At 34.1% G+C, this 72089-nt stretch overlaps 2 protein-coding genes across 6 annotated transcripts; one reads left to right on the plus strand and one right to left on the minus strand.

The window, feature by feature from the left end:
* Positions 1 to 18608: 18608 nt before the first annotated feature.
* Positions 18609 to 39881, minus strand: LOC141394273 (amino acid transporter heavy chain SLC3A1-like). Its single transcript, XM_073968425.1, has 4 exons — positions 39305 to 39881; positions 38739 to 39185; positions 20181 to 20362; positions 18609 to 20116 (listed from the first exon to the last, which is right to left on the minus strand). Exons 2-4 carry the CDS (start codon positions 39105 to 39107, stop codon positions 18748 to 18750), a joined length of 1920 nt encoding a protein of 639 aa, XP_073824526.1. The 5' UTR covers positions 39108 to 39185; positions 39305 to 39881; the 3' UTR covers positions 18609 to 18747.
* An 11587-nt stretch (positions 39882 to 51468) lies between these two features.
* Positions 51469 to 62063, plus strand: LOC141394274 (phenoloxidase-activating factor 2). Of its 5 annotated transcripts, none has more exons than XM_073968427.1 (3): positions 51469 to 51817; positions 60631 to 61026; positions 61098 to 62063. In XM_073968427.1, exons 2-3 carry the CDS (start codon positions 60646 to 60648, stop codon positions 61974 to 61976), a joined length of 1260 nt encoding a protein of 419 aa, XP_073824528.1. In that variant the 5' UTR covers positions 51469 to 51817; positions 60631 to 60645; the 3' UTR covers positions 61977 to 62063. The 5 variants fall into 5 exon arrangements, with proteins under 5 accessions (XP_073824528.1, XP_073824531.1, XP_073824529.1 ...); XM_073968430.1 differs by having other exon boundaries at positions 51672 to 51817; positions 60645 to 61026; XM_073968428.1 differs by lacking the exon at positions 51469 to 51817 and adding an exon at positions 52017 to 52258.
* The last annotated feature ends 10026 nt before the right edge of the window (positions 62064 to 72089 follow it).

Genomic DNA, 72089 nt, shown 5'->3' on the forward strand with positions numbered 1-72089 from the left:
TACTGACAAGGAAATTTTGTCGGCAGTGAGGTTGATAATTGGTGTGTGAGTGTATTGGTACTTTTCGAACTGTCACTTGTATGTGTAAACGGGGGGTTAGCTTGTAAGTTATTAGAACATTAATTTAATTTCTGAAGAAATCGTGAGCTTCCTCGTCGAAACGTTGATATCTCGGCAACTAGAGTAGATAGGAAGACGCCAATAAAAAATTCTGAAGAAGCATACCGGAAAACCTTAGAAAGCACCTGTATCTCAAAAAGTTAAAATGGCGTATGGAACACTTAAGAATGACACCGACGAATTGTCGGGAGTCAGCAAGGAGAACTCTGATAAGATCAATTATTTTTATTAGAACACTAGAGTTGTAACGTTCATGAACAAACTTTTTCAAAAGAACGATTCGGCGAATAGGACGAACGGAAGCATATTCGCTAATATCGTTCCTTTAAATAACATATGTATTCAGTTAGCTCATTTCGTTCAGTTGGCTCCTCAGGTTCTTTTTGCATCTCTCGATCAAAAAGTTGTTTTTGATTTCCTTAATTTTTTACGGTGGTGATGCTGCTCATCATATCTTTAATCATAACTTTAATATTGGTCCAAATAGAAAAAAAATCTTTTTTGTCGTTTTTATTTTTGCATGCATTTATGCACAGTGGGCTCGGATGCAATTTTCGCGATTTAATATTTAAAATTTTTTATCAATAATTGTACACTTAGATTTTTCTCGAATATTCTTGTATTAAACTACAATTAATTGCAAACATGTACTATTTTCCTTAATTTTTCGTTGGAATCGAGCTTAATAACCAATGATGCAAGGAAAGCCGAAAATTCGAACCCAAGTTTGCCTTTTTGGCACATTTATTACTAGATCTTACTTTAGGTCGGATGACAATGGCAATTCTCCATTACTCCAAAAGTACTTGATGACTGGATGTAAGATCAATGCGCTTGTCCTTCTATGGCATTTCTGGTGCGAGCATTGTCTGTCTCAATTTCAACTTCTATATCTGAAAAATGGTGAAACCTACGAAAAAATCATAAATATCAATCTTGTTGAGAATTTTCACAACTACAACTTTTTTTTCTAGTCCCATTTCCATTAGAATTGCCGTTGTCAAGCTAAATCCTGAAAACCTAAAAAACCCTGAAAATGTGGCATTTGACCTCGGTTTTTGTTTTTTATTTTTCTCATCTATGAGCATTGTAGTTTCAGAATCTGCATTAACTTTCCAGATGTAAGCATTGTTTTTTTAAATTAGTTAAGGAGCACCGTGCTTAACCTCCGTATTCCAATGATACTAAGTCATAGTTAAGGAGCACCGTGCTTAAGCTCCGTATTCCAATGATACTAAGTCATTGACCGCAGTGCCTTAATTTTTTGTCTTCTAACTCTAATTTTTTGTTTTCACGATGGCTCAGTTCTGCCGGAAATGGAAAATGTTCATAAAATTTTTGAAAATTTTGCTTCCAAAAAGTCAAATTTGGTCCAGGCAGTTTTAAGAAAAATAATAATTTTCTATCAACCAGGTCCATTAACACCTATTTCAAGTACCTTGCCTGCAGTTCCCCTAATATTTGGCATGAATAACCATTAATTATATCAGAATTTTATAACACATTCTGTGTGCATTTGGCCAAGAAATCCGAGTAAATTAAATAAATAATTTTTCATTATATTATTGCATTATCGAGTTTACATATCTTACAAAATATTTTTTTAACGGGATTTCTAGAGACGGAATATTAAAAAGAAATATTTAAAGCTGATAACAGTATCGAAGAGTATGACGTGCGTACAACTTTATTTTGTATTATCAATTAAAATTAGAAGCAATTATGAAGAATAAATATTCGTTTTTAAATTTCTTTCCAAGTAATTATATATTTTTTCAAAGTCAACGGCATCTGTTAAAAATTGACCTTTTGTTTATTTTCGATTTTATGAGAGATTAGCCGAATTGACATTATTTGGCACTTCGTTGGTGGTTTTAATAGAAAAGTAGGGCGTCGTTCAAATGAAACATTATTTTAGGTAAGAATTCCAATCACAATTTCATTGGTATTCAGCAACTTATTATATTGAGAATGGATCTTTTTATTCTCACCCAACAATAGGCACACCGAGCACAAATAATCCAATCATTCTCGTTGTTTATATGTAGTCATTTTGTTTGATCTATCAGTTCTAAGTTCGTTAACATTATGGTCAATAGAAACACTTGCAATCTCCAGTCTAAAAAAATCAAAGATACAGGATGCTTTCATTTTGTGACATTTGATTTTTGTTGTGTTTGTTCTTCGCTGGGGCGTACTTAGATTAAGTGGGGCTGAACTGGTTTATTTTTGCTGTTTTAAATGCACTTATTTTGCTTGTCCCTATTTTTGTGAAATCTTCTTCTTATTATTTTATCTACGAGCAAAGTGCCCGTTACTTCGTATGCGGAAAGAATATAAAAAAAAAAAAACAAATAAACAATATTTAATATGGAAATGGCTAACACTGAAAGTTTTGTTGGACTAATACCAATTTTAATCAGTATAACATTTTATTTAAGTACTGTTCGTGCCACTTCAGTTCGATTTTCAAACAAAACAAGTGAGCTATAGTCGGGACGGGGCCGACCGTGTGATACCCTACACCACTACCCCTGTGCATAAGCTTTTCACTTGTAAACATTTCTTTTAGGGAATATAATCCGACTAACACCAACATAATAAGGTAATATTTTCTTCTTCTTCCAATAACAGGCTTTGCCGTTGGAATACCCCTACTAGAAGCCGATATATTGACAAAGAATAAAACTTTGAATTTGTCTCCACATGAGTTTTTGCCCATTCCAACCCCTGAATATTATCCGACCATAATCAAAATCAATATGCTTCTTTCTCTGTGGGACCCCCATTAACCCCCAATTTTTCGTGACGATCCGATCAAAATTGCGACCTGTAGCGCGATTTCGAAACAAATTTAAAAATGGGATGTAATACCGACTATTGCCATATCTCCGTTATTTGGCCACCTATGCCAACCTACTTTGCATCATTATAAAGGTGAGATATTCTACTTTCATAGTCAGGCTTTGCTTTTGAAAGCTCCCCAACCAAAGCTGTGATATTCGTCATTATAATTAAAATCGCAAAAATAAAAGTCATCCGTATCTCACCTTTGCACATCAACAGCGAGCCACATGTTTTGCGGCATTTTAATTAAGGGTTTTCTGTCTACACCCAAGACCAATTGTATTCCAATTGAGTCGTTTTTGTAGCCTAATAGTAGGTATTTCCAATACCATTTCAGGCATCAGCGACCCGCATACCAAATTTCAGGACCTGTTTCACTTGTCAAAGGAAAATGATTGCGAACGAAAAACACCTAAAATTTGGTTTTCATGGCAATAATGACTTTGTGTTTGCTTTAAAACAACTACAAAATTTAAAAATCATAGATGTTTGTCTTTCGTTTACATTTTCGTTCGACATGGTGAAACAGGCTGTAAGAAATTGTAAGCATTTCAAAAAAACTCCTTACTCGTCCATGCTATAACAAAATGGTACCAAATTTAGTACTTTTCGTACACCTGTGCATAACCTTAAAAATATTGACTTGTTATACCAACCTTCGATCTCATTTCCAGCTCTATCAGTTTTTCTAAACCCAATAATAGTAATTTACATATAAATACACAGGTATGAATTTCCGAAACCTCAAAAATTTCTGCTTTACACAATAAAAAAAATTATATCAAATTCTGTACCATTTCATAGTATGCATTTTCAAAACCATCTCCATATCTTAACCCCACATACCTACACACGATACAACATTTAGACCACATAGGTACTTTTCGTCAATTTATGGTACGTATTTCTTAAAACATGTCCATATACCAATGTTACGCACTTATACTCATCCTAACTCCAAAAAATAAAGATTCCAGCTCTGCCCCTACACCCAACAGCAAATGGAGTACCATTTAGTAATTTTCGTATAATTATGGTACGTATTTCGACAACGGGGTTCCACCGTGGTGCAATTATATTGTTGTTGTTGGTACAACAATATATTTTGTTTCCTGACATAAAATATATGTTTGAAACAACAATATATATTTTCAGAATTTTAAAATACACTATTTCGTTCTCAGAATATGATTGCTCCTACAATATCTCTTCTCTGCGTGTAAGTACAATTTTACAAAACTACCTTAATCCTTCATTTCAACTGTAATATTAATTCCAAATTTCAGGATTCCAGTTCTATCCGTTCTCTCAGATCCAATTTGTACCAAATTTAGTACTTTCCGTATATATAGGTACGAATTTCCAAAACTACTTCAATCCCACACTTCCACGGCAATCTTTATTTCAAATTTCAGGATTCCAGCTCTATTGGTTCACCAATATCCAAATTAAGTACCATTTTGTACTTTTCGTACCCATAAGTACGAATTTACAAAAATTACTCAATCCTACACTCCAACAGTAATCTTAATTCCTAATTCGAGGATTGCAGCTCTATCCGTGGACTCAAATCCAAATTGTACCAAATTTAGTACTTTTCGTACCATAAGTACCAATTTCCAAAACTTAGTCAATTCTACCCTCCAACAGTAATCTTAATTCTAAATTTCAGGATTACGGCTATATCCGTTCAACCAAATCCAAATTGTACCAATTTTAGTACAATAAAGTATGTTTCGTGCCCATAAGTACACATTTTCAAAACTTCCTAAATTCTACAGTCCAACAGTAATTTTAATTCCAAATTTCAGGATTTCAGTTATATCCGTTCGCTCAAATCCTATTCTACCAAATTTAGTACCATTTAGTATGCTTTGTATCCATTAGTAAGGATTTCCAAAACGGATTCCAACTGAGGACTCGAGCTCAATCCGTACCATTTAGTACTTTTCGTACCAATAAGTACGAATTTCCAAAACTACCTGAATCCTACACCTCAATAGCAATTTTAATTACTAATTTCAGGATTCCAGCTCTATCCGTTCGACGAATTTCTAAAATATCCTCAATTCTACACTCCCGCAGTAATCTTATTTCCAAACTTTACGATTCGATCTCTATCTGTTCACCCATATCCAAATTGTACCAAATCTAGTACCATTTAGCACGTTTCGTAGCCGTGGGTACGGATTTCCAAAACTACTTCAATCCTACACCCCAATAGCAATCTTAATTTCAAATTTTTGGATTCCGGCTCTATACGTTAACCCAAATCCAAATTGTACCAAATTTAGTACCATTTAGTACTTTTCGTACCCATAAGTTCGAATTTCCAAAACTACCTCAATCCTATACTCAAACATTAATCGTAGTTTCATACTTCAGGATTCTAGTTCTATCAGTTCACCCAAATCCAAGTTGTACTAAATTTAGTACCATTAAGTACTTTCCGTACACATTAGTACGAATTTACAAAACTGCCTCAATCCTGCACTCCAACAGTAATATTGATTCCACATTTCAGGTTTCCAGCTCTGACCGTTCATCCAAATCCAACTTGTACTAAATTCAGTACCATTTAGTACTTTGGGAACACATACCAACCAACCTTGATTCCCATACCAAATATCAAGCTTCTAGCTATAGCCGTTAGAAATACACAATTGATACAAAATTTAGTACCGTTTAGTACTTTTGGTACCCTTCCAGTTCGAATTTCCAAAAACCCATCCTTATCTCACCCCTACACACCAACAACTTCAGCCGTTTCGTATGGGGGATGATCTGTCAGTCACTCACTTATCACTAAGCTCTTTTATATAATAAGATAAGTATTTTGACGAATCTGACATAGGTAACACCACGTATTACCACGCACCATTTGACATTTCCATTGGAGAGTTTGACATATTTTAGCATAAACGTTGTTGCGTTGTTTATGGAATGAAAATTACTTTTCACAACTTTCGACTTTGTGCCAGAAAACCGTCATGAAATATGATCGTCAAGAAATAGACGCATCCTTCGGAATATCATATATTCGATATTGCACGAAAAAATCCTATATTAAAAAAAATTCTATAAAACATCCATACACTTCTGCAATAATGGTGGCCAATATGGACAAGAAGATGGAAGAAACTATGTTAAGACTTCTGATGCAAAAGAACTTTTCATTCAGCACTACGGTGTACGGATGGATATCGGCGAAAATAGAAAACTTTGACAGAAGAAGCTTCAAAAATTGATGACACAATCGTTTGGAACGCCATTAAGATTTTCTCACCATTCAAAGCAACAGAACCAGATAAGTTATTTCCGGACTTACTTCAGAAGTAAACATCTGCATGAATGCATTCATCAAATGAATGCACAACACCATTCATTCATTAGTCCTTCTGAATCAGAAGGACTGGCTGTCTTGCTAACCGGTGCGCATGATAACTATCGAACGGATCAACCGACTTGTTCCAAATATTGATCCTCGTAATATTTCGCAAAAACTTAAATCAAGTTAGGTGATGGAGTAATCGATTTAGTCCAACATTCGCATTTCATAATATATTTTGCAGATAGTGATTATGTTCGAATATGGAATAAACCGGCCCACTCCTTTGTGTACACGCACAAAAAAGAAACATCAGCGGCTTACAAATTTAAACAATAACTACAAAAATGCAACAGTGATACAATACACAAGCCTTAATCCATGATGTACTATTCTGAACTTATATGGAATAATTAGTTTTCTTTCTGCCACGAAAGTACCAATGCCCACAGTTTTAAGTGGTGAAAATAGCTGAAATCAGGTGGTACCCTTATATATGGTGGCACCCTTATATGAGGCTATACCACAACGTGGACCTATGCCCACAATATTTTTTGGAGAAGCTTTTAACTGTTGGATGTGAAATGACATCCAACCTTGTCCAAAAAGGGGAAAAAACATATTGGTGATACCGTTTTATGGAGCCATGCCAAAACGTGGACCTATGTCTGCAATTTTTGTCCGAGAAGTTTTTTTCCTATTGACATCCAAATACCTTAAAACTGGCGGTACCGTTTTTTGCGAGCTATTCCAAAGCTGGACCTATCTATGTTCACAACTTTTGACCGTTTGCGAACCAATGGGAACCCTAAATGACAATTTGCAGCCAATTTAGGACGAAAATGCAAATCATAACTTTCAAATGCCTGAAATTGGGCGGTACTGGTATGTGGGGGCTATACCTAAACGTGGATCTATGTCAACAATTTTTAATGGTGAAGTTTGTTGACCACTGGGAACCCTAAATGACGAATTACTGGCAATTTTGGACGAAAATGTTGATAATAACGTAAATAAAACTTAAATTGGGCGGTACCCATTTTTATATCCTTCACCATAATATGGAGGGTATAATAAAATTTGTCCGTTTGTAACACATCGACAAAGTCGTCGGAGACAGTATAAAGCATTTATATTCTGGATCAGCAGAAAATTCTAAGTCGATATAACCATGTTCGTTTGTCCGTCCGTCTGTCGATATCAAGATACACCTAGGAAATTTTAAGATATAGCTTTATAAGTTGGTATAGAAGTTGTTATTAATCCACCGATGTTTAGTATTAAAAATGGGCTTTACGAGTATCTTTCCACGTTTCAATATAGCCCCCATAGAACGACACCTCCCGATTTTCAGTATTTTGGAGGTTTTAGCCTCATTATCATAGTGAACTGGCTGATATGTGTCATTTAGTCTTTATTGGGGATATTAAACTTTTCATCTGAAATTTGTTGGTATAGGTCCACGTATTCATATAGCCCCTATAGAACGCTACATACCAATTTTCGGCATTTTGAAAGTTGTGTCCTCAATATCCCGCCGAATTGGCTGAAATTCTGTTTTTAGTCTTCGTTGGCGGTATTAAACTTTCCACCTGAAATTTGTCGCTATAGATGTACGTCTTCATATAGCCCCCATATAATGGTACCTCCCGATTTTCGGTATTTTGAAGGTTTTGATCTCAATACCCCACCGAAATGGCTGAAATTTAGTATTTAATCTTCGATGGAGGTATAAAACTTTCAACCTGAAAGTTGTTGGTATAGGTCCACGCTTTCATATAACCCCCATAGAACGATACTTCGCGATTTTCGGTATTTGGCCTAAACATCCCACCGAAAGGGCTGAAATTTGGTATCTGGTTTTCCATGGGGGTAAAAAATATTCCATAAGAGAATTATCAGACGTGGACCTAGTCTTCATATAGTCCCCATAGAAGCGTACTTCCCGATTTTCGGTACTTTGAAGGTTGTGCTCTCAATATCCCATCGCAAAGACTGAAATTTGGTATTTAGTCATCGTTGACTCTCAACCTCTTTGGGACCAAAAAAACTATACTGTTCATCTGAATGGTAAAAGTAGTAAAAGAACGAACTGTGAAGAATGAGATATACATACAACTTTATTCATAATGTACGGGAACGGAAAAATGAAAAAAACGTCAATAAAACTGGAATAAATGTCAAAGTCGGGCTACCAGCCAATCAGAAGCGGCAATCACACTGAAAGAAAAAGCTACGTAATATGAATGAAATCCTACGTTGCATCAATGAAATTTGAAATTGATTTTGAGCCAACGTAGAGCTTCATTGAATAAATGAAAAAAGTTTCATTGAAGTTAAATTAACGAAATTGTTCATTAATGCAATGAAACTTTTTCGTTAATGCAATGAAACTCCTTCATTCATGTAATGAAACTTCTTCGTTGATGCAATGAATTTTTTTCATTAATGCAATGAAACTCCATCATTCATGCAATGAAACTTCTTCATTGATGCAATGAAACTTTTCCGTTAATGCAATGAAACTTTTTCATTAATGCAATGAAAGTCCTTCATTGATGCAATGAAACTTTTTCATTAATGCAATGAGATACTTTCATTGTTGTAATGACACGTCTTCATTTATGCAATGAAGCCTTACGTTGGTTCAAAATCAATGACAAATTTCATTGATACAACGTAGGATTTCATTCATGTTATAAAGTCATTTCATACTCACGTAATGAACAAAAATGAAGTCAATGCTAAATATGGGTCGTCGCCAACTAACAGACAATGTTGCTGACGTCTTAGCGTTCTAAACCACAATCCACTTAAAATATCTTTCGATGTGAAAGACATATATACAGTCTACGATGGAAAAAAGCCATCGACTGTAATATGAATGTAACATTGAAAAAATTGATTTCTGGAATAGAAGGGGGACAAATGAGTCGTCTTTGGAAATAAAAAGCTTCAATTTGAACTTCACAAATGCAAATTTGCAATCTTGGATGTATAAATAGAAGCTCCAAATGGCGAAAACTGTCTAGCAACAACAACAACATCTAATATGCCTGATGATGTTAGCCTAACCAGCTAACGAAACGATCGTCGCATAGTGGTTGATGTGTGTGTAGGACTTTGCTAGATATCAATTTTTCAATGTAATCTCCTTAGGTCATAAAAAAGCTCGATTAATTAAATTAATTAAATCTCACAAATAATGGCCTTCGCCCCTAAAAAGGCAAAAACTTAAAAATATGTTTATTTCATTTTATTGCAATTAGTTTTGACCATTAATACAACAAGTCATATTTAATACCTCAGGTATTAAGCACATTAATGATAGTATTGGGCGTTGTCATCTGTAAGTAAAATTGAAACAATAAACAAATTGCTCACAAATTGACTGGTTTTCTAAACAATAACTTACCTCCAACTTCTGCCGCTGAGTCATCCCCTGTGTACGTCCACGATGTTAGGATACAACATTTTTTTCTTAAGGGAGTTGTGCTTCATTGGCCACGGACAGTCTCCGTAATTCCACTGATCATTGGATTTTCTATTTTTTATCTCCATTGCAACTATAAATGAAAATTAAAAAAGTAAATAAACGAACACATAAAAACTACAAAATATGATTTAAACAATATTTGAATTTTCATTTTACATTATTAAACACTGCATACTTACTTTCAACGAAGTTAATTATCCTTTTGAGCGTTGTCATCTGTAAGCAAAATTGAAAACCCTAAAACAATTTTTAGTAATTTATCTGGTTTTCTTTCTAAACATTAACTTTCACCGTTGGACAGAAAACTATACAACAATACAACATTTTTTTTCTAAGTGAGAGATGCTTCGTTGGCCAATGGTAACAGTTTCTCCGCCATTCCACTCATCTTTAGATTTTCTATTGAATGCTTCCATTACAAGAAAAATATAAATGAAAATTCACTTAAAAGATCAAATGAACACCTAAAAAATAATATTTACATTTACTTTTCATGTTAAACACATCACAGTTTTTAAAGTTGAAAACACCAGACGTAAAATAACTTTTTTTTCATCCACACTTGACTGTGGTTTATCGCAAACTAAAACAATGTTCTTGAACATTGTTTGATGTAGCTAAGAAAGTGGTGGTTGTTTTGCCAACACGTGTTTTTTCTGCTTTTTAAATACTCACACACAACCACAAATGGAATTCAATGAACGACAATACAAACAATAACAAGAACTGAGAAGAGCATTCTTTTTAATGTGGATGAATAATTATGTATACCAACGCCAATCGGCGACAGTAGCGAATTTTTGTACAGTTGCTGACGTTTCTGCTAGTTTTGGCAAATATTCATGCATACATACATATTTATATATGTGATTCTATACATATGTATGTATGTAACCAATACCCAGTTGTTCAATAAATAGCAATTGTCTACTTTGGCATAGTTATGTAACTAGTTACTAATTGATCCTAGTTATTTTACACCCAAAAATTGCACACAAAATAGCCTATAGCCTGCTTTTGCCACTGGAAATGAGCTTTCCTGCCTATCATGTCAATTCACTAGTTACAGGTAATGCGGCGTGTAATAAACAAACAACAACATTGTTCCACAACATCCCATACGGGACAAGGGAGACTTCTCTCATATCAATGAGTGCACCCCGATTCATATTAGCTCAATGATATGGGACCTACTGTTTATCGCCGAGTCCGAACGGCGTGTCTAAAGACACCACTTGTAGAGAAGTTTTACAAGGCTGAAATACTCAGGAAATGTCGCCAACATTACTGAGGGGTATTTTGCCACCGTTGAAAAATGTTTGATGTTTGCCTGGCGTGTAATATATTGACTTTTTTATAGACTACCGACGGATAGTGTAATCGACAATGTTTCTCTCTTGTAATCTCTCTTCGACATTAAGTGTGTCTGCGTACTCGATAATTTGTAATAATTATTACAAATTATTACTGAATGTTGTTTTTTTACACAAATGTTCAGTAAAAGATAATGAATTGAGAAACTTATTTTGAACTTTTTATTACTGAGAACTTATAATTTTTACTGAAGGAATTTTGTTCAGTAACATTTTGTAGCTTAGGCAGTTGTCAGAGGTTTAAAATATTCAAATATCATAATCGTAAATATTAATCAAATTGAAAATTTTTACTGAATGTTGTCTTTTTACTTTTTTAATTTGTTGCTTTGAAAAAGTATAAAATGCTTTAGTCTCTAAAAAGAAGTTACTGAGTAATATTTACTGAGAAAGTACAAGGACAAACCTATTTTTTCCTTTTTTTTACAAAATATAAAAAAAATATTCTGTCATATTATTTATTCATAATTGAAAAATGTATTTTTATGCGCTTGTTGTGCAAAAATTTAAGATGCCAAAAAAGAACGTGTTACGAGCTAAATCATAGAAAGGATGAACAATTTAAGAAGAATGTTTATAATATATCTGTTGTAAGTATTGATATTTATCTTGACGGAATACATTATCGCGTCATTTCATTAAACTTGTATACATTTTATTTCAGGAACTTCTGAATGATCTGAAGGACACACGAGAAAAACATTCCAAAGACCAAATAAGCATAAGTCGATGTATGAAGTAGCAACGCTCTAGTTCCAGTATCAAGGATCAAGATGGACCTATCATATCCATAAGTATACAAGATTATATTGTCATTTGTAAAATTTTTGCACTCCGTGTAATAAAATAAAGTGTGGCTAATGCATATATGTATGCATTTACCCATTTTTCTGACTTCAAGTTACTACTTATTTTGGCTATCATTTCTGACTACCGAATTGACTGGTTACTGGTAATGCAATAAAGGGACAATTGGGTTTCCTAAGACTATCGAATTGATTGGTTACTGGTAATGCAATGAAGAGACAATTGCCTTCACACAACTATCGAATTGGGTGGTTACTGGTAATGTAGTGAGGGGACAATAGACCCCTTCCTATGACATCCCTTCCTATGACATCTTAAATTCACCAGTCTATAACATTGCGAGTGTCCGTCCGTCAGTCCGTCCGTCTGTCCATCTAAACCTTGTAATGACGCTACAGGTCGCAATTTTGATCGGATCGTCACGAAATTTGAGGTGTTGATGAGGGTCCCAGAGGGAAGAAGCCTATTGATTTTGGTGATGGTCGGATAATATTCAGGGGTCGGAATGGGCAAAAACTTATGTCGATAAAATGACAACGTTTTTTTCCAAAGCGAAGATCTCAGCTTCTATAAAGTAGAAAATATCACCTTTCTAATGATGTAAAGTAAGTTCTCGTAGGTGATCAAACAACGAAGATATTACAATAGTCGCAAATAAAACCCAAAATTTCATTCTTGCGATTTTAATTATAATGACGAATATCACAGCTTTGGTTGGGGAGTTTTCAATGGCAATGAAAGTAGAAAATATCACCTTTGAAACGATGTAACGTAGGTTGTCGTAGGTGGTCACTCGATGATGATATCGCAATAGTCGCTAATAGAACCCAACTTTTCATATTTCCGATTTTAATAATAATGACGGATATCACACCTTTGGTTGGGGACCATCTAAAAGCAAAGCCTGACTAAGAAAGTAGAAAATCCCATCATTAAAATTATGCAAATTAGGTTGGCGTAGGTGGTCAAATAATAGAGATATCGCAATAGTCGGTAATACATCCCTTTTTTCCACTTCTTCTGCACCTGTAGTGTGAGGTCGGAATTTTGATCGGATCATCACGAAGCTTTCTCATAGAGATAGAAGCATATTGATGTTGGTGATGTCGATAGTAGTCAAATATAAAATTAAATATTATTTATTTTGATTCAGTTCTCCTTAAGTCATTTGGTATAAAAGCCAGATAGGTGAAAACTTTCGTATCTCCCTAAAAGAAATGTTTACGAGTGAAAAGATTATGCACAGAGGTAGTGGTGTAGGGTATCACATAGTCGGCCCCGTACAGACTATAGTCTTTTCTCACTTGTTTTTTTAATGAAACTCTTTCATTTATCTAATGAAACTCTTTCATTTATTTAATGAAACTGTTTCATTCATTTTTAAAGCAAATCAAACACATCGAATATATAAATTTTTCGACATTTTTTTAAAAAGATGTTTGCGTACTAGTGTTTTTAGCCCATTCTTTTTAGTTTGAATTCAAAACATACATATTTTTCTTAAATTTATAGAAATTAAAAGTTTCATTGCATCAATGAAATCCGTTTCGTTTATACAATGAAACCAAAAATTATTGAATTTTAAATAACGTAAAGTTTCATTGCATGAATGAAACATTTCACTATATTAATGGAAAGTTTCATAGCATCAGTGAAAAATAATCAATGAAACCCGTTCATTGATACAACGAAGCATTTTTTAGTGCATGTTACTATATCCTGTAGGCAATATTTATTGTAATTCTGGCAGTCCATCCTGGTGAACTAAAAAACTCATAAATTTTCTTAGTTTTCAAATATTCTCGGTTTGAGACCTATAGGACATTGTTTACATGTAATACGATCTGGTACCCTCTGCGACCATATGGTCCTTCTTAGTGGGGATATTATATCCCTAATATTGTTGATACTTGTTAGAAGTTAATCCTTATTAAGAAAAAAATCATAAAATGTCATGATTTTTAAGTATTTACCGAATAAATGGGGTATTTTGAAACCTTCATTACGTTTTGAAAACATTTGTTTGCCACTTTGTATAACATGTTAATTATTAGTTTTTGTTATTATTGTTGAACTGCATGGGATAATTTTTTATTTATGCGTTTAATCTGGTCATTAACTAGTTGATCAACTGCCTTTTGCAAAAAAAGACTTTTTATCACGACTGTTTGTCATTTTTCACAAATTAATGCATGGAAAGTGTTCGTTTTCTTAGTTTGAAAACAATTACTTGTCAAAGTGTTTTTGCAAAAAGTGCTAGTTTTACGTGGTTATATATACTTTTAGTGTCGGTATTATACCAAAGCATCCTGTTATATGACACGTCTGGTGTGCACATGGTGCGATTTCGACATGATATTTCAACATTAAGATTTCAGATTTCAAGACTACTTGAAATCGCATTGGCTTCCATATATATTTTCGCCCAATTTCATGTATTTTATGCACCAAACACGCTATGTATGTCCAATTTCAATGAAATTTGGAATTTGTGATGGAAGTCGGTCTAGAAATAAGTTTGTCAAATTATATTGAAATCGAAATTTGATGCGCCAACCAAGCTACGTATGTCCAGTTTCAATGATATTTGGAATGTGCGACGGAAGTTAGTCTAGAAATAAGTTTGCGAAATTTTTGGATATATCTCCCATATATATTTTCGGCCAATTTAAGCATTATAATATTAAAAAAATGAAGTTAATATAATTATAGCATTTCAGTCTGGGTGGCGAAGCGCACCGGGTTCAGCTAGTATATATATATATATATATATATATATATATATATACTAGCAAATGCCCGCTACTTCGTATGCGGAAAGGAAACGAAATATATATGTATAAACAATATTTAATACAGGAATGGTGAATACTGGAGATTCTGTTGTACTAAGGCCTATTTTTATTACCAATATTTTTTCGATTGTAGTAAAGAAGAACAAATGTATATTGTCCAATTTTCTTTAAATTTGGACCTTGAATACTCAGAGGATATAAAAGTTCAATTTAAAAAATCTCCACTTCAATCCACGTTTATTAGAAGAGATATTTTGAAGATTTAGAATATTTTGAAAATCTTCTGCACATTTTCCAACCGTGGCATAAAAGGATAGAATACTTCTTTACAAAAAATTGTACTTAATGTGCACGGGTATGTCCACCGTTTATAACGGAAAATTTTTTGAAGGCATTTCAATTTAGGATTTTTTAATATCAGGGGGTAAATACCTTCTAGTTAACAAAATTGTCGCATTGGACCACGTTTTCAAATTTACATACCAAAGCGGTCAGAACAAAAAACATTTTTTGAAAAGATACTTCACGTTTGACTACTTAATTTCAGTATATTATTTAGAAACTCCTTGGCGTTAACATCAAATCAATGGAACAATATTCAGTACAATTTTTCAAACTAAGAACTTTGTCTCAAATTTTAGAGCTATCTTCATAACAAATATTTTTCCATTTCGTATTTTTTGTACAAATAGTGTATTTCCAAATTATATAATCCCAGTTTTGTTCCTACACCCAACACCAAATTTAGTACCTTAACTATTTAAAATGGTTTTGGTACCAACATGTTACCCAACTTATCGTACACATAGGTAAACGTTTCAAAAATTACTTCCTTATATTCAACATATATCCTAACCCCAATCCACTTTTTCAGTTTTACCAGTTCCCCTGAAACCCATTTGAGGACAATTTAGTAGTTTTTGTATAAATAAGTACGAATTTTCAAAACCTCCTCCCTACCTCCACTCTAAACACCAATTGCTAATCTAATACCGAATTTCAAAATTCCAGTTCTACCCTTTACAAATTCACAAATTGTACAAAATTCTATACCATATAACAAATACCAAAAGGTACCAAATTTTGTACCATTTAGCACTTTTCGTACACGATTTCCAATGTAGTTCCATTTAGCATTTTTCCATAAGTACGAATTTCCAAAACTACCTCAATCCTACACTCCAACAATAATCTGTTCACGCAAATACAAATTATAGCGAATTTCGTACCAGTTAGTACTACTTCGTGCACATTAGTACGATTTTCCAAAGCTACCTCCATATCTCAATTCTATATTCCAACAGTAATCTTAATTCCAAATTTCAGGATTCCAGCTCTTCAAATCCAAATCATACTAAACTCACTACCATTTAGGACTTTTCGACCTTTGGTACATCTTTCTTACTCTTCATCAGTGACCCCCATTCCAAATTTCAGGATTCCGGCCCTATTCGTTAACCCATATCCAAATTGTACTATATTTAGTACCATTTAGTATTTTTCGTATACTTTTAATTCGAATTTCCAAAAACCTTTCTTTTTTACTATCCATCAGTGACCTTCATTCCAAATTTCAGGATTCCAGCTCTATTCGTTCACCCAAATCCAAATTGTACTAAATTTAGTACCATTTAGTACTTTTCGTGACTTATAGTTCAAATTTCTAAAAACCTTTCTTTGTTACTCTCCATCAGTGACCCTCATTACAAATTCCAGGATTCTAGCTCCATCCGTTCACCCAAATCCAAATTGTACTAAATTTAGTACCATTTAGTACTTTTCGTACCCTTATAGTTCGAATTTACAAAAACCTTTCATTGTTACTCTTTATCAGTGACCCTCATCCCAAATGTCTGTATTCCAGCTCAATCACCCAAATCTAAATTGTACTAAATTTAGTACCATTTAGTACTTTTCGTACCCTTGCAATTCGAATTTCCAAAAACCTTTCTTTTTTACTCTTCATCAGTGACCTTCAATCCAAATTTCAGGATTCCAGCTCTATTCGTTCACCCAAACCCAAATTGTACTAAATTTAGTACCATTTATTACTTTTCGTATACTTATAGTTCGAATTTCAAAAACCTTTCATTTTTACTCTTCATCAGTGATCCTCATTCCAAATTTCAGGATTCCAGCTCTATCCGTTCACCCAAATCCAAATTGTACTAAATTTAGTACCATTTAGTACTTTTCGTGCACTTATGGTTCGAATTTCTAAAAACCTTTCTTTGCTACTCTCCATTAGTGACCCTCATTACAAATTTCAGGATTCCATGTCAATCCGTTCACCCAAATCCAAATTGTACTAAATTTAGTACCATTTAGTACTTTTCGTACCCTTGTAATTCGAATTTCCAAATACCTTTCTTTTTACTCTCCATCAGTAACCTTCATTTCAAATTTCGGGATTCCAGCTTTATTCGTTCACCCAAACCCAGATTGTACTAAATTTAGTACCATTTAGTACTTTTCGTGCTCTTATGGTTCGGATTTCCAAAAACCTTTCTTTATTACTCTCCACCAGTGACCCTAATTTCAAATTTCAGGATTCTAGCTCCATCCGTTCACCCAAATCTGAATTGTACTAAATTTAGTACCATTTAGTACTTTTCGTACCCTTTTAGTTCGAATTTACAAAAACCTTTCATTGTTACTCTTCATCAGTGACCCTCATTCCAAATGTCATTATTCCAGCTCAATCCGTTCACCCAAATCAAAATTGTACTAAATTTAGTACCATTTAGTACTTTTCGTACCCTTGTAGTTCGAATTTCCAAAAACCCTTTGGTACATCTTTCTAGCTCTCCATCAGTTACCCTCATTCCAAATTTCAGAATTCTAGCTCTTACCGTTTGCCTAATACAAAGGGTACCATATTTAGTACCTTTTAGTACTTTTCGTACACTTCTAGGTCGAATTTCCAAAAACCCAGCCTTATCTCACCCCTACACACCAAGAGCAACCTACACCCAAAATTTCAACTTTCTAGCTTCAGCGGTTTCGTCTGGGCGCTGATGAATCAGTCAGTCAATCAGTCAGTCAGTCACTCACCTCACTACTCACTAATACTCTTTTATATATCGACGCCTCCAAACAATAGTATGCTAAGTCGACTTAGCATGTTTTCAAGTTATTTACAATTTTTTTATATTTAACGTCCTTTAACTTAAATTCTGTCAAATTTTGGTAATGATCGGTCAATCCGAACAGAAGTTATAAACAAATATTGACTTAGCATAGTACTGAAGTTCAAAAAAATGTACACACTTTGAGAGCTTCTCCTGCAAAACTCACTTTTTAGACTTAGCATATTATTATTTGGAGGTGTCGATATATAGAAGATATATTTATGTATACTCTGTAACTTTTGTAACTTGTTTTTATTTGTTGTGGTTTGGCATCTTGACTACCTTCACCAGTTTTTCGGGGGTATCTATCCATAAAAGTCGTTTAGCTTTTATTCTGTATTAACATTTTCGGACTTTATTCTGACGCAAATTTGGAATTGAGAGAATTCGGGTATGTTACTCTACCAACCTAAGTGATACATTCGTAGTAAATCACTCAAATGCGTTCCATTCGAATGTTATAGAGTCTGACTGTTAAACTCTTCCAAATATACCTACCAAGTTTCAATTTTAGAAACGATACACTTGTTTCACTTTTTCTCAAGTCATTCTGATTTTTGGTAATTTTTCCATATTGGTGCTAATAAGTTGATCTGCAAGTAAATTAATCATTATTATAATTATAAAGTATGATAAGTTTATTAATTATAAGGATTTCGCCCACCGTGTATATTTAAAGAATAAGCCCCGTATAGCAGTTCGTAATTTGTATACGTTTTCTATTAAAGTACAACATTTATTCGATAATAAAAATGTATGCAATATAACAAATGACTAAATTTTATAAAACATTAAGTACAGGATACGGTGGATTTTTTGAAGATGTTGGTTGGCATGGTTCTGTGCCATCTTATTTATCCAGTCGTACGATAATGCTTTCCGCAGGTCCAATCTGGAAGTCACTAAAGTATATTTTTTCACTGCTGTCGTGTAGCATTACGACGCCACTGTAGAAGTTCGATGACATGTCCAAGGTTAATTGTTTTTGGCCAAAATTCGAAATTGAAGCGAACGCATTACGTCGCGGATACAATCTCTCGATTATCAAAATGTCGTCGTCACTTCGTCTAATGGCTGTGTTGGGCAAGACTGTTTCTGTCTTACATATGGCGTTTTTATATATTGATGGCGAGCGATCACGTAACTGAATCATCCGGGATACAACTGTTAAATAATTGAAGTTTGCTGTGGGAGCATTGGGCAGCCATGGCAAGGTTTCGCGATTAGTAAATTGTTGCGTAGAGTTTTCAGGCCATTGCATGGTAGACAAATGATGCAGATGCTTTGTCTCGTTGTGTTCATTTAGATGGTCTTTTACAGCTTGGAGACCGATTTCATCGCCATAGAAAATGTTCGGTGTTCCAGGTAGCATGAGTTGCATCAATGTTGCCGTCAGTGTAAAGTTGTCATTTATACCATCGCGGGTGAGACGTGGCTTATCCACACCTGCAATTGACCACTGAACCCAAACTCCTGGATCGGCTGGAGCTATTTCGGAGGCTAGAACTTTATTAATGCGTTCTTCTAAACTGGTCGTACCATTGAACACATTCAGATGGACGTCCACAAGGTCCACGTGCTTAAGAAGTAGACTTCTTTGAGGTTCTTTAACTTTAAGCATGACTTCTTCACTAATGATGAGGACTCGACTTTCACCCAAGATGTCCTTCCATTCGGCCATGTGATAGTCGATATCTTCCAATTCGTCAAATTCCTCCAGTCCTTTAATGTAAAAACCATCAACACCAAACTGGATCCAATGTTGCAAGGCTTTAGTAATTAAATTTGTTGTGATCACTGGCCTTGGTGTTGTTGTGGTTGTCGCATCGTTTGCCTCTGAAGCATTTAAAGCGGTACTAGCCAAAACCTTTACAACAGTGGCGCCATCGGATTTTCCTAATTCCTTTAGATATGGATACAAGGGCAAATCCAAGACAAGTGACATATTTCGTAAATGTAGGGCTTGGCTAAGTTGTTGTACATCTTCGGTGGTACCCAAAACTTTGGACACTTCAGTAAGATTGGTTACGTTTTTGAAATCATCAGGATAGTGAGGTGAAGGGAAAATAGAATTTAGACGAACTGCCGATACTCCCAACGATTTGAGATAGTCACTGCGCTTGACAATGCCCTTCAAATCGCCAATGCCATCATTGTCTGAATCTTGAAAACTGGCCGGAAATATTTCATAGAAAACACTGCCACGGTACCACATTGTCCTAAAATGCAATTAAATTATTAGTTTCTGCCTTACCAAATAATAGCGTTAAGTTTAGTACTCACTTTGGATTACAGGTTTTTGGCAGAGTAACAATCATGGCCACAACCACGGCACACATGGCCAACAAACTGGACATGAAAACAAAAAATGTACATTTCCGTATTAGCGGCCAATTCCATGATACGAATGAGGGTGTGTCTTTGCCAAGCGGTATATTTCCATTTGGTCCATGACCATTTGAATCCTACAAATATAGAAGAGAGAGAATGATTAATCGTCGGAATATTGTGTTTGGTTTTTTTCAGTAGCATATTTCCTAGTACTAGCATTAACCATATTTTGGATTCCAAGGTATATTTTTTACTGAACTCGTTTATAGACCGGCTTATCGTTGAGTTTCTTTGCAAAAGTGATTGTTGGTGTTAAGCTTTCTTCAATTGAGTCTAGATAAAAATAAGCCAAAGAGTGTTGTATGAAGGTGTGTTTGTATGCGTGGAAACATTTTTCACACCTCTCAAAAGCTTCGGTCAAATTTAGCGGAATTGTTAATCTGTTAATGTTTACCCTACACTAGGTTTAATTACCCAGCAAACCAATCGTACCGACATCATAACGAAATCGGAACAAAATTCGGACGATACATCCGATATCTGATCCGAAATCGTAACGATATCTTAACGAAAGTTATATGAAGTGGTTGACATAATTTCGGAACGAAATGTCGGAGCGACATCGGATCGATTTCGGTCCGATTTCGTAACGAAATCTGAAGAAAATGCTTGGGAAATTCGGAAAGGAAACTTCTTTCCGACATTCGTTCCGAAATCGGTACAAAAGCCGAACTATTTCCTCTTCGAAAAATCGTTTAGAAATCGGAACGAAATCTGAACGACTTTTCTTCCGAAATTGTTCAGACGTGTCGGACATCAGACATTTGGTTTGCTGGGTAACTACTAGCGATATTGTGTAGAATTTTTTTTGAGAGTATATCAAAGTAGCTACAGTGGCGGCGTCCAGGGGTCCCGCGACCTCCCACCATGAAATTATAAATCAGTTTTTAGTCTTTTGTTCAAATTTTCCATTGATACATTGTCAAAAATCGAATATAAGTAACAGAACAAAAACAAACGAATTTTATAATAACAAGTGAACAAATATCAGTCGGCTTTGCCGACTGTGATATACCCTCAGCCTTTGACATAATGGCAAAAAGAAAACCCAGTATGGGTTGTTTTTCCGCAACATTAATAATTGTACTGTCGTAATATGAGCTACAAGGACCTGTTGTACAATTAAAAAGTAGGTATTTTCTACCTTATTTCTACCTCTGAGTTATTCATTGAGGATTTTAAATTTATCAACAGATTTTATCTGTAATCTTTCTTTTCTCCAACGGAATGATGTTGTTTAGAATTATTAATCGTCTCTCTTCCTTGAAAAAATTGTTGAAGTCGGAGTCGCTTATTGATAAGTAAATACTTTTAGTTTTTCTTTGCTGGTGGAAAGATCTACGTTTTTTCACCGTTGAAGGCAATTTGTAAATATATCGTTTTTCTTAATATGGGAGGTACATTCCAGAAAATTTTATGAAGGTTGATTCGTTAGACCCGACCACCGTTGTCTCGCAAATTAATTGGCAAGCCGATGTGTTCATAAGTTTAGAAAATATAGCAATTTAAAAAGGCTTTCCGATATTAATCAGTAAAAATATATAGCCTAAAACTTCTAAAAAATTTATGAAATTAGGTTCAGAAGTATTGGAAGATATAATATATATAATATTTCGGTTCTTTAGACCCCAAATAGGTACGTAAGGTCGGAGACACAACAACCATTGCCTACCAAATTAATTTTCAAACCGATACATTCGTAATATTTGCAATTATAGCGTTTTTAAAAAATAAGGCGTAAGAGAGGTGGAATTGGTGGGGTACCCTTCCGAAATCAATCAACAAAATAAGTCGCCTATTTTCACCGGGGCACAGTGCAAAATATGAGCACTTTAGCGGAACTTTACTAATAACTTTTAAAGGAAAAGGTGTATATTCCTAAAATTTTGCACAAATGTTTCTTATATTAGTTGAGAGTGTGGGACTCATATTGGGCCACATAGACCCGTGGTTTCCTGTAGCGGTCATGTAACGGTGGCTGCCGTTTTTACGTTTTACATTCATTTTTCAATCGATTTTGATGCAAATTGGTATATTGAGTTTTTAGCGGATAGAAAACTTATGTACAAAATATTTTCAATATAGGTTCGCGTTTTGGAATAGCCCCACATGCCGGGTTCCCTCATAATGGGTATTTTAAAGGTTAAAGACAAAAATTGCACCCGATTTTGATGCAAATGTAAATTTTAAGATGTTAGCGAATAAAAAACCTCCTCACACAAAAGCCGTCAACATAGGTCCACTTCTGGGTGAAGCCCTTACAACCCTACACATCTATTAAGGAGTAAAATGTAAATTTTGTGTTTGTTTTCATTTGTATCTATAATGTTTATTGGTCCATTCAGCAGGTCTGTACCATTAATTTTGTTAATAATGTCTTTCAGATCAAGTTCAGGTCTGCACTGCATTACAATTTTTAACGTATTTTGGTATTTGTACCGCAGCATCTAAAAATGTTGCACTATATGTAAATCACCAACATTTAGAGGTCAAAACTATCAAAAATTGCGAGAGGTTTCTTAATTTTACAGAAATTATCACTGTTAGAAATAGTGAGTCCATTTCTTCAAAACACAGTCAACAATGGCGTTCATTGTCGCTTTTTCCTTCAACTTTTGGAAAATGCAACTGAATGAAATTCCCGAAGTCTTTTTAGAAAATCTTGAATATCTCCAAAGACCGCGCGATACCGCACCAGTTTTATAGCTTTGTGAACAGAGGAGAATCCAATCTTTCAGATTATATATATCTTAACACGTGAATGTACGTAATTCACTGTTGAAATGACCACGGAAAATAAAAAAATACAATTTTGAAAACTTCAAAAAATCACTTCTTTCCGATTAAAATTGCACGAAAACAATAAGGGTTTTTTGCATTTTTTAAAGTGTAAAATATCATAATTATTTTGTAAAATATTAAGAAAAATAAATCATGGCATACTGACTTACCATTTGTCCGCGCCACTCCATTTTTTTTAATGAATCAAAAATACATTTCTTACAAAAAAAAGTGCAACTTTAAGTGCATTTTTTAGCCGTTTCGTGGAGTAAATCGGCAAACTGAGTATTGACCATTTGCAGTGGAGTACTTAGCTAACGAATTCAATAAAAGTTTAATTAATTTCATTTCTTTGAAAATCCCTTAAAGTTCCACTAAACTTCCCAAATTTCGCACTGTGCGGGGGCAACATTCATTCCATGAAAAAGTCACTTTAGTTATTTTTTTATATTTAAAAAAAAGTGGGCGTAAATAAGAGCGAAGTCAATTTTTTTCGTAAAAACCTAAGTTGGGTTATGACGAACATTCAAAACAAATTATCCAAATCAGTCCAGTCGTTCTCAACTGATGCCATGAACAACGAACGACATTTGATTATATCCCCCTAATGCAGTCAAAATAGACATGCGTATAAAGGGGAAATAGCAAAAATTCCCACAAAGCTGAATTTTGGTGGAAAGATAGAGGTTGTCATTAGAAGTAACGTCCTAAAAGTCCTCATTGATCCCATGTTTGCAAACGAAGTTATTCAGGGTCAAAGGTCATTTTTAGGAGGCCTTATTCACTTTTTTGATTTTTCTCAAAAACGGTAAGGCTTAAAAATTGTCTATAAGAATGATCTTTATCACTTTTCAATAGGAAATTATACATTTCCGTAATCAACGCAACAAACCCTACCTTTTGACAAAAATGTAAAAAAAATCGGAGAGTTTTAGTTGGGGTCGTTCCCATTGGGTTTTCGATTACTCATTTTTGGAATAAAATGACTCTAATATGGAATAACTTCACTAAAAACGCTCCTATTTTGTTAGATTTTTTAAAAGATAGGGATAATTTCGCTCTTCAAGGAAACATACATATATTTTTTGGGGGGACAGACCCGGTTACTCCGGTTATTTTAGCCGTTTCACCTGAATATGTGCGTATTTCAGTAATCGGGTATGTTCTGAGACACACTTCACCTCTCACTTCACCCCTCAAGCATTTTGTTCACCCCATTTACTCCAATTTTTTGGGAATTTATTGGGGCTAAGACTCATTAGGGTATTTAAAAAGAAGAGTACACCCTAGTCCGTCCATAAAATACTCGAAATATAAGCGAAAATGTGGTGAACAAAATGCTTGAGGCATGAAGTGAGAGGTGAAGTGTGTATCAGAACATACCCGAATAATTCAGTTATGTGTTTTTTAGAACCGCTATATCTCAAGAATGCACAGTGGATCCACTTGTATGGAGAAAGTGGCCAAAAATATTTCCCGTGTAAATATCAAACCAATGCGCTGGTTACAGCTTTGTGGTGCTGCGAAGAGTGTTTTAAGAAACCACGAGCGTAACATTCTCCCCCCTTTCCCCTCTGGAGGGGGTATACGGTAAGAATTGTTTTATGTTGTTAATACAAAATGACATGAACAGAGATCCCGATTATCTTATGATGCAAAAATAGGCTTGGGGAAACAAAACAATCTCCAAAACAACATAAAATCCAACCAATTAAGCGGATGAAAAAAATCAACATTATTGTCTGAAAATTGGTAAAATTTTTAATATAGATCTTATAGAGTTCTTCCTGGAAGGCACGTACCGCCAACGTAAGACAAATTTGGAAGAAGATTTCTTCATCTTGCCACTGATACCAATTATGTTAATGTACGTGGTCAGATAACAGAGTTATACGCTAATATATCCATACAAACCCTATTCTAGGGCAGCTTTAGTCAGCGGCCCACCATTTATAGTCTGGCACTAGATGGCAGCTGATTTTAACACTGAATAATCTTAAACCCATGAGCTACTTTGGAAAATTATTCCCGAGGTGGGCACTGGTGGGCATCATGACTAAAACCTTAGGTCAAATTTAAGTATATGATCGAAATGGCGTTACAAAATACACTAAGAAGATATGCAGCTAACTAGAATTCCGCAACACGCTAAAACACTATTTTTTAATGAAAACTAAGCTATTACCTCCTCCTTCAAAAGCCACTATAATATTTTGCTATACGTATTAGTTTCGCGATATTTTGAATATATTTACTTGCACTTATAATATAGGTAGTACTTACAACAAAAAATATTAGTCAAATGTTCCGACTTTTGATGCTGTTCTTAAGAAGATCGCGGTCGAATGAAACAAAAACTAATATATTTTTAAAAAGGTCCATATCATAGCTGTCGGAGTTGCCAGATGTTGTACCAAAATTTTGACATTCATTTTTTTATTTTTGGCCAATGGGTGGATCCACTGTGGAATGGTTCCTTCTAGGAAAAAATTATAAAGACCAAAATTGTAGAGAATTTTTCTGTCTACAATATGTGCTCTAGTCACTTTCTGACAATACCCACCGTTTTCAAGAAAAAAAATCCGAAATCCTTAAATGTTGACCTTTGACCCCGAATAACTGTTTTTGCACATGTGGGATTGATGGGGACTTTTAGGACATTGCTTCTAATGGCAAACCCTAGCTCTTCACCAGCTATGTGGAAATGTTTGCTATTTCACTGTCTATTTTTACTGGACTATCCACCATAATGTGGAGGGTATAATTAAATTTTTCATTCCGTTTCTAACACATCGAAATATACGTTGGAGACCCTATAAAGTATATATTCTTGATCAGCATAAAATTCTAAGTCGAAAGAGCCATGTCCGTCTGTCCGTCCGTGGGTCACCAGTCCCGAATTATTTGGAGTTCAAGTGGTAGTAGTTTTTATACTACGAAGCCTGACCGGAGGCTATATTCCGGTACCGCAGGTGTCAGGAGCTCCTAGGTCCATTAGATCTGGCCTGACTGTTTGGTCCAAGCCCCTGTTGGGAGCATCGCGGTGGCTGTGGTTTAAACCCAACTCGTGGGTAGAGTTTCGGCTCGAGAGTGGAGTTGTATTATCAACCGGGTGCCTGACCCACAGAAAGACATTAGTGTTAGATCCTCCCTCCCAAACCAATGGGGTGAATACGACCAAATGCGTAGGAACAAATTGGTACCCACACTTCGGTGTTGAGGGCGCTGATGGACGCATTGTCTCCGTCCGTTGTTGAGAGCACCGTGGGATTAGACCGGAAGGTAGGTACCCACGTTAATACCGATATATCTGTCAGTCCGTCTGTTGAAATCAAGATACAGCTCGCAATTTTTAAGTTAGAGCTTTGTAATTTGTTATAGAAGTTTGTATTACTCCTATGATGTTTCGTATTGAAACTGGGCTATATCGGTCCACGTTTTGATATAGTCCCATAGAACGGTACCTCCCGATTTTCGGTATTATGAAGGTTTTAGCCTTATTATCACACCGAAATGGCTGAAATTTGCTATTTAGTCTTCGTTGGGGTATAAAACTTTCCACCTTAAATTTGTTGTTATATGTACACGCCTTTATATAGCCCCCATAGAACGGTACCTCCCGATTTTCTGTACTTTGAAAGTTTTGGTCTCAAGATTCCACCGAAAGGACTGTGGGTCCCACCGACAATAATTGGTAAAATTAAAACGCAAAATTATGAATGAAAAATACAAATGAAAGTTGACAACACTGTTGCTATTGGTAGTACTTAGCGACTACTTTGTTTTTGGTTGCTTACTTATCGACAAACTTCGTTAATTAACGAAATTATAAGCATTTTAATTTTATGGATTGTTGTCGATAACCAGAAAATGCTTTAAAGAATCCCACTACTGATCCCCTCTTACAATACAATTTGTGAAATGTAATGCTTTTTTCAAATATTTACCAAAGTCGCGTCTTGTAGAACCTCCATTTTATTTCGAAAACATTTGTTGCGGTACTATGCATTATATGCAATTATTGGGTTTGGTTATTATTGTTGTACTAAATGCGTTAATTTTTTTATTCATACAACCAAACTTGTCTTAAACAAGTGAACCAACTAATTTTGCAGAAAATCTGGCATTTTTACCACAACTATTTGCCATTCTTTCATAAATTATTACTAAAAGGTGTTCGTTTCTTGGTTCGAAAACATTACCTTGACAAACTCTATGAATGAATATTTAACAAGTAAAAAAGCATTAAGTTCGGCCGGGCCGAACTTTTCATACCCTCCACCATAAAATATTCATTCCTGTCCCCAACTTTAAGTGAGTACGTTAAAATGTCAGATAATGTACATAAAATGCTGCATTCGGGAGGCCCTTTTTTATGGTGCCTATATCTAACTGTTGACAATTTTTGGTGGGCTAGAAATTGGGAGGTACTGTTATATAGGGGTTATAATAAAACATGGGTCTATGTTGAGAGTTTTTGATGGGAGCCTTTAATGTCAAATAACTCCTAATTCGCTTAAAAAATTTAGCTGGAATCCTCAAAATATCGAAAATCGGTACATAACGTGGGAACTTCAAATGTCATTAACAGCTAGTTCGGAGGTATCTGGGCTATACGAAAATATGAACTTAAATGAACAATTTTTGTTGCAGAATTTTTGTTGACTTTTAAATTTCATATTACAGAAAGTTCGTCCAAAAATAAAGCTAAGGTACGGAAAATCGGGAGGTTTGTTTTGGGGCTATACAAAAACATGGACCTACGTTCGGTTAAACATTTTAAGTAAAATCCTCAAAGTACCGAAAATCGGGAAGTATCGTTATATTGGAGCTATGTTGAAAATTGTTGATGCAGATGCGTGGTGACCACTACAACCTTCAAATGTCAAATTACAGTTAGTTCTGTTAAAAATTGTATCTAAAATGGCCAAATTACTGAAAATTGGGAGGTACCGTTACATGGGAGCTATATCCGAACATGGACCTATGTTGGCAATTTTTGATGGAGAGATGTTGTGACCACTAAGAACTTCAAATGTCAAATTACTGCTAGTTCGGTTTAATATTGTAGCTAAAATCATCAAATTACTGAAAATCGGGAGGTACCGTTATATGGGGGCTTTCTTGACAATTTTTGGTGGAGAGGTGTGGTGACCACTAAGAATTTCAAATGTCAAATGTTCAAATTACAGATAATTCGGTTAAAACTTGTTGGTAAAATTCTCAAAATACCTGAAATCGGGCGGTAACGTTATATGGGGGCTATTCCAAAACATGGACCTATGTCCACTAGTTATATAAGTTTATTGACATTTAAGAACCCTAAATGTCAATTGATAGCTAAATCGGTCTGAAAATGTAGATAAAAACGTCAAAATGTCGTAAATCGGGGGTTATATGGGGGCTATACCAACACGTGGACCTAGGTCCACAACTTTTGTTATATAAATTTAGTTACACTTAAGAACCCTAAATGTCAAATTATAGCTAAATCGGTCTGAAAATGTAGCTACAAACGTCAAAATACCGCAAATCGGGGGGTACCGTTATATGGGGGCTATACCAAAACTTGGACCTATGTCCACAACTTCTGTTATATAAGTTTATTGACATTTAAGAACCCTAAATGTCAAATTATAGCTACATCGGTCTGAAAATGTAGCTAAAAACGTCAAAATACCGCAAATCGGGGGTACCGTTATATGGGGGCTATACCAAAACGTGGACCTATGCCCACAACTTTTGTTATATAAGTTTATTGACACTTAAGAACCCTAAATGTCAAATTATAGCTACATCGGTCTGAAAATGTAGCTAAAAACGTCAAAATACCGCAAATCGGGGGGTACCGTTATATGGGGGCTATACCAAAACGTGGACCTATGTCCACAACTTCTAATATATAAGTTTATTAACACTTAAGAACCCTAAATGTCAAATTATAGCTACATCGGTCTGATAATGTAGATAAAAACGTCAAAATACCGTATATCTGGGGGTACCGTTATATGGGGGCTATACCAAAACGTGGACCTATGTCCACAACTTTTGTTATATAAGTTTATTGATACTTAAGAACCCTAAATGTTAAATTATAGCTAAATCGGTCTGAAAATGTAGCTAAAAACGTCAAAATACCGCAAATCGGGGGGTACCGTTATATGGGGGCTATACCAAAACGTGGACCTATGTCCACAAGTTTTGTTATATATGTTTATTGATACTTAAGAACCCTAAATGTCAAATTATAGCCAAATCGGTCTGAAAATGTAGCTAAAAACGTCAAAATACCGTAAATCGGGGGGTACCGTTATATGGGGGCTATACCAAAACGTGGACCGATATAGCCCATCATCGAACTTGACCTGCCTGCAAACAAAAGACGCATTTTCCCAAAATTTCAGCGTCCTATCTCCATTTTTGTGGATGCTAGAGTGATTACCACAGACGGACGGACGGACGGACGTGCTCAGATCGACTTAGAATTTTACCCTGATCAAGAATATATATACTTTATAGGGTCGCAAATGAGTATTTCAATGCGTTACAAACGGAAAAACAAACTTAATATACCCTCCATACTATGGTGGAGGGTATAAAAATGTCTTTCCGTAAAGTTTGTTAAAAAAATAATACTCTGTTATTCTATCTACTATCCAAACCTTCAGTTTTATAGACTGGTATAACTAACCCTTTCATATAATCAAGTAGGAAATTGATCCGAAAGTCACGAATTTATTGTTAACATATTGCGTTTTTGTTTTTCTTTTTTTTCAAAATAGTCAGACAGACGCCCAGAGACGTTGTTTTATTATTTTATTAAAACAGCAAATAAATCAAAGTTGTGTTAATAAAAACAGGCAGTTGACTCGAATGTCACTGTGCAACACTGAAAATGCAAACAACTTATAATGGGCATTTTCTGAAAGTAAATATTGAAACTACAAATAACATATTTGGGTTTCATGTTGTTAGATCGGATTTGGATTTTATAGCCTTATCTAAACCGGGCTAAAACGAACCTTTTTTTCCACTGACCGAGGCTTTATCTCAGAAACTAATAATAATTTCGCTTTGCGGTCTTCAGCAATATTGTTGACCTAAAGTAGTAGGAAAAACTGCATCTAGCACATCAATATCTATAAAAATAAGAAATTTAACATCATTTCTGGAACTATGGTCAGTAGCAGCCAAAATATTTGGAGTTGAACCAAGTAACCTTTCGCAAAAATTTTCCAAAATATGTGCTCCGCAGTTCTTCAGAACATTCTGAAACTCTAAAATACTTACATCATGTTGTTTAGGCCGTATTTCATATCATACTTTCTATAAAACATGTTCACGCAGGCAGTTTTTTCATATTTGGGATTTCAATGCATTATTGATATATTTTGTCAAATTGTCTCAGAAGAATGTGCTAAAAAACAGCGTAATAAAGGCATTTTGCAAGAGTAGAATGTTCTGAAGAATTGTCAAATAAAACAACATGGAGTAATTATACTGATAGTAAGTACTCATAGTCAAATTTTCTTTAGATAATTTTATTGTCGTTATTCTGAGTTTTATGGTGAGAAAGGGTATTGAAAGGAAAGGTGTTACATTCCTCATTGTCTCTCACACCAAAAAACAGAGAATTACGGTAACTATAATTACTAAATATGTATTAATCAACGCATACCAGGGACGTACTTTCAATTGTTTTGAACATTTTGTTTACAAAAAGACAGGATACGTTTTCGAACCAATAAAAACCGAAAGGAATTTTTGCAAAAAATTAAACCGTAGTACAGCAATAAAAACAAAAATCAATAATTACACATAATGTAAAGTGTCAAATAAATGTTTTCGAAATGTAATGGAGGTTCCAAATTACCCCGTGTTTTCGGTAAACATTTGAAAATCATGAAATTTTAAGAATTTTGTTCTTAATAAGGATTAACTATTAACAGGTATCAACAATATTGAGTATAGAATATCCTCAATAAGTGGGTTACCATATGAATAAAGAGAGCACCAACGCCCTATTGGGACTTTTTTAATATTGGTCACTTTTGTAGACATTACCCCAGCCAAAGCTAGGATATTTGTCATTACAATTAAAATTCAAACAAGATAGAAAATTAAGGCCGGACCGAACTTCTTCTGCATTAAACTGGTGTAATTAAGTACATATGTAGTTTCCTTTGCTATCCACAATTATAGGTGAAGAAGTTTATTGATCGCTGATAACACCAAATTATATGCGGGCTAACCAAATCTTGGGCCTGTGTCCACAAGTTTGTTGGAAAAGTTTTTGACCATTGGGAACTAGAAATGAAAAATTATTGTCAATTTTGGCGGAAAATATGTTATACCAAAATATGGATCTATGTTCACAATTTTTGTTGGAGAAGTTCCTTGACAACTGGGAACCCTGTATCAATTAACCGAGTACTTTGTTGGGTAAAATTCAGCCTAAATTGTAAAATATCTAACATATTAAAAATACAAATGTACACTAAATACTTTTAAATTTAGTTCAAAAGTATCCGCTGCATCTAGTTATGAAAGAAACAAATATGTATATTTGTTGTCTGTAATTTGGTTTAATAGCCAGGCAAAGTGACGTTCGTTAATATATCCAAAAATAATAAGAGTTTTTAAATACTTCATTTCCGATAACACTGTGCAGCAGCGTTTTTGGGGAGTGGAAAATTCCTTTTGGAGATGAAAGCCCTTGGTGAGTATATTAAGAACCCAAAAAAAAATTTAGCCATAGGACAAGTTTCTGAGATATCGCGTGATGAACTTTTTGATTTCCCCCTATTATGCATGAAAAAATAGCTTTATATCTCTGTTTGGCGTTATTGTAGCTTCGTTTTGAGATGACATGTATTAAGTCAAATTAAATGGCGAATATTTACGTAGAATATTTCATCCTTGTAACTCAATTATTTTCACGTCTTTTTGGTTTTTTATTTCTTGAACCGTAGTAAAAGTACCACAAGATGAGATTTTTCAGCATCCAAATATTCTACAAAAATGTTGCTCAGAAGATTTTATGTACGGTTCTCATACATATTGTTCATTATCCTTTTGACATTTAATCGGTTTTGGTTCAGAAATAAACTATGTTTAATTTTTCTGCATATTCGTTATTTATTAGTATACTAGCACATGCCCGTTAATTCGTTAGCGAAAAGTTTTCGTTTGTAGAAAAGAGGTTGCAAGCAGAATTTTTATTGACCCCTTAGCGATCAATGTTAAAGTTTCTTCACTAATAAATTAGTTATTTTTAAAATATTAAAACAACAGTGGGATTAAGCCAGATTATTTTGAAAACAAAAAAAACGAACAAATAGAAATCATAAAGTAAAATTTGAAAATTTTGTTCAAATTACATAAGTCGATTCCTAACCTTCCCAATACTAATGATATACAATTATTACTTTTCGTGCAGTTATGGCCGGTTTGTGTAATACGATTCGAAGTCAAATTAGTTCAAATTACTACCAGACCAAACACATCAAAAGTGCTCTCATTCCAAATTTAAGTGTTTCAATTCTATCCTTTCATCCAATACCAAGGTTTACCAAATTTAGTGCTTTATGTACATCTGTAGTACTCATTTCCAAAGAAACATTCTTATCTTAACCCTACGCACCAGCGGTGACCCTAATATCAGATTTTCAGCTTTATCCTTTCGTCTTGTACCAAATGTAGTATCATAAAGTACGTTTGGTACGGTATAGTGGTATAGTTCCAATATCAATAACCGCCTCCTCATATCAACCCTACACTTCAACAATAACCATTATACCCGATTTTAGGATTCCAGTTCTATCCCTTCATCCAATACCAAAATTGCTCTAAATGTAGTACCATTTAGTACTTTTTACTTGTAGTAGGCATTTCTCAATCAACCTTCTTATATCAATCCTACACATCAACTGTTACCTTTGTACACAATATCGGAATTCCAAAAAGACTCAATACTTCAAAATGTCAGCATCAATTTTACGTGGATGCAGTGGATATATCGAAAAATCATACAATAGTATAATGTTGCGCATGGAGTATTCTTTGAGTCTTTCTTTAGGCATAGGCCTATGAAATGTAAGGTTAAGCCATAAATCGGAAGGGAATATAAAATACTTCTTGGCTTCAACCAATTTTTACCCATTTTTCTACATTGACACCAACGCAGCTTCCACGAAAATTATTTTAATGGTCGACATTATTGAACCCCTCCTAAAACACTTCATTTTAAAGAATTTCAGTCATACTGTATAGAATATGTTAACAGTTTAAGAATTCTGAAAGGGTGAAACTCGGATTCATATATTGTAAAACATTTTTTGGTTTTTGCCATATATCCCTTTTGTATGTTACATACAAATGCACAAAGACATAATACCCATTTCCACAATGTGATGTAGGGTATAAAGACGCTTGGGTGCAAAAAATTGATTACAACAGACGGATAAATAATAACAAATATAATATACTCTTCATACTATGGTCAGGGATGCCAGATAAGTTTGATCAAAAATCGTCACTTTTCGGGTGCCAAAATCGGCAAAATCGGCAAAAATTTTTCAAAATCGGCAAATTAAATAACGTTTATTTCAGTTCAAATTATTGCTATATGTAATAAGCATACGTTAACAAATAAAATTTTAAGTGCAACAAAACAATTAAAAATTCATAAACCAAGGCAATAATTCAAAATATGTATGAAAATAAATGGTTTGACCATATGCATATGTAGTATATATTTATAAGTATATATTTATAAGTACTTTCATATATACATATATGAAATCAATATATTTTCAATTCACTCAAGCTAAACAAAACGTATACAAATATTGTCTTAAGAGGTTATTAATAATGGTTTTAGACCCCAAGTATGTTTGGACGAAATGTGTTTCAGACAATTTGGAGTCGATTTAGCAATGTCCACCCGTCTGTCTGTCTGGCTGACTGGTGCGCACGATAACTCTCGAACGGATGAGCCGATTTTTCCTAGGTTTGGCTTTCGTAATATTTTGTCAAAACTTAGTTTAAGTTCGAAGATGGGCAATATCGGTCCACTCCTTCGGGAACCTCCCACACAAAAGTCCAAAAATGTTCGGAAAAATTGTGCGCGCCATAACTCTTGAAAGGAGTGACTGATTTAGTCGATTTAGTACTTTACACATCCTAATATGTCTACAAGATATAGATTAGGTACGAATATGGACTCTATTTGTCTATTCCTTCGGGTACCTCCCACACTAAATAAGTTTTCTTTAAGACCTCAGGCCCAATTCCGTTTCTATGAAAATGTAAAATGAATACTTTTACAAAGGAGAAAACTGTCAAATGAAAAAAAATATAAAGGAAATATTTTTCATAGAACAAGAATCCAGCCCCTGCTCTCGATTCACTTCGATTTTGGTTGAAACAATTTGAATACGCTGCCTCCATTACGACGGTAAAAGCTTTTTCAGGGGCATGTCCATACTTCTTGAGAATATAGCCCGAGAGGTGTAAAAACCCCTATGGCACCAAATGTAGTGGCTGTAGAGCACGATAATTCTCGAACTGATCAACCGATTCCAAAAGTTATACGATGACCCACTGAAATGACTAGTGGGCGCGATATCTATCGAAAAGATATAACTCTCAAAATAAAATCCACTTCCCTAATGGACTATGTCGGTCCATTCCTTTAAGTACCACCTCCACAACACTTTTGAATTTAAATTTTAATCCACATTTTTCGGCAAGTTCAAATGTCTAAAAATGGCCACATAATTCTGAAAAGACCTTAAAAACATTCGATCTGTCCGTAGAAGAAAGTTTCAATTCACATAGGCTGAAGATATACCTCTGTCAGCAAAGTCGACTGACACTTTCTTACTAGTTGTATTGGAATTTTGAAATGTTGGTTTACAATTAAATTCGGCACTTGTTTTTATTTAAATTTACTTGGCTAGAAACTCTTTCCACATTTGCTGAAGAATGTGGCAAGACTAAAACATGTTTAATAAATTTGGACAAAATAGGAAATAATGATTCAGAATTTGCACATATTAATTCACACATTGTTTTCCAAAACTCCAGCAACTCTATTTTTTATCTTTAAACAAATTTTTGAAATTTAAACGTGAAAGTTCGCGTGATTCTTGCTTTTCGTTTATGTTTATAAAGCATTCGTATTCCTTTATAATGTCGAAAAATGAATCTTGTGTGCCATTTATTATAAAACTTTGATTTATTGAAGCTAGGAACTTAAATTTATTTTCAAAATTAAACCGCTTCAAAATCTAACCACAAAATTCAATGTAAAAATTTGTGCAGTTTTTAATTATTTCCACTAACCCACTTTTCGACAATGTCGTTTTTTGAACAATTTCTTGACGTATATACTGGTATATGGTAATCAAGAAAATTCAAACTGTTTTTATAAAATGTTAAAAAATGTTATTATTATTATTAATCAAACTACTCTTGACGATATAGTTGTCTTTGTTATTGTATTAAATTAGTTCTAGCAACCACAATTTTCATACAAAATGGAAATTTTATGTGAAAAAGTTGCCTTAACTAAAAATCGGCATTTTAGGGGTAAAAATCGGCATTTCTATTTTTTTGGACTAAAAATCGGCAAAATGCCGATAAATCGGCAAATCTGGCATCTCTGACTATGGTAGAGGGTATAAAATGTCAAATCGGTTCAGATTTCATACTTTTTCTAGGCCGAACTCCGCCATAAAATCTACGTCGGATTTTTTAGGAAATCTTAAAATCTAACAAAACTTTATACGTTAGAGGGGCCTACAAAATCCGACATCGATTTTTATACCCTACACCACACAGTGGTATGGGGTATTATGTCTTTGTGCATTTGTATGTAACATACAAAAGGAAACGAAATAGACCCATTGTTCCTTTTGGGGATATACATACATATATTCACTTTCTGAGTCGATTAATGCGTGTCCGTCCGTCCGTCTGTCTGTCCGTCTGTCCATGTATTTTTGTTCGCAACATACAGGTCGCATTTTTTGTCCGATTCAGCTGAAAATTGGGGACTACAACTTTTTTAGCCATAGGAAGAACGCTATTGCTTTTGGTGAAAATCAATTCAGATTTGGATATAGCTCCCATATATATTTTCGCCCGGTTTCACGTATTTGCTGCACCAAACACGCTATATACGTCCAATTTTGATGAAATTTTGAATGTGTGACTGAATTTTGTCTACAAATAAGTGTGCAAAATTATATTGAAATCGGTCCGGATTTGGATATAGCTCCCATATATATTTTCGGCCGATTTGACGTATTTCCTGTACCACACACACTATATATGTCCGATTTCGATGAAATTTGGAATGTGTGACTGAATTCAGTCTAGAAATGAGCCAAATTATATCGAAATCGGTTCAGATTTGGATATAGCTCCTATATATATGTTCGCCCGATTTCACGTATTTGCTGCACCAAACACGCTATATACGTCCGATTTGGTGAAATTTGGAATGTTTGACTGAATTCGGTCTAGAAATAAGTGTGCCAAATTTGGATATAGTTCCCATATATATTTTCGGCCGATTTCACGTATTTTCTGTACCAAACACGCTATATATTTCCGATTTCGATGAAATTTGGAATGTGTGACCGAATTCAGTCTAGAAATAAATGTGCCAAATTATATAGAAATCGGTTCAGATTTGGATATAGCTCCCATATATATTTTCGGCCGATTTCTCGTATTTTCTGTACCAAATACGCTATATATTTCCGATTTCGATGAAATTTGGAATGTGTGACTGAATTCAGTCTAGAAATAAATGTGCCAAATTATATCGAAATCGGTTCAGATTTGGATATAGCACCCATATACATATATGTTCGGCCGATTTCGTGTATTTTCTGCTCCAAACACGATATATAAGTCCGATTTAAATGATATTTGGAATGTGTAAATGAATTCGGTCTGGAAATAAATGTGCCAAATTATATCAAAATCGGTTAAGATCTGGATATAGCTCCGATTTATATTTTACATATTCACAGTGGTGTAGGGTATCATATAGTCGGCCCCGCCCGACTTTGATCCTTTCCTTACTGGTTTTACTTTGAGTTGAAACCAGCATATCCGCAACACATTCAACTTTTCATCAAAGTTGGACAGACATGGAGTGTTTGGTTTGCATGAATTATCTGAAATCTGGCGAAAATTTATATATGTGAACCAGAGGTCCGCAAAATGCATATAAAAGGCACACTCTATTGCCTTTTCCCAAAAGCGAATAGTGCAGTGCCTTGCATGTAAAAAATATGAATGTGCAAAAAGCAGATTCACCCCAAAAAATGATTCACTGCTTTAGTGCATGCTTGCTTGCTTTTACATTTGTATTCACACGATTCGCAAATGCAGTATGCACAATACTGCATACCACCACACAGTATCGTACCATCTTCTGTTTGAATAAATGAATACATTTTCCAAATTTCGTTTTTTCTTCGAGTTTTTTTAATAATAGGATAAACTAAACTAGTAATTGTTTTTATTGTCTCAACATTATTTTTTTATGTTATTAACATGTAAATTTGACCAGAAATATCTACTGCTTTTTGTAATGCAACGTGCTTTTTCGAAGGCAGCGTGCAAAAAAAAGGCAACGAGCTCTTGTAGTGTGTTGTGTGTGTGCAATTGGTACACACTCATGAAAGCAAAGGCAAAGCAAGCAATAGCATTAAACAGAGATGGCAATAGCAAGCAATGAAAAAAGCACGAAATCCCGAATATGCATTAAAAGCGAGTGGCATTTTGCGGACCTCTGATGTGAACTACATATATGCATCTAAAAATCTCAACCGATTTAAATATAAGCCTATTTAATCATCAAATACCGAAATTTTATCAAAATTGGACAGATGTAACGTTATATCCAAATCTGAAACGATTCTTGCCAAATGCAATAGCGTTCGGCTTTGGAAAAATTATCATTCTCGATTTTCTCCTGGATATGATATTAATTGCGATCTGATTACAAGAGACATGGTTAGACGGACGGACAAGTGTCTATCTCGTTTCCTTTTGCACAAAGACAAAATACCCCTTACCACAGTGTGGCGTAGGGTATAAAAACAAAGGTTATTTTAACTTTCGACACTAGTTCTAAGTCGGTATCACAAAATATAAACAACGTAAACGTGCGAAGTGGAAAAATTGTGTTTTTACAACAACAAAATATCAATATAAATTGTTGCAGTTCATGTTATTTTTTGACGACTAAATAGCAAATCAAATGGAAAGTGAAATGAGTTTGTCGAGTTGAGTATTTTCATATACAAAGGATGCCTGTAGGTCTATTCTGTATTTTTCTTAACAGCTTTACTCATTGTTTATTTTACAACAATTTCATAGTTGTTAAAATGTTGTTACAGTTGTTAAAGTTACAAAATAGGCCTATAGTTCTTGATTTTTCTGCTTTTAAATTTGCAATTGTACATTGGAATGTTTGTTTGCACATTGCCATAGGAAATGGTGTAGGTAGTAATGTAAGCATTATATAAATTCATCGAAGCTTTCATAAACACTATTGTACTAAACCACATTTTAAATGAGATTATATTTCTTTTATTCTTTTTAATTTGTTTTTGGCATCAATATCCAATAGTTATTACTTACCTGTGTTGATGTGTTATTATTTTGCAAATGTTTGTACGAGTGTTTATTGAAGAGTGTTGCTGAGGTCTCATCCGGCACACTCATACCAATGCCGGAGCTACTGCCAGATGATGAACTTGTCTCGACCTTGCCATCCTCGTTACACAAATTTGCCGAGGTATTGCTGTCGTTGTCGTTATCTATGCACGGTGTCAGTGGATGAGAAAATGTCATCGGTGTAGTTGAGCCATTGGTATTCGAGGACAACAGTGGACAAATGGAAGCCTCTTCCTCGGGTAGAAATGTTGACACCGATGGTGATTCTATCAATGTACGAGGCAATTCAACGTCGAGCAATGCTGGATCGGTAGAGATGCCCATTTTGTTCATATCCCTATGGACTGACCGGGCCAAAGAGGTACGCTTCCAATGCGGAATTTAAATGTTTAGATTTGTATCTTTTTTCTTCTATTTCGTTATTACAACGCGAGATTTATAAACATAACCACAATCGCACAAAATGAAAAAAATATGAAAATTCTCTATAAAATTTCTACGGTGGAAAATAGCGAGGCCGTTGTTCTTACTGCGAGTAGATATAAACTGATGAGCTCTGCAAATGAGAATTCTTTCAGTTCTCTGTGTATTGGATTTGGTGTGCTGGAGACAGACGAAACGTCAAGTTTAGAGTGGTGAGGGCTGCAAAGGGGGTGGGTTCGAAGTGTTTATTTTTATCATCCGCAACAAACAAATAAATGAATTTCGTATTGAAATGCTTGTTTATGCGTTTTTATTTTGTTCGTTGCCGCCCTACACTCTTATGATTTTGTTGGGGCTACGATTCGATAAATGGTGGCGAACTACTACTGCTCTTGTTGAAACTGTAAAAAGCAAAACGCGACGCGAGCAAACAAATTAGCGTTTCAATTGATTTCAATTAAATCGTATTTCACAAATTAATTTCCCACTCTATGTGGCAGTGTATGTATTTTAACAGAATTTCCACAATTCCCGTTGAATTTTTTCAATACTGAATAAACGACTGAAAAGAATACATCAATTTGGCAATGTTTCGTTACATTCGGTGGCTATGAGAAAGAACGTGACTGCTCTGATGTAGCAGAAGCATTACAGCGGTTGCGCACTGAGAATTTGTCTTCGAACAAATTCCACTGTCAATGTTGACGTCAGTGATGAAAGTAGGAATCATGTTTTCACATGAAAGTGTTCCAAAAAACAATAGGGTTGTATTTGCCTATATTGTATGTACATATATGACTAAAATACAACACTATAAAATGTTAATTTAAAAATCCAGCAGCGGACTTTAAGTTAAATTTTATTAATTTAAGGCAATGTATATTAATAAAATTATAAAAAGACAAAGTATCTTTAAATAAAATAATTTAAATTTAAAGTAAATTAATAAGAAACAAAAAAAGTTAAGACATTTTCGTTTTATGTCGAATAAAATTGCTCGAGTCCGGCTCTGGTCAAAACTGTTTTCTCCACATTTATCACATGACCTTACATGACTGAGGTATCGTAAATGAAAAATGTTGGTACTTTTATTCATCTTTTTAAAAAACAACAATTAAGAATGGCATTAAGTTCAGTCGGGTCGAATTATCATACCCTCCACCACGAATTTTATTGTAATACTAGAAATAATTACTTTGCTTTCATTTATGAAAGTAATAAGCTCTTCCCCTGTGTTTTAGGACGTTTATATATAACCAGATTTAACAAACCCACTGGGTTTCAAATGTCAATTCCATTGCTTATATTTCTAATAAATCCTTATTAGAAGGTTAACCCTGCAAAAGGCTATAATATAAACATGGCCTTAGGGCTTATTGCTTGGAGGATCAGAATATCTTAACATTATTTTGATAATTTTTTCGTCGACACATTCGAAAATATCAAGGTACATCCACTTCAGAAAGAAAAATCCTTTAAAAGAGGTCACATTGCGTCTTCGTTGTTCTTTCCAAAAGATGGACTAATATTTATCATTTTCCGAATTGAGCTTTTGTATCCTCTGACAACACACAAAACCAAATTACAGCAATCTCGGTTCGAAAATTTGACAAAAACCCTCGAAATGCATGCAATTGGGCAATACCGATTGAGCTCGATATATGGCGAAAACCAAAATTGTTTTACAAACGATGAATCCGAGTTTTACCCATTCAGAATTCGCGAACTGTTAACATATTCTATATAGTATGATTGAAATTCTTTAAAATGAAGTGTTTTAGGAGGAATCCCATAAGGTCGACCATTAAAATTAATTTACGTGGAAGCTGTGTTGGCATCAATGTAGAAAATTAGGTAAAAATGGGTTGAAGCTGGGTTGAAGTATGCTCCCTTTCGATTTCTGGCTTAACCTTACATTTTATAGACATATTCCCAAAGAAAGACTCAAAGAATACTTCATGGGCAATATGATACTAGTGTATCATTTTTCGATATATCCACTGCATGCACCTAAAATTGATGCTGACATTCCGAAGCCGGAATTTCGGGGTTTTTTGAATTTTTTTAATAATTCGGACGCGCAACAATATAATATTCAAAACTCATAATAGGGTTATAGAACTCGTGATTTTACGTTGTTTAATGCATATCTAATGAGTGTGCTCCTAACAGCATCCTAGTAATTGGAGTCTAAAGGCCAATATTTAATGCGTGAATTTTTTTAAAAAACCTATTTTTTGCGTTTGAAATTTACAAGTGCCATTCAATTTCCTTTGTACCCCGCGTGAATTTAGTTTTTTTACGCGACGGATCTAATGAGACCTTCCGCGATCGAATCCATCCACTAAAACCGCGGATATAGATACCTTGGAAATACGAAAATTGGCAAAAATGTACTTTGACAAATCGGCGTATTAAACCGCGATTTTCTTTAACATTTTTTACATAAATGGAATCCTTTATACGAGTTTATAATATGTGCGAAAACGCGTGTCATAAATTACAGAGATTCGCGAGTAATATGAGTTTTTACTAAAAATAGAATGTGGAGGCACATCCGCGGTTCTTGAAGAATCTATTTGAAATATGTGTATATATACGTATTTTTGATGGGTGCTACTGAAACCGGATGCGCATCAAAATCGTATGCAAAATGCGCGATTTTTACCCACTTTAAGTTTTTTTTGCATTGTGTTATGCAACTACCGGCACACTTTGACCGCTGAGTGAAACATTTATGTACCCAATCTATATAAATTTCGTATCATATTTTTCTACGCATTGTCTAGATTCCGCATATATTTTTTAATTTATTTTTTTCAAATTTTTTTTATTACTTGTTGATTTTCCGCGAAAATAATAATAAATTTAATAACTATTTAAACATCTACGAATAGATATGGAATGCCGTTAACTATTTATGTATACACTTTCTCATAACAACAAATAAGATATTTTTAAATATTTTTTCTTTATATGAGAATAAAAACCGCGCATCGTCCAATTTTGTGAACGCGAACAGATTTGAAACCAGAATTTTTTTCTTAACCTCTATGCAAAAATTGTAGATGTGCTCGCAAAAAATTTTTTAATTTTTTCAAATGGAATTGCAAACGATTTTTGGTTTTTGCCGTATACGAATAGTTTTTTGCGAGTAAGTTTTCTATCTTTTGGGAACCGAAAATTCCAATTAACAACCATTTCCGTAGAAAAAATCAAAAATCTTAAATGAGGTGGTACCATTATATGTGGACTATATAGAATATGGTTATGACTATTATACGAGGGCGATTCGGAAACTTCTATCAATGAAAGAGAATAGTTAGTTTTTCAAAAATATTTTTATTTTTCAATATAATCTCCTGAAATTCAATACACTTAGTCCAACGCTTTTCTAGCAATTCTATCCCTTGATTAAAATAGTTTTCCTCAAGGTCTTCAAAATAGTGGTTTACAACTGTAATTGCATCTTCATTTGAGGTAAAACGCTTGCCAGCAAGGAATTTTAATTCCTTCCTTAAATTTAGCAACCCAATTTTTTACTGTTGCATATTAAGGAGCACTTTCACCTAACACATTCACCATATCATTATGAATTTCTTGTCCCGATAAACCTTTTTTATGTAAATACTTAATGACAGCACGCATTTCTAATTTTTCCATTGTAAAAAAATTGTGTTCATAACAGAGATGGAAGTTTCCAAAACACTTAACTTTTTTCTGTTTATACCGCGCTTTTTGTGCTAGGCTAAGAAGTTTCCGAACTGCCCTCGTACAACGTCATATCCCTGCATGATATTTTGATGAGTTTTTACCTAAGATTACATACAATTTTAATTATAAAGTGACTCGATAAAAAACTTCCGCACAAAAAGCTTTTAAAGTTTTTATTTTTCAGAACTTTTGGTAATTTTTTAAAGTCACTGTAAGCAGATATTTAACTGAAAACAAGGTATAGGTTAGAGTTGTGCCAAAGGAACTATATGGAACTATCTTGTTCACTTCGCAGTTCCAATGGCCGACATTTTTTCTTTGAACAAACTGCGTATACTTAATATCACACGTTACATTTCATGATGTTACTCATACGTGTTGGAACTAGTACAGGGAACTAGGAACTAGATTACCCAACTCTAGTATAAGGGAAACATAACCAAAATGACATAACCGTGTTTATTCTCGCTAATTTTATCATCGTATTACTACATATATATAATTTTATATTATATAACATTATTTAATATAACATAAAAATTAAATGTGGTTTGTGCGGGACCTTTTTCAGTATTTAAATGGAATAAAAGTTATTTTAGTCATTAATAGGTAAAAGGTCATTCTTTCGTGCAACAAGAAATAATTTTTTGAGAAAATATTTTTTTCATTTCATAGCATTTTTTCAAAAAAAAAAAAAAAAAAAAAAAACATTTTCAATGTGGTTTGTGCGAAACCTTTTTTATAATAAAATGGAATGAATGTTATTTTAGACATTAATAGGCAAAAGTTCATTCATTCTCACAACTGGAATATAGAATAGTTTTAATAATAGAGAACGTTTTATACATGTCATAATGTTTTGTATCCCCAGCTAAAACATTCAAAAACGTACCTAAAATCGGGAGTACCGTACTATGGTACTGTATAAAATCTTGGACCTGACCCGAGTTCTGAAGGAAAGTTTTGTAAATCCAACGAAGAGTAATGACCTGTTTTTCAAAGACTAAACTCCTATTGTTGTAGAAAATATTTGCTTGATTGAAAATAAAAAAACAACTCAAATTTAAAAAAAGATGTTTTGTTGTAGTTCGAACGAATTTGTATTCGAATCGGACTATAATGCAAAATTTCAGTATTTTCGGTTTAATAAAATATCGAAAATCTGCGAGTGCTATACCCAGCAAAAATTCGGATCCGTTAGTCATTATGTAACCCATTACAAAGTAATGTAAACAAAAATAACTTCTTATATTACTGCTTATTGAGTTATGAGTACTGTGACACATAGCTTGTGTGTGCAACTATAATTTTAGGGTTGTGTGTTCAACGCTCACCGCCGGCACGCGATTGTTTTCTTAACAAAATAAAAAACAGATGGTGATGCACATGTAAGCTTTTAAACAACCCTTAATGGGTTGGGTAAATACCAAATAAATTTCTTTTTTTGGGTGTTTATTTGGGCAAATAACATTTTATTTTGAAATCAAAAATTTGTTTTTTTTTGTCAGACAGAAAATCAAAAAGAATACAACAAAAGCTTTTTAACCACGCGGACTACACTTTTTATATGACAAATCGGTCGTTGGAGTTGCTTGTGCAAAAAAGTTGACGAAGAATGCAAAAATTATAGCTTTGTCGAGGAGGACTTAAATCTCAAAATTATTCACTGAAATCGTGGGTTAATCCATCTGATATATGATAAAGTTTGGATCTTGATCCAGCATTTATGTTTTTCTGCATGGAGAACTACAACAAACCGCTCTAAAAGTTCTCACATATCAAAATTATGCTGTCACAAAATATGAGAGATTTACCAATATATGGACCAAAATTGGTCATATTTTAACTTGCCTCTAGGGTTTTGGGTTTTCCCGGTTTTTATCATTCCCGGGAAACGGGAATCACAAAACCGCCATTCCCGGTAATCCGGGATTTCCCGGGAAATTTTAAAATACGAGAGTGGATCAATATTTCCGTGGTTTTTTCATCTTCTCATAGTAACTTATATTAAATACAATATTTTCAAAGAGTTCAGGGCGCAAAAATGCTCTATCGATTAAAAACGAAAAAAAATATGGAAAAATTCATAAATTGGATTTCGAACTTGTGCCTCAGCCACCATGTTGCCCGGATTTTGCCTACACTGACCATTTCCATTATTCAAATTCATAGAAATCGCTCGATGGAAAGTGATTTGGCTCAAACAATGAAGTTATTGTTAATTTTATGGACCTCGAAAACCGAATGTTTTATTTATTCTATTCTTATACCCTCAGCCTCGGACCTAAAGAAAAGAAGCAAACATAATATTCTACGGGCTTTTTGGGTTTCTGAGCCAATTTTTTAGGAAGTATGGATTTGCCCCGAAAAAACGAAAAAATGTGTACCGTTTTAACTAGGGCCGCAAACTGAGAAAATTCGAAAGAAAATGTTTACGTTCTTGTACCTCTCTTTATAGATCTTCATGTAGTGGATATATGAAATATGTATCTAATAAAAAACTATATGAAGCATCTAATGTAAATAGAATAGACAACTTTATTATAAAACTAATAAGAAACCATATATGGAAGTGTACTGAAAATGAAACAAATAACTTCATAATGACACCATATTACGTCGACGATTTATACGTTGAAAAATGCCTGGAATCGGGGTTTGTTCCCCCCGAAGCCTTTCTTTATTTAGACAAAAATAAATGTATACAAAACAATGTGGGAATTCCATTATTTTTCCACAAATACAGAAGAGCCAACGTTAAAGCTTTTGATATAAACTCTGGAGATAATGATATACGATTTGATACCACCATTACTCAAAAAGATAAAAAAGATTTTTTAAATGTTGGAAAATATTGGTGGCATATTCCATAATCTTTCTGTTTTTATTTCCTGACACACTTTTGAACCCAAAAATTGTATTCTTGGAGTAATGTTTTTTTAATATTTTTCATTACGATATATTATATTAATATATATTTATATATGTATTCAAAAAAGATATGTAACATAAAATTATTTATTTAATTAGATTACTAGAGTATCCCCTTTTGGGACAGTGTAATGTTACCATAGAGTTTAATTATCTATTTGTTTATTAATAGAAATGTAATTGTTAACCATTTGAACTCAATAAACAAAAAAAAAAAAAAAAAACTAGGGCCGCATACAAAACATGTTGCCAAACATTTAAAAGGGATAGTGTGGGAGATTTCTCCCTTCGACGGTTATCCTACGTACTACCCAATGTGGTTGGTACCAGCAGGCTTTTTATTGAGATTTTGGACCTTTACCTCAGGAAGACTGGACTTGCACTCCCAAAAAAAGTTGCGCCGTCGTAACAAGGCCTTCAAGTGGAATTTTTTGGAAAATTGTTTAAAATTATCCGAAATAAACTGCACTTTTCCTAAATTTTATGTTGGAGGTAACCGAAGGGCTGGACCGAAATAGTCCATATTCCTACCTGATACATGAATAGATGAAATAATACGATGTGCAAAGTTTGGACCAATCAGAAACTTCCTGCGGGAGTTATCTTGCCAATTTTCCATTTAAATTGTTGCCGTCAAGGTTTCTTGGAGCTTTAAGACATTATCTTAGGAAGTGTGGTCTTGCCTTCGACAAAATTTGTATCATCGTAAAGGGGGCCGTAAAGACAAACTGCTGAAACAAATTACAAATCGATCCGAGAGAATCTCTTAAACTTCGCTTTTTCCGAATTTTGTGTGGGCAGTACACGCAGTAGTGTACTCGATATAGCCCATATTGGAACCCGTTCTATGTGAAACTAATATTACCATATGCAAAATTATAACCGATTCGGTTACTCCCTTTGAGAGTCGACATGCGCACCGTTTTAGCGATAATTGTTGAACTTTTGTGAGGGAGGTACCGGAAATAGTGGACCACCGATATGGCCTATCCTCGAACTTAAACTAAGTTTGAAAAAAAATCTCGGAAGCCACCAACCAGCCAGCCTGTCGGACGGAACAGAGGCTGAGGGTATAAAAGGGGACTTTAAAATAGAAAATATTCTTTCGAACTTAAATGGAACAGGTTAAAAATCCGCCGCCATGTTTTTGGTGCGACTCTTATAACTTTTTCCTTGAAAACACTTTTGTAGATTAAAGTTATTTCCAAATCTTTTGTAATTTGCAGATTCTGTAAAATCTATTCGAATATTAAATCTATGGTTAGTTTATTCATTCATTCAATATTAATTGTGATAAATGTAAAAATATATTTCCCGATTTCCCGGGAAATATGATTTTGTTTTCCGGGAAAATCCCGTAGCCAAAAAACCGAGAATTCCCGGGAATTCCCGGTCCGGGATTTCCCTACCCAAAACCCTACTTGCCTCGTATCCAGAAAAAGGTAATTTTATTCAAAGTCAGTTAAAATCCGCTAAAACTCTGCGTTTTTGCATCTAATTGGATGATTTTAGTTTCTGTAGTTTATACCCACTCATACGAGTATACCTGGGTATTTACCCATTTGTATCCAATTTACCTTTTTTACGCCTATACCTAATATTCAACGCGACCATCATAAACCATTCACCATCGTACCACAAAAGCGCTTTGGGGCGTCCGAATTACCCGAAATCATTCGTAGACACAAATAATTTTCTTTTGCAATAAATAGATTTTCATGATTTGTTTGATTTTTGTTTTCAAAATAGAAAACACACACACATACATACATATATGGGTAAATATTGCGAAAAGTCTTGTTTTTGTGCCCGACGCATTTAGGGTTGAAAATATTGAAAAAATTTAAATTCTTTGAAAAGGAAAAAGTAAAACAAAATATCCTTAGACAAGGCTCGAAAATCAAAATAAAATATTCTACATATTTATATGAAAAAAATGGTCGCGAGGTGCAAATACTCATTACCGTGGCGATTCCCCAGTCGTTTTGTGTTCAATAACCACTGATATTCATTAATATTTCAAAATATATTATATAAATGAAGTACGCCGAGTTATTCTAGAAGAATGAACAAAGTCTATTTTATGGGTCGATTCCGTATTGCGACGCGAGTCATTTAATTTCAATTTAAATAAATTTCAATTTAAAAAATGTACTACGTAAAGCGGTACAAAATAATCGTCGATAAAAAGTTATCGGTGATGTAGCGGAGCGTTTTTTGTTCTGATTTGAATAAATTAGAAAAAAAATATCAGAACAAGTTGTACACAACAGTTATAGTTTTCTAAAATGATAAGCTCAGTGGAACTATTTGTTGATGATAGTCAAGAAGATATAGTTAACGTAGCATCTATCAGACGAGACTTAAGAGATAAATCGAATCCTTTAGAATTGCCATCAGTATTGTGAGCATGTTTGGTTTCCAACATTCATCAAAATAATTGTTAATTGTTTAGGTTTAAAGCCTATTTTCGGCTTCCAAAAGACGCTGTTATTTATATGGTAGATGCATTGAAAAATGTCTAAAAAAAACAACAGATCAACAGCAATAAAGCCACTCCTTAAAGTGTGTGCTGTTTTAAGGTATTTTGGCAGAAGGAAGCTTTCGAAAATCCCATGGCAATGACTTCAACCTCGGGATGGCTCAACCCACATTGTCAAAGGTATTAAGCGAAGTTCTGGAGTTAAGATAGGGAAAAACGGTGTAGAATTTTGATTGTTTCCAAAAGCTTCAAAATAAAAACTATTTTTTGGGATTCATTGACGGAACACACGTACATATAATGGGATCAAAGGAAGATGTTCGCCATTTATATCTGAATAGAAAACGATATTTTAGTTTGAACGTTTTGTTGGCAAGTACGTTGTCAATTTCTACTTCATTTTGAGGTCTTTCATTTTCTACTTCAGCAGATTGTCCAATTTCAGGATTTGAAACCATATTAATTTGCAGTAAGTCTGCTACCGCTTGCTCCATTGACGACAAAGATATTTCTTGTGATGGTCCACCTCCTGTAGCTGTAATGTATTTTGAGATATTTTTTCTTTAGTTTGGATTTAAAATGTGTCCACACTCTGTGAAATTCATCTGGTGTACAGGTTGGTGGATCACAACTATTTAATTGCTCCACAACATCCTTCCACACCTCATCAAAACTAGTTTTAGTTTCGCCAAAAAGTCTGACTTTACGAGCTACGTTTGGGTGCTGTCTTGTAGTAATTTTTACCATTATAAGTACTGAAACACCAAAAATCGTATATAATATTAAATAAATTGACTTAAAATAAATGAAAATGTTTTTCTTTTTTATTCGTTTGTAAAAATGCATGTTGTCGCCGGAAAATGAACGTTACGGCGGCAAAATTTGACGGCGTCAGGCGAATATTGCCATACGGAATGGAAAAATTGCTTCTGGCAACGCGACACGACTCGCGTCGCAATACGGAATCGACCCATTAATTTCATAAATATAATTTTATTTTTTAAATTATGATTTTGAGACATTTTAGTCGTTTCCCTATTTGTTGTCATTCCCGTGCGCCAATGTGTTTATTAAAAAAAAAAATGCTTTAAACCGGTTTTTTGTTTATATGTAATCGGTCAATTTGACGACAATTCCCGTTAGTTTTAAAGTTAATCGACAGAAGTGAAAAATATAGTCAGTTGTTTGAGAACTGTTGAAGTGTATAGTGTTTTTTGTGCATGTTCCCGAAAATGTGTCATTCCCGTGCGGAGTATTTGTTCCGTTATTTATATTATATTTCTTATGTCTACATTGAATTATATTATATTTTGTAACAAACTGTGAAGATTTACACACTTAAATCGAAGAAGAATATTTATTTAAACCAAAAAAACATTCATAAGAATACATGTGTTCTACTTTTTCACCACAAACGCTTTGGGAATACGGACGTATTTAGGCCTTAATGGGTATTTACCCATTTCCCATCTCTAACTATTACGGTTTCAATCAAGAAATTTTTGGAAAAAACTATTTTTTGGAGGTTTAAAAATTTAATTTTTTTAGCGCAATATAAGCCACTTCAGTTCAACCGAAAATAATTAGTTTTTGTTAATACCGATAGACGTCGTTAGCTGGTGCAGTGTCAAAGTTGTCACTTTTTTGTATAAAAAAGATTTTGTATTGTAACATATTTTTCTTGTGTTATGTTCTTGCATATATACTAGGGATATAACCAAAAAAATACCACCACATAGCCGTGTAGAGCATGGAAAGCTATTATGAAATACGGCGTCAATTTTTCTCTATCCCGAAAAAAGTTTCAGCACCAAATGCATTGAAGTTCAGTAATGCATTTTTTAATTTTAGCTGTTATGACAACATATTTGCTTTTAATTTACAGCCAGTTTCTGTAAGTCGAAAAAATAATGTGTGCGAATGAAACACGCCCGAACTTTAGGTTTCGAAATAATTTTACCTTTGCTTTTGCTTCAAGACAAAAAACATATTTGAAAAACACACAAGAGTTTCTTTCGCACACATTCTTCTTTCGACATACAGAAACTGGCTGTAAAATTTTTATTTTTTTATAATCTAATTTAAAATCATTATCAAAGCGTTCTGGACCAATTTGTTCTCAAATCGCGCCATTTCGGAGCATATTAGGAACTTTTAATACTATTGCAATTTTGTTTTTTCTTTATAAACTCGCGAATTTTATGTTTATATTTATTGTACCTACCGGACAAAAGAATATGGGGTCATTTGCAACGAAGTCGCGAAAGTTACAGGCTGTTTTTGTTGACTTTGCCTGTGAGCATCGTATATGTTTTTTACAAAAATTTTGTCCTAATAATGAAAACGCGTTTCTAAGATCGATTGCAAATTGCAATAGTGGCAAAAATTCCTAAAATGCTCCGAAATGGCGCGATTTGACCACAAATTGGTCCAGAACGCTTTGATAATGATTTTAAATTAGATTACAAAAAAATAAAAATTTTAATTAAAAGCAAATATGTTGTCATAACAGCTAAAATTAAAAAATGCATTACTAAACTTCAATGCATTTGGTGCGGAAACTTTTTTCGCGATAGAGAAAAATTGACGCCGTATTTCATAATAGCTTTCCATGCTCTACACGGCTATGTGGTGGTATTTTTGATATTTGCAAAAAAGTGCAAAAAGTTATAACCCTGATCAAGGATATATGTATGTATATACTTTATATGGTCTCTGACGAATATTTTGATGTGTTACAAACGGAGTGACAAATATAATTATATAAAAGTCCAAAAAGCAAATTAATAACCCAAAAAAAAATCACCTTTGACCATTTATAACATATTTGCGTCCATTGGTTTTTTGGTTTTTTTTAGGACATTAGTGCTTATGATAAACCCTATCAAAATTCAGCTCCATAAGAATTTTTGATACTTACCCATTATACGCATGTCTATTTTGACTATGCTATTCCGTGCCGATCTCCCTTGTCCCGCCTGGGATGTTTGTGGAACAATTATAACTATTGTTATTCCGTGCCGATCATACTTCTATGACGTGGTGAGAATTATTAACTTTATATACCCGTGCATTGTAATTTCTATTATATTTGTTAGGGTTTTGTTCGAATAAGTATAAAAACCATAAGAGTTCATTTTGTTTGGTTTCTTAGCTATGACACCACTCATTTAGACTTATTTAATTAATTTTGTTGGACGCGAACGCCATCTGTTTTCTTTACAAACACATAATATTAAAGCTTACAATGGAAAGAGAGCTTAATGCAATACTAAAAACTTAATAAGAACAATATATGTATGTATGTATAAACGAATAACACATAAATTAAATAACTGCTCATCTTCACTTCGGAGAAGTATCTGCTGCTCTGTTGTAGCTGCGATTAAAATTATTGATTCTGTGTGGAATTGATTACGGACGCTAAATACAAATCAGTTCTTTGGAGATCGTCCAAGTGGTCGGTCGTTTTCTTTAAGCCCTTCTTAAAATAGTGAGTTAAACCTAATCTACGTTATCAAAATAATATTTAAAAATTGAATTATTGAAAATAAACTTGATTGTTAACATACACGAAGAATACATACTCGTACACATATACAAAGTACATATTTATTCATAAGACTCAGATAAACAAGCGCATGTACGATAAATTTGGATGATGAGACCATAGAATGACCGGTTAAAAAGCAACAGTCTGACTCGTGTGTGAATAAATAGTATAGTCTGCTCAGATTGCTTCGCAAGTTAGGCTTTAATTACGTGTGGTTGTGCAGTTTAATGTGGTTTTACCCGTCAGAATAGAAAAAAACCTGTTTTATTAACAAAATCATTGTGTGTAATTTTTTTGAGGCTGTTCTTCGCTTAATTTTGTTTGCAATTTTCAAGTTCATTTATTGGATTTCTTCGAATTTTGTTTACCAAAATTAAAAATGTACATATATACATATCTATTGCGATTGAGTTATTAATTTAAGTAGAAAAAAAAAAACAAGTAAGAAAAGTCTATAGTCGAACGGAGCCGACCATTGGATACCCTATACCACTATCCCTGGACAATCGCTCTCCACGGAACTTCTTTTCAATGATTGTGAAAATTTAATTATCATATATCAGAGATGTAATGTATAATACTTATGACCAAAACCAAAAAGTTATCTAGCATGACAAAGACATTTTTGTAGCAGGAAAGGAAAATTTAGTTCACCCAAACTAAAATGTAATGAAACCCACTTATGTAGTACTACTACTGCCGTTGTTTAACCGCTACGTTATTTAAATTTTTACCAATTTCACACGTTTCAGTCCATTTAACCCGCTAAGTATTATCTGATCTTCACGTTGGTTTGTACGCTTCTTCTTCATCATAAACTCAAACTTTGTTTAAAATTTTGCGGGTTATTATTTTGACCTACAGAGCCGCTACAAAATTGGTTAAAAACTTGTTTTTGGTCCATTTCATCCCCTGAACATTTCACGATCATCACCAAAAAGTAATCATTTCCATTCTGGCCCGAACCCAACCTCCTTAAAAAATTCGTTACAATCGGTCCATAATTGCGGCCTTAAGCTTGTTTACAATTTTTTAATGGACGAACACACATCGCTAAATCGCTTTATCTCGTCGAGATATGAATTTCGACATACCAAATAAGGGGTATAGGACGAATATTTCGTGGTGTTACATAAACTTTTGGAGAGACAATATGTAGCATGTGATAAAAATGTGGTTCTCTACACAGAACCCATTATATACTAGGCAGTAGGCCCGTTATCTAGCAAACACTTTATTGCAATTTACATCAGAGGAAAGGTCAGTAGTTTTTTTTTCCATATGTAGGCTACTTTGCGAAATATATATGTCCTCAAGGAATTAAAATATCAACTAAAAATTAAATTTTTATATTTTTCATACAAAAGTAATGGTCCATTTCACCCGCTAAAGAATATCAGATCATCATTCAAAATTGTAGGCATCTTTTTCGACCTATTCTCTTACCCGGTGCAAAATTTCGTGACTATTGATGTATAATTGCGACTTCTAGCAAGTTTATTATTACACTACAAACAAATAACGGAATATATTAGGCTGTAACTCTGTTATCTGATCATGCACACCAACATAATTGTCATCAATTGAAAGGTCAAGCGTTCCACTTTTAAGTATATCTCACTTGTCCGGAATGTCACTTCCAGGAATGAAGATATAAGCTGTATATTAAAAATTTTCACAATTTTCTCACAAAAGTTTTGGTCCATTTAACCCTCTATATATTATCCGATCGCCATCTCAAATTGCAAGCTTCTCCTTTGAGATATACCCTTACCTTATTTAAAATTACGCGTTGATCAGACTATTATTGAGACCTACAGAGCCGCTAGAAAATTGGATAAATATTATGTTTTTGGTCCATTTCACCCGCTAAATATTTTACGATCATCACCAATAAGAATAGGGATCTATTCTGATCTGAACCCGAGCTCCATACAAAATTTCGTGACGATCGATCCATAATTGCGGCCTGGAGCGTGTTTACAATTTATAATGGACAGACGGACGGACGGAAGGTCGGACACACATCTCAAAATCGTTTTATCTCGTCGAGATATGAAGATTGGTATACCACATTGGGGTCTCCGACGAATATTTCGCGGTGTTACATGAATTTTTACCAAAACAAACTTATAATACCCTTTTCCACATTGTGGTATAGGGTCATGGCACAATTACCAAGGTAGTGGTATCACGCCAGCTGTTCGAATATGAAATGTCAAATCCCTTTATAAAAAAATTATTTTTGTTGTAATATCCCCAACAACATAAAGAAAATTTTAACATTTCATATTCAAAATTTTACGATACCACTACCTGGGTAATTGTGCCATGTATAGGGTATAAAAATGTATTTCATTTTTAAGTTGTTCCATGATACATTGCGTGATAGAATAAAAATGGTAAAGCAAGTACAAAATGAAAAACAATGATCAAAATCTATAACAGAGATTTTTCTCACGTTGGTCATATTCCTGAACAAAAGCCGATGAAATACAATGGACGTCGCACAGTGGTTCCGAATCGTTTTTTTCTGATCAAAACTCTGTAACTTTTGAACGGATAAAGATATTTTCATAATTTCTTTGGTTCGACTGTTAACAAACTCAGCTGTCATCAAAATATAAGTGTTTTTGAGTTTTTCATATGTTCCAATTTAGTAAAAAAAGGTAAAACGCCAATAAACAAACCAAAAAAAAAAAAAAACAAAAAATGAAGTGAAATATAAACCCCAATGGCATAACTTCATCATTGCTCTCTACTACAGAGAGTAATGTTTTCAAAAAGAGCTTACAGTGGTGCAAAGTTTTGCTGATCGCTACCAATATCATGATTGCATCCCAGCGAATGGAATTTTCAATTGGCTTTTCAGCTTTTTTGAAATGATGCTCTTTCTTTCTTCTCCACCAAAAAGTATGGACATAGGTCACGTTTTCATATAGCCCCCATATAAAGGTACTGCCCAATTTCTGATATTTTAACGTTTTAAGCTACGTTTTCTGACCGAATTATCTATAATTTGGCATTTAGGGTTCTCCATGATCAGGAAACATCTCTATAAAAAATTATGGACATAGGTCTACTTTTTGTTCAAAAAATAAAATATAAATACCTGAAATCGGGCGGCACCGTTATATGGGATCTAGAACAAAACCTGGACATATGTTCATAATTTTTGGTGGAGAAGTTTCTTGATCACTGGAAACCCCAAATGTCAAATTATAGCTAATTAGGTCCGAAAATCTAGCTAAAATCGTCAAAATACCTGAAATCGGGCGGGACCGTTATATGGGGGCTATACCAAAATGTGGACCGATATATTCCATCTTCGAACTTGACTCGCCTAGAAATAAAAGACCAGCCGTTCCAAAATTTCAGCGCCCTATCTCAATCTTTATGCATGCTAGAGAGATTACCACAGATGAGCGGAGGACGGACTTGCATAAAAAGCCAAAAAGTAAAAACACAACAATTTGCATAACTTATCTATTTTTTAACCGCATTCATTAGTTTTTCCCGTTTTCGAAAGCTAACTTAATTTCCTTTTGGTGAAAATAAATCATTGTACTGTTTGGTATCTTCTAAGTAGCCTAGAGCACGAGGAAAATCATTTTCCCGTTTTTTTGATGCGTTTTTTTTCGCACTTCAACCTCTATGACTTAGTCCTTTGTTAACCGATTTCAAAACTAAATGACATGTTCGACCCTTTAAAAAACTATGTATAGAAATTCGTTGTGAAAAATAGAAGTTATGCCCATTTAAAGTTGAAATTTTTAGAATCACCGTATTTCACTACATTTACCGTTATATAAAAAGAAAGTGACTCAAAGGAACCAATGGTATTTTCTTTTTTTTTGCTTTATTAAGGCGAAGGTCATTGAAAAATTAGGAATCCACCGAAGTCCCACACATTCAACCATTATGCTAGGTTTCACGGCTGGTTAAATCTGATGATCAGGCATATTAGAATGTTATTTTTAGTGGGTGGACGAAGGCTAAGCTTAGAAACTAGCATTTATACCACAAATCATTCGAAAATTGTATATTCGAATTATTTATTTATATCAATGTTAGTTATTTAATTCCAAACCTTTCCTATAGTCCGACTTGGCTGGTAACTCTATTTTTCAATGCTTTATTACAAATACTAAGGCAGCTTTTTCCACCTTTATTTGTATTTGTCCATCTGTATCAGAAGATTTTGATCATCAATATTTGTCATTCCTGTACAACTCGATCTTTTCGCACTCCCGCTTTTCCATTTCTCTCTTTTTCCTGTGGAAAAGACGTTTTATTTCTCTACTGTTCACCCGATACCTCTCTCGCGCGTTACGTGTTGATAGTGATTGTAGAGTTGTCCTATATGCCGCATTATTTTCTTCGGTAGCAGCACGGCATTACGGGTCATACCATGGATTCCTTAGTGGAGGTCTCTGGTATCCAATAATGGATTTTGCGGCTTTTTGCATGGAGTGGGCAATAATTTGCCACTGTGCTGATATGTTATCGGGACGAGGGATGCTTTCATTAAGCAATTGGGCTTGTTGATTTCTGGTTTTCTCTTGGTGGTTTCTTGAATATCGAGATGCTTTAATCTTGTGCTGCTAACTACCACATTTTTTGCTGCTGTTAAGTCTATCAGCCTCATTCCGTTGCCAGATGTTACATTATGGCATTAAAATCGCCCGGAATAATTTTAATGTCATGGGCAGGACAACGGCCATATGTTTTTCCTAAGCGTTCGTAAAATATATCATTGGTCTGCTCGTCCTTGTCTTTGGTGGGGGCATGAGTGCAAACAAGACTGATGTTGGATGTTGATGTCTTTCATCCACCGGGGTGAAACTGGAGACCAGATATTTTAACCTCCGACTAACTATAAAACAGCAAAAAAGTATGTTTTACGACATGGCAGCTTTAATACAGAGCGTCACCTTTGGGTGTTGTTGTGACGCCTTTCCTAGCTCATCGTATTTCCTGTATGGCAGGTATACCGGGCTTGTGCTTTGCAAGTACATCCGCCAGTGCATAAATACACCTTCTCTATTAAGAATCTGGACATTCCAGGTGCAGATTCCCAGTTCATGGTCCTTAAAACGGTGGAGGGGGTCGTCAAATTTAGAGGGCTTTCTTTCGTTTTTTTCATAATAGGCTGGTATTTTCTAGGGGAGGGTTACTAAACCGAGGCACAAACCCAAGTTTTTGACGGGTGTTAAAGGCAGCACCCCAGCGGGGAGGTCACCTTTTCAAGGAACTCCTTAAGAAAAAGCCATATAGGAAAAACGAAAAAATTTATTTTTTCATTTTGAGTTGTATTGGAAATTACCTTTGGAGCCGACTCTGGGGTCAGAGTCGAAACAAAGCTTGCTCGACTCCGAAACCCTGCTTACCACAAATGTTTTTAGAAGAGGTTACAAACATATTTTGTTGGATTGATGCTAGAGAATGTCTGAAATGTTTTTCTATGTCTCAGAGCCTGAGGTATAAAGGGGGAGAACCCGATATTTTCCCCTTCTTACCAAATATCGAAGAACAATTACTCAACTCATCTAACGAACATCTAGCACCTGATAACAGAAAGTATTGCTATATTTTTCCAGCACAATGATAAATCATAAAATCATTCATTAATATAAATTAATCGAAGAAAAATATTTTGCCTGTGTCCAATATTTATTTTATACTTACTTCTTTACATTTTTATATGTTAATTACGTAATAGTGCATTTGCTGCTTATTTATTAACGCAAATTTGTTTGGGAAAGAGGTGTTGCCCGCTTATGTGAATAATAATAGTTAGTGTTTATAAATGTAATTAGTAAATCATTTTTCCTTTGTAATTTAATTTGCTGGATGTTTATATTAGAGGATAGGTTTAATAGAAAACAAAAAATATATATGTGAAAGATCAGGGTTTTCCCCTGGCCTCCATGCAGGTAATACCAGAATACCAGAAAATATTTAATATTTCAAAATATGTCAAATAGAGGGGACATATTGACAATTTTCGATCTACCTACCTTTTAGCTCTATCTTAATTTCAACAGATAATCGGAAATGGCTAAATCCATATACAAGTAATTTAATGTCGATTTGTTATTTCATTTCAATTAAAACTCTCTTCATCAAAGGTCTTCTCTGAGAAGATAAATACCTTTGCTCGTTAGGTATAGGATTTTTGCTTTTTTCTTTAAATATTTATTCCATTTAAATAAGGAAAAAGGCCACGCATAAACCACTTTTAATTGACATGATATATGAAATCAATGATAATGATATAATGATAAAATTATAGAGAAGCAAAACGATATGTCATTTTGGTTATGTTGCGTGGCTCTAAGGCTGGTTTTCAGTTATATATTTGATTACAGTGCCTTCAAAAAATGGTCATTTTGTGGAATCACTTTTTATATAATCACTTTATAATTAAGATTTTACCCAACCTTAGGTAAAACTCATCAAAATATGATACAGAGATATGAGGTTGTAAAAAACACATAACCCTATTGCTCATAGCATACGAATAGGGTTTCCTTTAAAAATTCCGCAAGAAGTCCAGTAGGTTTCCTCATAGCAGAATAATAACACTTCTTTAAAAAACCAGTTGGACATCCTATTGAAGGTCAATATGATTTTTCTTAAAATACCACAAGGTAGTTCATAGAAGTCCAATAGGTCCTTCAGAGAAAACAAGAATGAATTCTTATAGAAGGCAAGATTCAGATTTCCAGCAAGTATTCCTACATTCATTTTGTTTCATATATTAATTTTGTTGTCAAAACAGTTATACAAGGAGTAGTGTTTGAAACACTGTCCTCTATCTGAAACAAAAGCTTTTTGTTTCCCCGTAGTTTTCTTAAAAACGGTGCTCTTTAACCAACTCTAAATTAAAGGAGCTTATACCTGGGAAGTTTTTGCTTATTCTGAAACTACAATGTTCATAAATGAGAAAAATCATAAAACAAAAAACGCCGTAGCTCTTTTTAAATAAATAGCGATTCATTTTCACATTTTTAGGGGTTTTTTAGGTTTTCACGGTTTTGTTTGGAAACCTCAAGTCCTACCGAAATGGGATTAGAGAAAATATTGTAGCTGTGAAAATTCTCTACAAGACTGACCTTGTTATAGACCAAGGCCTATAGAAACAAACATAATAGATTTTATATTATTGTTATTTGAGTTTCTTTGTATTTTAAATCACAATAATGTTTTTGACAACAAACATAACAATCAGGTGGGCTTAGTGTCCAACTGTATAAACTGTGTGTTATGGGATACAATTATTTTTATTTATAACTTGTCTCTGTAATACAGCAACGCCCGTACAATTTTTTGTAAACTATTCGTATATCAAATGCATTTCTTCCAGTCTTTATAGTTTTATGTCTTCGATTTTTGTGTACGTTGGTGCACACCGCCAAAAAATCCATTTCGGTGATTTCCCTTACTTTGCCAATGAAATTAACAAAGCTTTCGAATTGTGCGATTCATTTCTTTGTTTAGCAAGATGCAATAAAAAATCACGTTTCTCGATTTAACAGCAGTAGACGTACATATGTATGTCATCTTATTAACTATGTATGTATGTAAACAAAAACAAAAAGATCTACTTCATTAATGCAAGAGTCTACTATTTGGAAATTTTTTCCTTTATAAATTCGACAGAAATTTCAAAAATATTAGATTCTTGCAGGTTCTGGAACAGAGCATTTATATTTAAACTCGACATATCAATTTTGCTCTGTTCCAGAACTTATAATAGCCCACTTTTTTAATTTAGAAAATTTTTTCGTTTATACATTTTTCAAAAAATTTAAAAAATAGTTCCTTTTTCAGGTTTTGGGATAGAGCCTATGCATTATATAATTCTATTTATATTTTGTGTTTTGGGATTAAAAGTAAAAAAAGAGATTAAGGCTATCATTAAAAAAGCAACAATTGCTTTTTGAGAACCTCTAATATACACATTTCAAAAATGTAACTCATACACATTCGCAATATTAATTTTATTCAATGGGTCGAAATGAACACTTTAGTTCGACATAAGTTAGCTCTCACTTTTGCCTTATCAGCAATTTAAATTTAAGATTTAGTTAGTTGGTCTACCCATGATAAGCAACGGCTTTCACAATCTGCATGACACACATATAATATTTATAAAGGGAAAGACAGTAGAACCCCACACTAGCGGGTGTGCCTATTATCTCTGTATTTCCCAAGAATAACACGGTCCATACCAAAAGAACCTAATTCACATCGACTAATCTGCATGTGTGGCAAACATTATAAAACACCACTTATGGGTTTCGCCATCGCTGTGATGAGCATTTGTTTCAAAACGAAAACAATTCACCCTAATAACCCCTCATTTCATGTATTAACTTGAATACTGTTTTTAATAAATTTGTTTATGACATTGGGCACATCGCCAGATTAACAAGGCCCTGCTGTATTGACATCTTATAAATTTAGTGACCTCATTTAAATACATATTCAAGTTTACATAGCAAATCATTTGTTATTTTACAGAAAAAAAATTCTTAGTTTTGATAACCACAATAACCTCAGCTTAGCCTCAGAATTGTAGCAATCTTATCATCCAAACAAACTCATCGTTTCTCAAGCAGCTAGAAATTGAGAATGTCTATGTTAACAATTGATTTTACACATGCATACATTTGTACATATGTATATGCACATTGTTAATAAATATCTAAACTCTAATTGCTTTCGATGATTCCACCAACTTACAGATCACATCGAATAGTATGTCGTTAAAGGTGGCCAGCTCGCTGTTGGTCCTAGTGCTACTAACCGCCGGCACTCATGGACAGGCATTGTCTTTGGAGGATTTGATTAACAATGTGTTTACTCCTAAACCAGACTCAACAACAACAACGGTTTTCCAACCAACCCCGGCAACTGTTACCACATCAACACCGACACAAGCATCTAGAGTGGATACCGGTTCTGGTGGTTCTGGTAGTGGTGGTGGTGCATACAAATCGTGTGGCCTTGACAAGGAATGTGTACCCCGTCATCTCTGTGTAGATGGTGCTATTGGTACAACGGGTGAAGGTTTCATTGATATTCGTATTGATGATTCCGTGTGTGCATACAATGAACTTTGCTGTGATCTTCCCAACAAGGTAATTTGGTTGTTCGACAACATGGCGTACTCAGTAAATAATCTTAATTTGTTTTCATTTTTTCTTTTCAGAGAACGGAACCCGTTATTCCTCCTCTACCACCTGTAGTACATGGCGGTTGTGGCTGGCGCAACAAGGACGGTGTAGGCTATAGAATTACCGGTGACAACGACAATGAATCTCAGTTCGCCGAATTCCCTTGGATGGTGGCAATTTTACGTACCGAGGATGCTGCCGGTGAAATTATCCATCTGTATGACTGTGGTGGCTCTTTGATAGCCAACAATGTGGTCTTGACTGCTTCTCACTGTGTTATTAATCGCGAAGCTAATCAATTGGTCGTTCGTGGCGGCGAATGGGATACTCAAAATACCAATGAAATTTTGCCCCATGTAGACAAACGTGTTCGCGAGATCATCAGACACGAGAAGTACAACAAGGGTGCACTGTACAATGATGTGGCTCTGCTCATCCTTGAGGAACCCTTCGAATGGCAGGAAAACATTCGTCCCATCTGCTTGCCCGATCCTAATACCAATTTCGATTATAGCCGTTGCTATGCTACTGGTTGGGGCAAAGATAAATTCAATCGCGATGGCCAGTATCAGGTGATTTTGAAGAAAATCGATCTGCCCATTGTACCACACGACAAATGCCAATCTAATTTGAGACAAACTCGTTTGGGTCTATATTTTAACCTTCACGAAAGTTTCATTTGCGCCGGTGGTGAAAAGGGCAAGGATACATGTAAGGGTGATGGTGGATCTCCCCTGGTATGCCCCATTCCCGGTGTTAATGATCGTTTCTACCAGGCTGGTATTGTGGCGTGGGGTGTCGGCTGTGCTGAAGAGAATGTTCCTGGTGTTTATGCAAATGTACCATATTTGCGTCCTTGGATTTCGGAAAAATTGTCTGCCCGTGGCATTCCGTTCGGAGACTTTACTCCCTAATTGCTGTAACGATAATTGATTCAAATATGCAACAATACTCGTCCAATGACAAATTTACTTAAATAATAAAAACGTAAGGAAACAAAATGTGTATTGTGTTTTTATATTCGTTTTCTTCTCCATGACAAAATATCAGCATTAATCAGTAATTAATTAATCCAGTTGCATTATTCCACTGTAACTCCTCTCTTTTTAATACACATGTGTGTGTTCCCTTAATTTCCATGTCAGTAGTAAATCTTTACTGTCTTACTACTGACGTTGTCACCAGAACTACTGACCAACAACCTTATGCATTTGCCTACACACAATTTATATGAAGCCACTAGTTACATTGGAACTATTATATCAGTAGTAAGTCAGTAGTTCCTGAGGAATAATGTGTTGACAATCTAGTTCCCGGAGCGGATCGATCTTTCTAGTTTCTTTTCCTAAAAGGAACTAGTTCCTTAATATAGTTCCAAATAGTTCGTTCATTTTATTTCCTTCGTTCCAAATAGTTCCGCGACCGGAATAGTTTAACCATTGCCCAATTGTACAGATTCCCCGCCAATAACAGCTGATTTCGATTTGAGCTGTCAAAATTCGTATTTGTCATTTGATTTTGCCGTGAAAAATGTAACAGGTAGAGAAATGTCGAACTGTATAGAAACAAGTTGTATAGAAACAAGCTGTCTTGTTGTACATCTAAAATGTCAACATTTGTTGTCTTTTTGTATGAGAATTCAATTTACAACAACTTATTTTGGCAGTTCAATTTCAATCAGCTGGTATTTTTTGTTACGTCAAACAAAAATAACTGCAATAACAATTTTTTCTCAGAAAATTTTATGTATGCATCTATGTACCTTAATTGACAATAAAGAAATTTGCTTCAAAAACATTCCGTCATGGATAACGAGCGAAACGTTCGAGAAAGATTGGAGTGTGGCATTAAAAAAACGAGAATAAAAGGAACTATATGAACTAATAGAATTATATGAACACAAGTGCTGGATATAGTTCCAATTGTTCCTTCTCCTGAATAGTTCCATGGAACTAGTTCGTTCCGAAACTACACAATTCTATTGTTGACATTGGAGGTAGTAAATCTGTAAAGACATTAAAGGTAGTGAGTCAATAGAGACTTTGCAGGTGGTGGGCCAATAGAGACATTACAGGTAGTGAGTTAATAGTTCATAAAGGGCCATATTGAGACATTAGTACCAGAGTCTCACTTCTAGATTTGATGGTTTATTTGGTTCTTTTTTGTTGATTTAAAAGCTAGATGCATAATACGTTTAGATTTACGAAATCCGGTTATACATATGTAAATGTTTTATTAGTTAAAACGTTGCGCTTTTGTGCACATTGTAAAATTTATTAAAAAAATAAAGCAAAGTAAAGATTGTTAACAACATGTCATGGTAGAACAAATATAAGGTAAAGTAAATACTACAACAAATACAACTCAAAACAACCACATAGAAATTTGTTTTTGTTTGTAATGTTACTGTCAAAGGTATATGTAAACAAAATAAGAAAATGTATATAAATTATTTGAATTCAAAAAATTAATAATTTTTCACATTAAGTCTGTCTGGTTACTTTCCCAGCAAGAACTTTCTCAGAGAGTAAGGGGTTTTTATTCTCTTTGGCTAGAAAATTGTAAAAAGTAAACAGACACCTTCCCAGCAAAAACCAGCAAGCAATCAGCTGGCTTGCCAAAACAGAACAATTTGTCCGCCAAAAAAGGAAGCAAACACGTTGTATTTTATTAAAAATAAAAAAGAAAATGAAACAAAAAAGTATTTTTCCACTTTACAAATTTGTTCTACATAAAACAGTACAGTTAGACTATGTTATTTCCACAATAAAACTGTTTTTAATTTTCACAAACATAAATCAACAAAAAACTAAAAACAGATGATTGACTGTTTTCAGGAAGAAGAAGAATTGCTAGTGCTTGCTAGATGAAATTTGTCCAGAAAGAATTTGCAAACTCTCAGTGAAAGAACTGTCGAAATGTCTCTCTCGAATCGCTCTCTTTTGCTGGTCTTTTGTGTTAACAGACGACTTTCAGCAACAATTGGTACAAGTTGTTACAAATTTTAGGGTAACCAGACAGACCTATTTTATTGAATATTTTGGAAAACATGAATAAAAATTCGTTACATTTTTAAACTGAATGTTTCCATATCATTCCATTAAATGCATTATTCCTCGCAGAAAGTAGAATTCTTGCAAAAATGTTTGGAGTCGCTGGAAATTCATTGAAAAAAGAAGTTGGTTTAATCTTTTGTTCTTGAAATGAAAGAAGCACATGTTTATCAGGGCTTTATTTTTTGATATGAAGAAGTCTTTCTGGGAAATAGTTTTTTTTCGGAATGATATATTTTTCTGAAAAAAATATATATCCCTAATATACATCGAAATAGAAATAAATATATAAAATGTCGTATGGAACTTGACACTAACGTTACAACCCAGTTCAGTCAGCTGTGTATTGCTGTTACCTTTTATTGTTCTACCATGACATGTTAGCAAAGTCGCCATAATAGAAGACAAATTGTTGACCTGTCGACACCAGGGCTACGGAGTCGAGCCATTTTTTCTTCGACTCCGACTTCCGAGCCGACTCCGAGGGTAATTTACTATACCACTGTAAATTCATAAAACATGCATCCATATTAAGTTTGCTGCATCTTACATCGAAAAGTAGCAACAGATTTCACAGCAATTGAAATTAATATATCATCCTTATCAAGGTTGACTGCGAATGAAGGCAATGGCGATAATTTTACATGCAGGAGAGATCACCATGATGTCCAAGAATTTCACTGCATATATCATCAAAATTTTAACGCTTGTATAAGAGGCTCTGAAGTAGGCAGGGAATATGAGATATGAGAACAAAATCGTCTTTGGATTGTTTAATGCAAATGCCAAAACTTGAAAATGTATGTAATATTCATCCGGATCATAAGTATTACATGAGGTAAGCAATTCAAGACCAGGTCTTAAACTGGATCCACTCCAAAAGTTTGTAGTACCTAACATTAGCCCACATAATTTGAACTTTTGTGTAATTGTACCCCAAACAGTTGATTGGAAAATTTTATCAAAATATTCCAGATTTATCGTGAACACCAGCCAGCACATAGGCAGGCATAGAAATTGTTCTGATCTCTTCATTGAAATCCAGTATGTTTCCTCATAGAAGATCTTAGGACTCATGTGGAAAACATGTTGATCTTCATGTTAATGATCAGTAAGATTTCTCGTAGAAGACCACAAGGTCGTTCATAGTAGTTCAATATGCTCTCTCATAGACGATAAGATGAAAAGACCAGTAGGACTTCTAGCAGAAGACTTGTAGGACTTCTATAAAAAAAAAACAAATAAGTCAAAACAAGTGAGAGCAATAGTACGAACAGAAAAAGCTCTACAGCGGAGAACAGACGAAAATACTTGGAAAGTAATACTAAATATAAAACCAAATGTAAAATCGCCAAACAACAATATCACGAAAGAATAGAAAGAAAGTTGGATAGTGTTAGAGACAGCAAAGATTGGTGGAAGATAGCCAAAGAAATTCGTAATGACACAAACAAAAGTGGAATATTTGCCGAACCGGAAGAACTCAAACAGCACTTCGAAACATTGCTTAACCCACCCCAAACATCCCCAGATATTCATTATGCCGCAAATTTTTTGACCAATGATGATCTGGACAAGCCAATATCAATAATAGAGTTGAAGAATGCTTTGAGAAAATGTAAAATAAACAAGGCTCCTGGCGAAGACCGTATCCCATACGAGTTTTATAAGTATGCTCCAGAACAATTGCTTAATGAAATAGTTAAATCCTGCAATATGATTTTTCACACCGGAGAAGTAAACTCAACATTCTCAACTAGCATAATTTATCCAATATTTAAAAAGGGAGATAGTACACAAGCCCAGAACTATAGAGGAATCTCATTCATGAATTGCTTACCCAAATTTTTTTTTTTTTTTATTATTAAGTCTATAGATAATACATGTATCCTTACAGACTAAAAATATACATATATACAATTACGATTGGATGGAAGTGTTATGTATTAAGATGTAATATTATTTTCCGTTTTAAAGCATCCTTATTTTCAGACAGATCGATCTGATTATAAAATTTATTGAATTGCAAAAGAAGGTAGCGTAGTGGATCGTTATTGGCATAATTCCTCTGAAAGTATTGAATTTGAAGCAGTTGAAAATTTCTTGTTTGCCTGATGGGAGTTTTTATTATGATCCTACTCATTATCAGGTCTGAATAAATTCTTCCTTGAATGATATTTAAAACAAAATTTAAACCAAGCATTACTCGACGACTTTTCAATGTAGGCAGTTTAATCATATTAAGTCTTGTCTCATACGAAGGTAGGTTCTGATAATTCCATCCATGATGACGCAGACAGAATAAAAGAAATTGTTTCTGAACCGATTCAATCATGTTTTCGTATATAGTGTAATTAGGATCCCATATTACTGCACCATATTCAAGTATGCTACGAACAAAAGATATGTAAAGACGTTTGGTGATTTGCGGATCCCCAAATTCTTTACCCCATCGTTTCATAAAGCCCAGTGCTCCATTGGCTTTATTGACCATAGAATTAATATGCTGTCGAAAGCTAAGACGATGATCCAATAATATACCAAGGTCATTGAACGATTCGATTATGATTATGATGGGAATAATAACTGAAAGATTGTCAACATGGGCAGAAAGAAACCAAAAAATCAATGAATATCAATCAGGATTCAGAAAATGTTACTTCACGAGCGATAACATATTTAGTCTCACATCAATTGTCCATATAAATTGGTTTAAAAATAAGAAAACGTATGCATTTTTTATAGACTTTAAGGCGGCGTTCGACAATGTGTCAAGAAAATCTATGCTATATAAGCTAAATACTATTGGTGTGTCAACAATAGTGATACGTTTAATTGAGAATGTTTATAAACATACAAATTTCAAGGTATGGACAGGTGATAACCTCTCTGATCAGTTTTTGACATCTGCTGGTGTAAAACAAGGCTGTTTGCTATCGCCACTGCTATTCGCATTATATTTAGACGATCTTCATGATTATATCGGAGATGGAGTCGAGATTGATGGGCTGAATACACGAATACTGCTTTACGCCGACGATATAGTAATTTTGGCAAACGAAGTGGATGTATTACAGAAAATGATATACAGATTGGAAGATTATTGTAATATGTGGAATATCACGGTTAATTTGGAAAAAAGTAAGATAATGATTTTCAGAAAAGGCGGAATAATATCTCGGAACAAAAATGGCAATATAAAGGTCAACCCATATCAATTACCTCTGAGTTCACATATCTTGGAATGTTATTAACACCGAAACTCTCATTTACAAAACATATACAAGCAAGAAATAACTCATCCAAAAACAGCATAAACTCGACATGGAAATCATTTATAAGCAAATCTAATGTATCAATCTCATCAAAATGGAAACTTTTTTGGCCGTTTGTAGATCAATCCAACAATATGGAGCGCAAATATGGGGATACGCAAATTTTGATGATGTGGACAAAATGGAGATTTACTTTTGGAAAAAGGTCTTAATGCTCCCTAATTTTACGCCATCATACATACTAAGACTTGATACAGGTATGGGTCATAGCCATATTTTTGCCCCGAAAACACATCTAGAATATGTTATTCGAGTCCTATTTGATTATAATGATAATCGTTTACCTCATAAACTGGCAAAAATAATTTTAGAACACCAGATATATTGGGCGAAAGATATTTGCACACTGCTATCGCAACACCATATCGAACCATTCAACTTAAACAACACCAAAAGCCAAGTTATCGAGAAAAAAAGATAACCTTATAAAATCTATAGATCTCAAATACTGGTCTGATGCCATAGAAGGAGCCAACCAGACAACCCGAATCTACTCGAAGTTGGAACCGTCAGTAGGTCAAATTTATATGGATTATGGTTATGTGGATATTCAAAGCTAGAAGTGACATTCTCAAACTAAACCTCAACAAATTAGAACCACATAGGAACCCACTGTGCTCACTATGCAACTTGATGGAAGCTGAGAACATTCAACACTTTCTATGTCGCTGCCCATAACTTAACGAATTTCGAATTATGTTCTTCCAAAAGGTTTTGCTTGATGAAAACGATTTAATAAATATCTTGAATGGATATATCGTAAATTGGAAAAACGTTGCAAGTTTAATCAGAATTTGTATCAAATATTTAAATCAACTAGTAGCTGAATTCAATTTTTAATTTGTATCTTCCAAAAACATATTTTTAACTCATACATACATATATTTAATTATAGGCAGGCGGCCCTAGGCCATTGCCTCTTTGTTATTATATAAAACTAGCGGACCCGGCGAACTTCGTCTCGCTATTAAGGAATAAAATTTCATACAAAAACTCAATTTTCGATTTTTCCAATTTTCCGACTTTTCCAGAGAGATTTTCCAAAATTTTCTTCCGTAAAGACCTTCTCCTCGAAAATACGAATAACTGACAAAAAATTTTACAGAAATCGGCCTAGCCGTTCTCATTTTATGAATTACTATACATTTTTTACACCATTTTTATATATATATATATATAGATGTTATTTTTTATTTATTGTTTCGCATACTCATACACTCTGAAATTGTAAATAAAAAATATTCTACCACTAGTACGAACACTGGACACTAGCTTCCGAAGAAATGTTTTGAATTTAAATTATATATATTGCCCACATAGTTATATAGGAAGATACATAACAGAATCTAATAAAGGACACACCGTCAAAATGAACCACTTTAATAATATCTAATATCAAATTTGGTACTATTAATCATTCGACAGGGATACTTTTGGTTAGAAAGTTTGGGTATTATTCATTAGACATCGATTTCAAGAGATCTGTTGCATATTAGAGGCGACTGCATTCCATACAATACATATTACAGATCCTTATTGAAAGAAAAATATATTATCGGCTTGATTTTTGGAACTTCAATAATGTACCTGAGAACTTTACATAATATTTTAAGCACTATTTACGAACGATTGGGTCGCAATATTTTACATAACGTTGCGATCTATATCCTGACGGCAGAAAATCTGTAATTTTCCTTTCATATGAAAATATTTGTTTTAAATTGGGGTTATTTTGAATGAACATTCCCCGTGAGTTTTTTCACTTTCTCCCTTAAGTTGAAACTCACGGGTGATTTTCGTTCAGAATAATCCCCAATATTTCGGTGTTATTCCAGAATAGGAGTACAATTTTGCCGCTAAGTTTTGTCCATAAAGCCATAGAAGACGATATTATTGAATCGGTATTTCATATTGGACTTGATCCTCAAAATATAATAAAGTTTTGGTCAATATGAGTTAAATTCGCAATTAAAAACCACATACAACATATACATTTTAAAAGGTTTTTGATTTGTATACCATCTATATCCTCCAAACACATCCTTAGACCACATATAATAAGTGAAATATGTATTACGGCAATGACTGGATCATTTGCAGCATTTCCTGCAGTCAGGATATGTATATGTAACAAAATTACTACAAAATCCCTCTAATATAATTGACTTTATCTATTCTCAGTCATGTGGCTAAAATATTATATAAAGTTTTCAAGCACCTAACTTCAGTAAAGATCCAAAATTAGGCCATCTATATCCTCCAAACGCATCTTTAGACCACATATAATAAGTGAAAAAGCATTTAATAACAAAAATAGCAAGAACATTGGCACCCTATCAATTCTAATATGCAACTTATCTCTTAAAATCGATGCCATATGAATAATACTGAAGTTTTCTAACCAAAAGTCGTCCTATGATATGTTCAATGGTATGAAAAAATTAAGAAAAAAATTCCCCAGTACAAATCCGCTCGCGAGCAAATTTTTGGTTGTTGCGGACAAAAGTTACCCCGGCTTTACTTCTGCTTTTAAGAAAAAAAATCTATAGAGGTACTTCTTTTATTTTTCTTGAAACTCCCAAGAAAATAGTCGTATTTTGTTTTATCTACATTCACATAGAAGGTTTCCCATTGAGGAAAATTATCGGGTTCTTGAGATAAATCATTAGGCTTCTTAACCGGAAATAGAGCTCAAATAAATCGTTCCAATTTATATTAATTTTTAAATATGTGTAAATCGCGTAATTATCCAAATAATTTTGTCCGCATGTGATTTTCATGTACAGCAAGACCATATCTTTTAATTTGTATATATTTTTAGAAATATAATTTGACGCTAAGATGTACCATCGGCTACATCTTAGTATTTAAAAGCCTATAAAACATCGTTAATTTGCGCAAAGTGCATACAATTCTGTTCCGCATCCGGTTTCAATGTCACCATGAAAATCCACATCGATATATATTAGGCCGGGGCGATTTGAAAACCTTAATGAGCCCTTCGCATTTCTGATTCCTGGGATTGAACTGAGCAAAAAAGTCCTCTAGTTCATAGGTGTACCGCGAAAATCGAGCCTCCCGATTTTGACTTTAAGTTTTTTATCCACGTTTTTTGGACATTTTAGCATATAACGGCCAAACCATTGAGATTTTCCATCCAATGCAAAGACAAAAATTGTAGCCAAGATAGTGAGTAAGAACTCTCTAATACATCGCAAAAGCATTGGAACGCTCCTTCAGGCAGTTTTGGCCTTGAGAAGGTGCAAACTTTTCGGAAAATTTCGATAAATGGCACTGTGCTACAAAAGTTGACCAGAAAAATATTCAAGCGTTCTAATGCAAAATTCTATCGTGTTGGGATCCATGGACAACGGAAATGCCCTTAGTTCGTTTGGGTCACTTCGTTTTATTTTTTTATACCGGTAAAAGTAGTGAAAATCTATGTTTCTTACATTTTAAAATTTAAACGGGCAATCATCTTTTTTTCACAACGGATTTCTATTGATCCTTCTTCCTTTTAAAGGGGTGAATAATATCTTTCGAACAAGTTATTTTTTTTTAATAGGTTCACAAATGGCTAAGTTATAGTAGATTCTGTCTGAAAACCACCACAAAAAAACTATAACTGAATTTCTCATAATTTTCGAAAATATTATGTTTTTTGTTTCGTATCTCGATACAGATTTCTGTGAAGCTGTGTAGGCTACATTCCCAACACATATATCAAATTACTCAAAATCGCGAGTTCTACAATCCTATATATGATTTTTTGAAAAACCTGTTTGCGGAACGAAATTAGAAGAAATGTTCAAAAAACACTTAAAATCTGGCTTCAAAATGTCAGCGTCATTTAATGGTAGATGCAGATCAAATATTGAAAAGTTATACAATGGTGAGATGTTGGCTATTTTGTTGGCTTCCACTTTTACTTTGAACAGAAAAATTGGGAAAAGTGTGGTTTAATCACAAATCGAGAGAAAACCAAAAAAGACACGCTGGCTTCATGACATTTTTATCCATTTTTTAACATAAATACTGCCACAGCTTCCACGCAAATTAACTGTGAAGGCCAATATTTGTTGCCAAGTCTAAATACGTTTCATTTTATCCGAAAGTATTTAACTTGTATAATATACAACCAACACTGTTAAATTTTCAAAAATATTGTCCATATAAAGTTTGCCATAAATATGATGCTATATTAAGGAATCGATTCAGCTTGAACACTCACGAAAAGGTGAACTATACTTTTTTTACAAAAATGATTTGGATCAATTGGACCAAAACGTAATTATAATAAAGCCTTTGCTTACATGTTTTCTCATAGTTTTCCTATAAAATGAATAAACGATTCGCAAAATTTTATTAATGTTCATCTCTCTACCATATAAAAATAAAATAAAAATTGTTTTAATAAAATTAGAAGAAAAGAATTTCGCCCGGAGTCGGAGTCGAACTTTTTTTCACGACTCCGACTGCAGCCATATTTGCTAGACTCCGAAACCCTGGTCGACACTTGACCCAAGGTTTCCTACAAGGTTGTTTAAGAATACAATAATTGTTCTTCTAAACTAACAAACCACAACAGAGAAACATAGGCCAAAAGTTGCTCAAAACTCAAAATGCGAAAATCGTATTT

The sequence above is a fragment of the Musca autumnalis genome, unplaced genomic scaffold, assembly GCF_047663935.1.
Source record: "Musca autumnalis isolate F117 unplaced genomic scaffold, ASM4766393v1 scaffold_2, whole genome shotgun sequence".
Lineage (NCBI taxonomy): Eukaryota > Metazoa > Arthropoda > Insecta > Diptera > Muscidae > Musca > Musca autumnalis.

Coding starts and splice junctions, on each gene's coding strand:
- LOC141394273 (XM_073968425.1), bottom strand. CDS start 39,107: ATGAACAAAATGGGCATCTCTACCGATCCAGCATTGCTCGACGTTGAA. Junction 20,363..38,738: donor ATAATAACACATCAACACAG/GTAAGTAATAAC, acceptor CTATATTTGTAG/GATTCAAATGGTCATGGACC. Junction 20,117..20,180: donor CCAAAAACCTGTAATCCAAA/GTGAGTACTAAA, acceptor ATTGCATTTTAG/GACAATGTGGTACCGTGGCA.
- LOC141394274 (XM_073968426.1), top strand. CDS start 60,518: ATGTCTATGTTAACAATTGATTTTACACATGCATACATTTGTACATAT. Junction 60,572..60,630: donor ACATTTGTACATATGTATAT/GCACATTGTTAA, acceptor ACCAACTTACAG/ATCACATCGAATAGTATGTC. Junction 61,027..61,097: donor GCTGTGATCTTCCCAACAAG/GTAATTTGGTTG, acceptor TTTTCTTTTCAG/AGAACGGAACCCGTTATTCC.